Source organism: Salvelinus fontinalis, chromosome 29 (genome assembly GCF_029448725.1).
Source record: "Salvelinus fontinalis isolate EN_2023a chromosome 29, ASM2944872v1, whole genome shotgun sequence".
Lineage (NCBI taxonomy): Eukaryota > Metazoa > Chordata > Actinopteri > Salmoniformes > Salmonidae > Salvelinus > Salvelinus fontinalis.
In genome coordinates this window covers 39,591,779-39,663,867 of record NC_074693.1, presented here as the reverse complement: position 1 = coordinate 39,663,867, position 72,089 = coordinate 39,591,779, and the positions used below count along the sequence as shown (strand labels likewise).

The 72,089-nt window shown below is 42.7% G+C and overlaps 1 pseudogene; it reads right to left on the bottom strand.

The window, feature by feature from the left end:
• Positions 1–22,866: 22,866 nt before the first annotated feature.
• On the bottom strand, positions 22,867–64,523 carry LOC129827970 (glycine receptor subunit beta-like; annotated as a pseudogene).
• Between the last annotated feature and the right edge of the window lie 7,566 nt (positions 64,524–72,089).

Sequence of the window (72,089 nt, the reverse complement as noted above, 5' to 3'; positions counted from 1 at the left end):
ATGCATACTAATTGGAGCCGAATCTGTGTGGCGCTTGTTATTGCCATTTCACACAGGGTAAAATGGAACAGGAGCTCCCCTCCAGTCAATAAAAAGAAATGTCATCCCTGTTCCCCAGTTTATGATATACAGGCTATAGCTGCAACTAGCTCTCACAGTCTCACATCAGAATTAAACGTTCATCCACATTTCTCAAACTTCAAATATCGAAGTTGCAAACGTCAAATTTCCAAGTGTTTAAGGTTACGTTTAGGCATTAACTCAAAAAATGTAAGGTTAGGCATTGACTCTGAATGGTTAAGGTAAGGGTTAAGGTTTGGGATGGGTTTAAAAGAAAAATCACAAAACCAACTTTCTATCACTGGACTTACACTTGCAACATTTGTAATCAGAGGCAGATGCTTACACCCATCCACCATCCCTGTCCACAATGCCCCCCCATCAAAACTGAAACCTACTTGAAGATAACAGCACTCACTGTTGCCCCTAGTGGCCAGATTCCATGCCATCTCCTGACGTCCTCAGACATGGATGGACGTCGAATCAAATCAAATGTATTTATATAGCCCTTTGTACATCAGCTAATATCTCGAAGTGCTGTACAGAAATCCAGTCTAAAACCCCAAACAGCAAGCAATGCAGGTGTAGAAGCACAGTGGCTAGGAAAAACTCCCTAGAAAGGCCCAAACCTAAGAAGAAACCTAGAGAGGAACCAGGCTATGAGGGGTGGCCAGTCCTCTTCTGGCTGTGCCGGGTGGAGATTATAACAGAACATGGCCAAGATGTTCAAATGTTCATAAATGATCAGCATGGTCAAATAATAATAAAGTAGTTGTCGAGGGTGCAACAAGTCAGCACCTCAGGAGTAAATGTCAGTTGGCTTTTCATAGCCGATCATTAAGAGGATCTCTACCGCTCCTGCTGTCTCTAGAGAGTTGAAAACAGCAGGTCTGGGACAGGTAGCACGTCCGGTGAACAGGTCAGGGTTCCATAGCCGCAGGCAGAACAGTTGAAAATGGAGCAGCAGCACAGCCAGGACACAGGACTGGGGACAGCAAGGATGCTAAAATGCTTTGTTTATTTTTATGTTTGTTTTGAACTGCCAACATGGGTCTACATTAGATGTACAGGTAACTGAAAAAATAACGGAAACACTTGAGTAAATGAGGGATACGAAGAATATTGAAAGCAGGTGCTTCCACATAGGAGGGGTTCCGGAGTTAATTAAGAAAATAATATCCCATCATGCTTGGGGTCATGTATATAAATGGCCAGTTACCCATTATTTTGGCTTCCATTGCTAGAAGAAAAGATCTCAGTGACTTTGAAAGAGGTATTTCAAAGGAGCATAGGGGGTTTAACGTGTGTGTGTTTGTGTGTGTCACCAGATCTCAACCCAATTGAACACTTATGGGAGATTCTGGAGCGGACCCTGATACAACGTTTTTCACCACCATCAAATAATGGAATTTCTCATGGAAGAAAGGTGTCGCATCCCTACAAGGTTCCAGACACTTGTTGAATCTATGCCAAGGTGCATTGAAGCTGTTCTGGCAGCCCAAGCCCTATTACGACACTTTATGTTGGTGTATCCTTTAGCAATTACCTGTAAATAATTAGTGTAGCCCAGGTGATATGCCCACACCGATGCTGACCTGAGGGAGGCACCAGAAAATGTAGACAAACTTCAATGAGACTTTTAATTACATAAGTATCGGACAAATGCCAGTTATGTTTGACACATATACTGAGTGTACAAAACATTAAGAACTCCTTCATAATACTGAGTTGCACCCTCTTTTGTCGTCAAAAACGCCTCAATTCGTCGGGGCATGGATTCTACAAGGTGACGAAAGTGTTCCACTGGGATGCTGGCCCATGTTCTTTGGTTGGTGGACCATTCTTGATACACACGTGAAACTGTTGAGCATGACAAACCCAGCAGCATTGCAGTTCTTGACACAAACCAGTACGCCTGGCTCCTACTACCCTACCCGGTTCAAAGGCACTTAAATATTTTGTCTTGCCCATTCACCCTCTGAATGGCACACATACACAATCTGTGCCTTAAAAAACAATTATGGTGTAAAAATCCTTCTTTAACCTGTCTCCTCCCCTTCATCTACACTTATTGAAGTGGGTTCAACAAGTGATATCGATAAGGGATCATAGCTTTCACCTGGATTCACCCGGTCAGTCTTTGCCATGGAAAGAGCAGGTGTCCTTAATGTTTTGTACACACAGTGTATAATGTAAGATAATTAACATTAATGTCTATAGGAGAGAAGGGCCAGTGCCCTGTTGTGCACCGCGCATCACTCACCTTGCAATCTGAGCGGAGGCAGTCAGGCATTTTGAAACTGCTTGACCATAAACGTTTCAAACCTGGAGGCATGTCTTATCTCGTTTCAAAGTAGCCTCGCCAAAAACAGACCATAGAAGTGTTAAGGGAGTTCTTTTATAAACACTTCCTTATGCCATTGAAACCAGCATTTCTCTCATGTTCTATTGGTTTTCAAATCAACTTGCTTTCATTGTCCAACAGCCAAAGACACAATCCTAGTCATATAAGCAACCCATGCTAGTTGTTGCATCTTTAGATCTCCCCTCTTTTTACATTTTGAACAGATGATTTCATCTCTCTCACAATACACTGCTTGCATGTGTGGTGCGCTGTTTATTAGGAAGGTGTGTTTCTGCTAATGGAATTTTGGAACATTTGCGCGTATCCTACTGTCATGTGCGCATTGCTGCACTTATGTTAAGAACTAATAGTTTGTCAACATTTAAGCTAAACATTCTCATTTGTTACATCAGCCTCATTGCTTTTTAACATTGTTTGATGTACAGTGGTTGTATGAATTGTGGCTCTATCATCCCAGAACTGTCCCTGAGTCGGTTTTGAACTGTCCCAGAAAATGCTGCTGAACCGTTACTGCAGACTAAAGCAATACATCACAGACTGCTGAAAAGGGAAAGAGGAGAAATTGTGCGTTTTGGGCAGACGGCCTCTGGGGATCAAAAGCGTATTTGGCGGCGGGGGGATGCAATCATAAAATGAGGAAATGAGTCACTGTGGTGCAAAGCAACATAAACCCAGTAGCTGCCTGGCGCTTAACAGTGGGGATTTTCCCCCCAATCAAACTCATCATGGTATATTATTGGAGAAAGAGGGGGTCAAATTGGCCTGTTACTAATATTGGTCAAGTTACCCGCCTGGTGGAATATACCGTACAGTATCCTGGGTAGTTTAACAGGGTTACACTATGTTAAAAAGTGAGAGGGAATAGCTTTAAAAATCAACTGACATAAGGTTCAGTAGGCTTACACATGCAACTTTGGCTGATAATTCCTAAAACAAGAGGCGGCTAGAGCGATCGCTGACTGACAGTTCATGCAACTTGTGTTGAGAGGGGGACTAGATACAAGAGGCGTCTAACCATCCTTGCATATTAGTTATAGAGAGACAATTGTGATGTGGGGGGGGGGGGTGGGGGGGGGGTTGTGCAATAAAAACATCTGTTGCACTGTTACACAGTGGCAGTACAGTAGCTGGGGTGAATTGAGCTTCTGTAGCAGTTCTTTTCATGATGTGTTCCTACTCCCTCAGGCTCATGGCTGCATGATGATATTACATGGACACACACACAATAACTTGCACAAGAGCATAAACTGTGTGATTTCTGCTTAGGCAGAAACTGCAAGAAGCAGAAAACAAGATAAGCCCTTATTGACTGAGAAAGGAATAGGCCAAATCAATCTGAGAAGAATTGGGTTACACTGCCAACCTAAGACTGACCATGTTAGTGAAATCATACCCTCTTGTGAGGTACTGGATTGTTAGATTCTGGGTTAAACTTGGAACCTTGTTATACTAGAGACATGATACATCAGGAGTAATACTATAGTATAGGAGTGATAGACTGGTTTTCACATCAGAAGTTAATGGTTATCTGTAGGAGCCAGATGGCTTTGGAATGTACTGAGTAAAAGGGAGGCAGTCACATGATTGCTATAGGTGATACAGGTGGAGAGCTTTGGATTTGGCATCAAGGAGGTTTAGGTCAGGTCACCTTAAGGGAGAAGGAACAGATATTACCCCCATCACTTTATCTTCCCGTCGAACCCTAAAATATGTAAGGGTTGGAGAGAAGGAGGAGTGCATCTAAATTGGAGTATATATACTTGTGTTGGTGGAAACATGTTTTGTCTGATGCAGCTGTATTGACCATCTGGGAGAATAAACTTGGTTAACCTTTCATAGTGTCCGTTGAGTTTTTTTACTCTGAGAATTAGAACTTAACAGGATGGAGCATCAAACATTCCCCAGCAAGAAACTAAAAATAATGGCTCAAACAGAAGGGGGGAACTAACAGTCACTAACAACAACCAAACAGGTTGGGTTCTAGGAGGGGTTCAGAGACACTCATGGGGGTGTTCACTGAAAGTTGACAAGCAACAACTGGGACCTAAAAGACACCCACCATGAGTGCCCCCAAAATTAGTCCCAAGAAGAGGCAAACACAATTAAAACACACACCAAGCTTAAAGACAGGAAGCAGACCAAAAAGGTGGAGAAAAACAAAAACAGGGAAGATCAGATAAAAATATTTGTTTATTTAGAAATCAAATAGAGAGAGCCAAATAAAGGTGTTAACCCTCCACATCTCGAGGCAACTGGAGCACTGGACCAGCCACAGGTGAAACACTTTCTGTCTAATGAGATGAAAAACCAGCACAGGTGTAACACACACTGACCAACGAGGTGATACCAATTGGTGCACCCAACGTGCAAAAGTCCAACCTCTAAATGTAAATGAAAAAACAAGGCCTGTAACACCTTCCCCTTAACACAACAAATACAATAACAGACAAAAGTTTGGACACAACTTCTCATTCAAGTTTTCTTTACTATTTTCTACATTGTAAAATAATAGTGAAGACATCAAAACTATAAAATAACACATATGGAATCATGTAGTAAGCAAAAAGGTGTTAAACAAATCAATCTATATTTTATATTTGGGATTCTTCAAAGTAGCCACCCTTTGCCTTGATGACAGCTTTGCACACTCTTGGCATTCTCTCAACCAGCTTCATGAGGAATGCTTTTCCAACAGTCTTGAAGGAGACCCCACATATGCTGAGCACTTGTTGGCTGCTTCTCCTTCACTATTTGGTCCAACTCATCCCAAATCATCTCAATTGGGTTGAGGGAGGGGGATTGTGGAGGCCAGGTCATCTGATGCAGCGCCATCACTCTCCTTCTTGGTCAAATAGCCCTTACACAGCCTGGAGGTGTAATGGGTCATTGTCCTGTTGAAAAACAAATGATAGTCCCACTAAGCGCAAACCAGATAGGATGGTGTTTCCCTGCAGAATGATGTGGTAGTCATGCTGGTTAAGTGTGCCTTGAATTCTAAATAAATCACTGACAGTGTCACCAGTGTCACTACTCACACACCATCACACCTCCTCCATGCTTCACGGTGGGTACGACACATGCGGAAATCATTCGTTCACCTACTCTGCATCTCCCGGGTGGGGCAGTGGGCTAGGCAGTCTCTGGGTTCGCGCCCAGGCTGGGCTGGGTTCGCGCCCAGGCTCTGTCGCAACCGGGAGGTCCGTGGAGCGATGCACAATTGGCATAGCGTCGTCCGGGTTAGGGAGGGTTTGGCCGGTAGGGATATCCTTGTCTCAGTATGTAAAATGTAATAAAAATGTATGCACTCTACTGTAAGTCGCTCTGGATAAGAGCGTCTGCTAAATGACTAAAATGTAAAAATCTCACAAAGACACAGCGGTTGGAAACAAAAATCTCATCAGACCAAAAGGACAGACTTCCACCGGTCATGTTTCTTTGCCCAAGCAAGTCTCTTCTTATTATTGGTGTCTTTTAGTAGTGGCTACTTTGCAGCAAATCGACCATGAAGGCCTGATTCACACAGTCTCCTCTGAACAGTTGATGTTGAGATGTGTCTGTTACTTGAACTCTGTGAAGCATTTATTTGGGCTCCTATCTGAGGTGCAGTTAACTCTAATGAACTTATCCACTGCATAGGTAACTCTGGGTGTTCCTTTCATGTGGTGGTCCTCATGAGAGCCAGTTTCATCATAGCGCTTGAGGGTTTTTGTGACTGCACTTAAAAAAAGTTCTTGACATTTTCCAAATTGACTGACCTTCATGTCGGACTGTCCTTTGTCTTTGCTTATCTGAGCTGTTCTTGGCATAATATGGACTTGGTATTTTACCATATAGGGCTATGTTCTGTATACCACCCCTACCTTGTCACATGACAACCGATTGGCTCAAACACACGAAGGAAAGAATTTACACAAATTATCTTTTAATAAGGTACACCTGTTATTTGAAATGCATCCCAGGTGACTACCTCATGAAGCTGGTTGAGAGAATGCCAAGACTGTACATAGCTGTCATCAAGGCAAAGGTTGGCTATTTGAAGAATCTCAAATATAAAATATATTTGGATTTCTTTAACACTTTTTTGGTTATTACATCATTCCATGTTTTATTTCATAGTTTCGATGTCTTCACTCTTATTCTACAATAATAATACCAAAGCGACCGTCTCCTTCTCGATAGTTGAGTAGTGTTTTTGATATGAGGCCAATTTCTTTGAAAAGTACCCCACAGGGTGCTCAACATTGTTATCGTCGATCTGTAGGAACACAGCCCCTGCTCCTACATCGCTGGCATTGGTGTACAAAGCAAATGGACAATGGAAATCCGGAGCAGCTAGCACCGGTGGAGAGACCAAAAGGGTCCCAGCATTTTGAAACCTGAACGGGAGAGACGAAGGTAGGAAAACAAACCATCAGGAGAAACAAAAGCAAACAACTCTTTGGCGCTCTCAGTTAAATGGACCTGCCAATATCCCTTCAGCAGTTCGAACTTGCTAATGTACTTAGCAGGGCCATACAGTCCACGCAATCGTCAATCCTGGGCAAAAGAGTCTGACTTAGTAACGGTATTGAGTTAGCAAAAATCGGGAACAAAACCGCAGAGACCCATCCACCTTAGGTATTAACGTACAGGGCAAACGCCACAGACTATTACCACAATGTGCAATGCCGTGCTCAAGCATGAACTCCACCTCACTGTGGAGTTCTCGCTTTTCAGGATTCACTTGATAGGCAAGTTGGTTGATTGGGCCAGTGTCCCGAACATCAATGTCATGCTCTAGTACATTTGTCTGAGTTGGCACATCCGAGAACAAACCCCGACATTCCAAAATAAGTGCAAAAATGTCGCCTTTTTCCTCCGGAGACAAGTGTGACAAAAAGACATCAAGGGTTTCAAGAATCTCTGAGTTACTTACCCGGCACAAAGGCATAGGATATATTGGCATTCCTTCGTGCTCTTGAGGAAGACTATAGTCAACGGTGACAGCAGTGGCCACAGGCAGAAGACTACTACCGGTTTCTGCCCGATCGTAGTGGGAGAAGTATGGTTTCAACATGTTGACATGACACAGCCAGGGTTTTTTCCCCTGCGCTATGGAGTGGCGATGATGTAATCCAGATTACAGATTCTTTTCACTATGGTGTAAGGGTTTGGAAAGCCATCTTGCAACAGTGACCACAGAACAGGCAACAAAACCAGGACTTGGTCAGCCACATCAAATGTGCAGCTTGGGCCTTTCAATCGTACCAAATTTTAATTTCTGTTTGTGCCTTCTCCAGATTCCCACTATCAAACTCACAGGCACGATGCGATTTATATTTTTATTTTATTTATTTTATTTTACCGTTATTTTACCAGGTAAGTTGACTGAGAACACGTTCTCATTTGCAGCAACGACCTGGGGAATAGTTACAGGGATGGGGGGGGGGGATGAATGAGCCAATTGTAAACTGGGGTTTATTAGGTGACCATGATGGTTTGAGGGCCAGATTGGGAATTTAGCCAGGACACCGGGGTTAACACCCCTACTCTTACGATAAGTGCCATGGGATCTTTAATGACCTCAGAGAGTCAGGACTCCCGTTTAACGTCCCATCCGAAAGACGGCACCCTACACAATCACTGCCCTGGGGCATTGGGATATTTTTTTTTAGACCAGAGGAAAGAGTGCCTCCTACTGGCCCTCCAACACCACTTCCAGCAGCATCTGGTCTCCCATCCAGGGACTGACCAGGACCAACCCTGCTTAGCTTCAGAAGCAAGCCAGCAGTGGTATGCAGGGTGGTATGCTGCTATTGAAAAGAGCTAACACGCGCCAACAAATTTGTTTTTTGGGCCTTTGTCCTGAAACAACCCCTCTCTCAGCAAGCTCAATGGGTCTCTGACATGATGTACAAACACAAGCTAATTCGGACTGACTGAAACCAAGAGATTCCTGAACAACCTCCGCATTGCAAAATGCACAAGAGGGTCCCCTTCATCCTAGTCTTTCTCTAACTCAAAGCGGTAAGCTCTCAACAGACTTCAGAACAACTTGAGACTGTGTGGTAGGCACTAGAGAAGCAACAGGTAACACCCAACTGCTGTAACACTTGCTGGAAGACCTTTGAGATGATATTCAAACCTTGGTCCGATTGCACTACCTGCGGATGTACAAACATTGAAAAGAATGTCACCTAGGCCTTAAGAATACTGGGAGCCGTGATTTTCCTCAGTGGAATGGCCTCAGGGAAATAAGTGGCAGTGCACATGATGGTTAAGAGAAACTAGTTAGCAGTATTTGCTTTGGGCAAAGGACCAACACAGTCCACCAGAACCCTGCTGAAAGGTTAATCAAAAGCAGGACGAGGCTGCAGATAAGTGCAACCGGTGCAGCTTGACTCGGTTTACCCGTCCTCTGGCAAACGAGACAGGATTTACTATATGTCACAATATCCTGTTTCAGACCAGGCTGGAAGCAGTTATGCAAGATACCGTCATTTGTCTTGTTGACCCCAAGATGGCCGGCCATCCTACCATTGTGAGCCAACCTCAGTATCTCTTGTAGAAGGGTAACTGGAACAACAATTTGAGATACAGTAGGACAATTGTCTTGCCAGAAGTGGCGCAAGAATGTAATTTCCTATTTACAAAGTAACCCACATAAATTTTTATCAAACTCCTCCTCTGGACGGATCTCAGCAAAAAGAGGAGAAAGGGAAGCCTCTTTACTCTTTTCAGCAATCAGCTGCTTCATAGACATTGAAGTGTCAACTGTAGGGACCCGCTCTTCCTTCAGTGGTTCTATAAACTTGCTCGCATTTGGGGTTTTCAAAGGAGAGGTCAACTCAGGAGGTTTTACCGAAATCAGGATCACACATAAACGTCTCGGACAGATTGAACATGGTGGGACCGCTGACATCCTCCTCAACACTGGACTTGCCCCAACAACTTTTTTAGACATAGCATGTGTAATGGCACATGCTGAGAACACTCTAGGGTACGTTTCTGATAACCCATCAGGTTACTCCACTCTGGGTTGCTTACAAACAACAGGATATGGCACTACCTTCCCTCCAGCCAAATCGTTTCCCAAAATGAATGAGACCCCTTCCACTGGTAGGCTAGGCCTCACCCCAATGACAATGGAACCAGAAACAAGATCAATCTTTAGTTCCACATTATACATGCAACTCATCTCCAAACCTTGTACTAACACACTGTAACCAGTTGCTGAAGTGTCAGAAAAAAGCTAAACACCCTCCAAAATGAAGGATTGGGCTGCCCCAGTGTCTCAGTGTCTTCACTGGCATCGCCACTCTTCAGACACAAACCCGTCTGAAACAAAGGATCTGATCCAACGTTGTAACGTTCCTGACCTGTTTTATGTTGTTTTTGTATGTGTTTATGGTCAGGGCGTGTGTTTTGGGTGGGCAGTCTATGTTTTCTGTTTCTATGTTGGTTTTGGGTTGCCTGGTATGGCTCTTAATTAGAGGCAGGTGGTTTGCGTTTTCCTCTAATTAAGAGTCATATTTAGGTAGGGTGTTCTCACTGTTTGTTTGTGGGTGATTGTCTTCCGTATCTGTGTTATGTCTTGCACCATACGGGACTGTTCGGTGTTTCGTTTCGATGTAGTCTGTTTCCTGTCCGTAAGTGTTACGTTTAGTTATGTAAGTTTATGTTCAGGTTTCGTCTACGTCATTTTCTTGTTTTGTATTTTTGAAAGTGTTTTGTTTTTTCGTGTTGCCATCGTCGTGTTAAATAAAAGATGGCTTATTTCCCTAATGCTGCATTTTGGTCTGATGATCCTTCTCTCCTCTCCTCGTCCGAGGATGAGGAGAGCGACAGCCCTTACAAACGTCTTGTTTAGGAAATAAACCAGTCCTATCCACACACTTGATGGGCTGGAGGGCTCCCACAAGAATACATTTATTTTTCTGTTTCAACTTAGGACACAGAGACGATGTGCGTCATTACTGCCGTGAGAAAAGATACTTGGGGGATACAAAAAAAAAACGTTTTCTGACAATCCTTGTCTTTGGTCACGGGGGAAAAGACTCAAACTTCGCAGTAGGAAGAGACATCTCTGGACTGCTTTTTGTTTATGGTTAACTGCTGAGTGCTTTGTTTGTGAAGGTAGTTCTATGTGTCAACGCAACCTCATCTGCAAGGACTGCAGCTTTCTCAAGAGTAAGATCCTTGTGCTCATAAAATGTAGGTAGCAACCCTTTTGTGAAGGCAATTCTGCTCGAGAAGTATGAGTGTCTTTAAATCCTCAAAGTCCTTGACCTCTTGAGATCCACACCACAATGCTTGTTCCCTTGCGAATTCAACATGGCTTTGTGATTTGGTCTTTCATAATTTACGGGACTGTTTGTATTCCTTTGGGACCAACTCGTAAGCTGAACAATAGCAGTTAACAGTGTCAATCTGAGCTCTGGTCAAGAGATAAAGCGGCATAGCTTCTCCCACAAGAACTTGAGGAGCCATTTTATGGATGTGGCAATCCGTTTAAACAGAGTAAAATATACATCCACCTCCTTTTCGTTGAAAGGTGATATAAGCTGGCAGTTCCGACCAAGATCAAACTTTGCTGAGGTAACAGAATGGCCTGCCTTGATTTGGAGTACTTCTAGATCTCTCTCTTTGTCATGCTACCAGCACCATCTCTTTTAATCGAATGGTACGCTCACATTCCTGTTTTTGTCTGGCTACTCATTCTCTTTCCCTTTCCTTGTGCACAAGCTCTAATTTATGATGCTCCAATCTCTCCTCATGATCCCTTTCCTTGTGCACAAGCTCTAATTTCTACTGTTCCCATTTTGCTTTTCGTTCTACGTCTCGCAATTGCATGTCTACGGGGTGTACTCTACCACCCGTAGGATCTTTTCCATCATCCTCCCTCTCCGAAAGGATTTCCTCCTCCACTAACTCTTTGACTACTGCTTTTGAATTGGCATGTGTAACTTTGATGTCATAATACTTTGCAATGATGAGCAACATTTAACTAGCATCTCCCATGTAGGGGTTTCCAAAAATACTTCCAACTTAAAGTCCACAGCTTTTTTGTTTATGAACTTTCAAAATAATTCCACCAATCATATAACCACTCTGGTTGGATGTCTGTGAGAAACTACCACAAGTGTCTCTAGAACACTCATATCTGATTAGAGCAACTACCATATTCCAGGGAAACAAAATCCTGGACGAGCCCCCATTTTGTTAGGTTCCCTAGCAAGAAACCATAAATTGTTGCTAAAACAGTAGGGGGAACCAACAAAGAGTCATTAACAACCGAAACAAAACAGGTGGGGGTCTAGGAGAGGTCCTCAAAGACATTCATGGGGGTGTCCACTGAAAGTTGACAAGCAACAACAACTGGGACCTAAAAGACACCCACCATGAGCACCCACTAAATTTGCCCAAGAAGATGCAAACAAAATGAAAACCCATACCATTCTTAAAGACAGGAAGCAAACCAAAAGGTGGAACAAAAGCAGGGAAGAAGGATTTTTTTTTTACCAAATAGGGAGAGCCAACTAAAGGTGTTAACCCTCCCCATCTCTCAAGCCAACTGGAGCACTGGGCCAGCCGCTCTTAAATATCACCTGTGCCAGCGAGATGACAAGTCACCACAGCTGTAACACATACTGACAATGAAGTGACAGCAATTAGTGTGCCCAACACGCTAACGTCAATCTCTAAATATAAACGGAAAAACCAAGGCCTATAACAACCCCCAAACAGTCAACCTGAAATCCAGTGAGAACATCTGTAACCCTGAGTAATAATTTCATAGAAGAATAAACAGAAATATTTGCATATTAAAGGCTGTCCCTGACAACCATGGATGACGAAAAGATAATGATTCCTGGCCCACTTTTGAGGAAATTTCCTTTCAAATTGAGCTTCTTGGGCAATTTAGTTTACAGCAACCTTGTCAATTGATGAGGGACCTGAGGACACTGCATCTGCCACTGTCTTCTAATGGCAGTCGCTGATGCCTCACTAACCGAAATGCTCCTCGAGCATATACTGTATACAACAAGGTGGCGGCATGAATGCATAAAAAGTCATGAGGCGAAAAACGTGTTAGACCAAGCATAGACCAAGCAAACAGCGACAATTCCCACGAGCCAACCTATCATGGATATCATGTGGTACCGATATGAGTCCAACATTTATTCTACTGTCAAAATTGACTAGAAAGTGTAAATAGAATACATTTTGGTCATAAAGTCTGTCTCATCCAAAACAGAATTTTGTGTGGTCATGACTGCATCACAACGTAAATGTAGGTTGGGTTAGTTTCAATCCTGCCCACAGCTGGCAGTAAACAAGTAATCATCAATTCGGAGTAGAGCTGCATGCGACCCAATCGTAATGTCTGTGGTAAGTTTAGGTTGGCTTTGGATATTCCTATGGGGCTAGTTAGGGACTGTCGGTAAATTACACAATGTACATGGGACAATATGTTACAATTCCAATAGCTCCAAATTTCAATGACTTAAACTCAAACCAATTACAAATTGTAGAAATTCATATACAAATATTGAAAGCATTTCATGAGAACTGAAAGGTGTGCAACATAAAAACTGTCTTGTTTACATTGTGTAATTTATTAACTAGCCCCGGAGAAACCAACTTTGCCATGATCGCACACCAACCGGCTGCAGCTAATGGGCTAAATAGTTTTTCGAACTCTTCCCACCTGCGAACACACACGACTCACATTTTAATTCGGTCGTGGCTGCTAGCATTTCTTATTAATGAACCAAATCTAAAATGAGGCCAAATTAGGAAGTTTAGCCCCCCTATAACACCCATGGTCTCTGGGCTGTGGATCAAAAGCATCACGCATTAGAGATCGTGTAATAGTGTACGCTTTATAATGTAAGTTCCCTGTGCTTGGAATTGTAATGGTACTCAAGTGTGTACATTAGAGATAGCTGAACTATAACACACTCAGAATATCTACACTGATCTCTTATTGATGTCACTTAAATACACTTCATCTATACGGAAAGGGAGGAGACCGGTTACAGAAGGATTGTTAAGCCTTGAGACATGGATTGTGTATGTGTGCCTTTGAACGGCGTATGGTAGTAAGTGCCAGGCGCACGGGGTTGTGTCACTAAATGCAACGCTGCTGGGTTTCTCACGCTCAACATTTTCCCGTGTATATGAAGAATGGCCCATGGCCCCGATTGAGGCTGGTCCGAGGCCAAACAGGGGGGTGCAACTCAACATTAGGAAGGTGTTCTTAATGTTTTGTACACTCAGTGTACATATGCCTAAGACATTATAATTATCCTATCATTGTTCACAGTAAAATAGTGTTTGAGATGATTGTAATGGCCTTATCTAGAAGAAGAGCCCTGAGACTATTTCAGGGAGTTGAGGGGGCGTAAATGGCTGAGGTTGGAGATGGTTAACACGGTATATTAATTACATGTTTAACAACCCTTCCAGATTTCTAGATGCTTCTTCTCTTCAATTTTTCTTCTCAATCTCTCTTTCTGTGTGACTCCAGTAATATTCCATGATGACTTGTGTTCTCTTTCCTTCTTGCATGCTGTCACATTTCCTCTCTAAATTGCTCTCTCACAGACACCCACACACTCCATTCATCCTTCCCTTTCTTCACTCTCAGGTCTGAGCAGAACTAACTTGTTCACTCTTGGCAACCGAGCCAGGAGTCATGGACAGCTTGGCAATTGCTTCAGTCAGCTCAGCCCAAGCCCGGTGTTGAGACGCCCACGACCCCATTCTGTTACAGGAAGTCATAGTGACCACAGTTCCTTGAGTCTTGCAATGAACATAATCTCGACACCTTAATTTGATCTTCATCTCATTAACAAGTAATCCTTTCACAAATTCAGACTACGGTACAGTAATTGGTGAGTTAACCTTTTTGAATACAGCAATTGAGGTTGTTAAATCCAAAGAGAGAGTGCATTCTGAAAGTACTGAGACCCCTTGACTTTTTCCACATTGTTACATTACAGCCTTATTCGTAAATGGATTAAATATGAACAAATCCTCAATCTACACCCAATACCTGTAACGATCGTCATGGGCTGAAGGAAGAGTGGACCAAGGTGCAGCGTTTAAAGTGTTCATGATTTAATCCAAAAAACCGAATCGAACAAAAACAACCAACAGGAGAACGAAAGCGAAACAGTTCTGTCTTGTGCAGACACAAAAACAGAAAAAACAACTACCCACAAAACACAGGTGGGAAAAGGCTACCTAAGTATGGTTCTCAGAGACAACGATAGACAGCTGCCCCTGATTGAGAACCACACCCGGCCAAACACACAGAAATAGATAACATAGAACAAAAACATAGAATGCCCTGACCAAACCAAAATAGAGACATAAAAAAGGAACTAAGGTCAGGGCGTGACAATACCCCATAATGACAAAGCAAAAACAGGTTTAGACATTTTTGCAAATCTATTAAAAATATAAACAAAAATACCTTAATTACATAAACTACCATTCAAAAGTTTGGGGTCATTTCGAAATGTCCTTGTTTCTGAAAGAAAAGACAATTTTTTGTCCATTAAAATAACATCAAATTGATCAGAAATACAGTGTAGACATTTATAATGTTGTAAATAACAATTGTAGCTGGAAACTGCAGATTTTTTATAAAATATCTACATAGGCGTACAGAGGCCCATTATCAGCAACCATCACTCCTGTGCTCCTATTGGCACATTTTTATTTTTATTTTACCGTTATTTTACCAGGTAAGTTGACTGAGAACACGTTCTCATTTGCAGCAACGACCTGGGGAGTAGTTACAGGGGAGAGGAGGGGGATGAATGAGCCAATTGTAAACTGGGGATTATTAGGTGACCATGATGGTTTGAGGGCCAGATTGGGAATTTAGCCAGGACACCGGGGTTAACACCCCTACTCTTACGATAAGTGCCATGGGATCTTTAATGACCTCAGAGAGTCAGGACACCCGTTTAACGTCCCATCCAAAAGACGGCACCCTACACAGGGCAGTGTCCCCAATCACTGCCCTGGGGCATTGGGATATTTTTTTTTTAGACCAGAGGAAAGAGTGCCTCCTACTGGCCCTCCAACACCACTTCCAGCAGCATCTGGTCTCCCATCCAGGGACCGACCAGGACCAACCCTGCTTAGCTTCAGAAGCAAGCCAGCACTGGTATGCAGGGTGGTATGCTGCTGGCATGTGTTAGCTAATCTAAGTTTATAATTTTAAAAGGCTAATTGATCATTATAAAACCCTTTTGCAATTATGTTAGCACAGCTGAAAACTGTTGTTCTGATTAAAGAAGCAATAAAATTGGCCTTATTTACACTAGTTGAGTATCTGGAACATCAGCATTTGTGGGTTCGATTACAGGCTCAAAATGGCGAGAAACAAAGACCTTTCTTCTGAAACTCGTCAGTCTATTCTTGTTATGAGAAATGAAGGCTATTCCATGCAAGAAATTGCCAAGAAACTGAAGATCTGGTACAACGCTGTGTACTACTCCCTTCACAGAACAGTGCAAACTGGCTCTAACCAGAATAGAAAGAGGAGTGGGAGGCCCCGGTGCCCAACTGAGCAAGAGGACAAGTACATTAGAGTGTCTAGTTTGAGAAACAGAAGCTTAACAAGTCCTCAACTGGCAGATTCATTAAATAGTACCCGCAAAACACCAGTCTCAAAATCAACAGTAAATCAATCAAGTTTATTTTATATAGCCCTTCGTACATCAGCTAATATCTCGAAGTGCTGTACAGAAACCCAGCCTAAAACCCCAAACAGCAAGCAATGCAGGTGTAGAAGCACGGTGGCTAGGAAAAACTCCCTAGAAAGGCCAAAACCTAGGAAGAAACCTAGAGAGGAACCAGGCTATGAGGGGTGGCCAGTCCTCTTCTGGCTGTGCCGGGTGGAGATTATAACAGAACTATGCCAAGATGTTCAAAATGTAAAGAGGAGACTCTGGGATGCTGAAACCAAGATTGAATTATTTTGCCTGAATGCCAAGCGTAATGTCTGAAGGAAACCTGGCACTATCCCTACGGTGAAGCATGGTGGTGGCAGAATCATGCTGTGGGGATGTTTTTCAGCAGCAGGGACTGGGGGACTAGTCAGGATCGAGGGAAAGATGAACGGCGCAAAGTAAAATCAAATCAAAATGTATTTGCCACATGCGCCGAATACAACAAGTCTAGACTTTACCGTGAAATGCTTAATTACAAGCCCTTAACCAACAGTGCAGGTCAAGAAGAAAATATTTACCAAGTAGGCTAAAATAAAAAGTAATAATACAAAGTAACACAATAAGAATAACGAGGCTATATACAGGGTGCACCGGTACTGAGTTAGTGTGCAGGGGTACGTGCTAGTTGAGGTAATCTGTACATGTAGGTGGGGGCAAAGTGACTAGCATAGGTAACAAACAAACAGTGAGTAGCAGCAGTGGAAGCTGTTGAAGAGCCTCTTGGTCCTAGACTTGGTGCTCTGGTACCGCTTGAGTGCGGTAGCAGAGAAAACAGTCTATAACTTGGATGACTGGAGCCTCTGACAATTTTGTGGTCTTTCCTCTGACACCGCATATTATATAGTTCCTGGATGGTAGGAAGCTTGGCCCTAGTAATGTACTGGGCCATTCGCACTACCCTCTGTAGCTCCTTACTGTCAGATGCCGAGCAGTTACCATGCCAGGCGGTGATGCACACGGTCAGGATGCTCTTGATGGTGGAGCTGTAGAACCTTTTGAGGATCTGGGGACCCATGCCAAATCTTCTCAGTCTCCTGAGGGGGAAAAGGTTTTGTCATGCTCTCTTCATGACTGTCTTGGTATGTTTGGACCATGATAGTTCGTTGGTGATGTGGACACCAAGGAACTTGAAACTCTCGACGCGCACGACTACAGCCTCGTCAATGTTAATGGGAGCCTGTTTGGCCGACCTTTTCCTGTAGTCCACGATCAGCTCCTTTGTCTTGTTCACATTGAGGGAGAGGTTGTTGTCCTGGCACCACACTGCCAGTTCTCTGACATCCTCCCTATAGGCCGTCTCATCGTTGTCGATGATCAGGCCTACCACTGTTGTGTCGTCAGCAAACTTAACGATGATGTTGGAGTCGTGCTTGGCCACGCAGTTGTGGGTGACAAGGGGATACAGGAGGGGACTAAGTACACACCCTTGAGGGGCCCCAGTGTTAAGGATCAGCGTGGCAGACGTGTTGTTGCCTACCCTTACCACCTGGGGGTGGCCCGTCAGGAAGTCCTGAGAGGCGTTTAGTCCCAGAGTCCTTAGCTTAGTGCTGAGCTTCGTGGACACTATGGTGTTGAATGCTAAGCTGTAGTCAATGAACAGCATTCTCACATAGCTGTTCCTTTTGTCCAGGGGAGAAAGGGCAGTGTGGCGTGCAATTGAGTGCGTCATCTGTGGATCTGTTGCGGCGATATGCAAATTGGAGTGGGTCTAGGGTGTCCGGGAGGATGCTGTTGTGAGCCATGACCAGCCTTTCAAAGCACTTTATGGCTACCGACGTGAGGGCCACAGGGCGGTAATAATTTAGGCAGGTTACCTTCGCTTCCTTGGGCACAGGGACTATGGTGGTCTGCTTGAAAAATGTAGTTATTACAGATTCGGTCAGGGAGAGTTCAAAAATATCTAAACTGACACTTGACACGCATGCTTTGAGTAGACGTCCTGGTAATCTGTCTGGCCCAGCGGCTTTGTGAATGTTGACCTGTTTAAAGGTTTTGTTCACACCGGCTACCGAGAGCGTTATCACACAGTCATCCAGAACAGCTGGTGCACACGTGCATGCTTCAGTGTTGCTTGCCTTGAAGCCAGCATTAAAGGCATTTAGCTTGTCTGATAGGCTCGTGTCACTGGGCAGCTTACATCTGGGTTTACCTTTGTATTTCGTAATTGATTTCAAGCCCTGCCACATCCGACGAGCGTCAAAGCTGGTGTAGTAGAATTCAATCTTAATCCTGTATTGACACTTTGCTTGTTCGATGGTTCATCTGAGGGCATAGCGGGATTTCTTATAAGCATACGGATTAGTCTCCTGGTCCTTGAAAGCGGCAGCTCTAGCCTTTAGCTCGTCATCGAGGCACTTATTGATGAAGCCGATGACTGAGGTGGTGTATTCCTCAGTTCCATTGGATGAATCCCGGAACACATTCCAGTCTGTGTCAGGAAAACAGTCCTGTAATGTAGCATTCACGTCATCTGACCACTTCCGTATTGAGTGAGTCACTGGCACTTCCTGCTTTAGCTTTTGCTTGTAAGCAGGAATCAGGAGGATAGAATTATGGTCAGATTTGCAAATGGAGGGCGGGAGAGAGCTTTGTATGCATCTCTGTGTGTGGAGTAAAGGTGGTCCAGGATTTTTCCCCCTGGTTTCACATGTGACATGCTGGTAAAAATTTGGTAAAACTGATATAAGTTTGTCTGCATTAAAGTCCCCGGCCACTAGGAGCACCGCTTCTGGGTGAGCATTTTCTTCTTTGCTTATGGCCTTATACAGTTGGTTGAGAGCGGTCTTAGTGCTGGCTTTGCTTTGTGGTGGTAAATAGACGGCTACGAATAATACAGATGAGAACTCTTGATAGAGTATCTTATGAATCTTATGATCTACCTCAGGAGAGCAATACCTCAAAACTTCTTTAATATTAGACATCGCGCACCAGCTGTTATTGACAAAAAGACACACACCCCCACACCTCGTCTTACCAGAGGTAAGCCGGTGCATGGTAAATCCCGCCAGCTCTATATTGTTCGTTTCTTCGTTCAGCCACGTCTCGGTGAAACATGGGATGTTGCAGTTTTTAATGTCCTGTTGGTAGGATAATTTTAATATTAGGTCATCAATTTAATTTTATCACGATTGCACTTTAGCAAGAAGAATGGAAGGCATTGGGAGTTCACTTGCTCGCCTCCGGATTATCAGAAGGCTCCCCGATCTGCATCCCCTTTTCCGGCATCTTTTCTTCAAGAAAAAGGTGTGGATCTGGGCCTGTTCCAGTGAAAGCAGGCTATCTTTCTCGTTGGACTCGTTAAAGGAAAAAGTTTCTTCCAGTCCGCGGTGAGTAATCGCTTTTCTGATGTCCAGAAGTTATTTTCGGTCATAAGAGACGGTAGCAGCAACATTATGTACACAATAAGTTAAAAAATAAGTTAGAGAGAGATCCTTGATGAAAACCTACTCCAGAGCACTCAGGAACTCAGACTGGGGTGAAGGACAACCGGACAACGACCCTAAGCACATAGCCAAGACAATGCAGGAGTGGCTTCAGCACAAGTTTCTGAATGTCCTTGAGTGGCCCAGCCAGAGCCCAGGCATGAACCCGATCGAACATCTTTGGAGAGACCTGAAAATAGCTGTGCAGCAACGCTCCCCATCCAACCTGATGGCGCTTAAGAGGATCTGCAGAGAAGAATGGGAGCAACTCCCCAAATACAGGTGTGCCAAGGTTGTAGCTTCTTACCCAAGAACAATTGAGGCTGTAATCGCCGCCAAAGGTGCTTAAAGAAAGTACTGAGTAAAGGGTCTGAATACTTACGTAAATGTGATATTTCAGTTTGTTTTTTATTTTTCAAAAATGTAAAAAATAAAATAAAAATGACTTTGTAAATATGGGGTATTGTGTGTAGATTATTGAGAAGAAAAAATGTTTAATCCATTATAGATTAAGGCTATAATGTAACCATATGTTGAAAAAAAGTCTAGGGGTCTGAATACTTTCCAAATGCACTGTGCATCAATCATTAGAATTATCTGTGGTTAAATCTCTCTATCATTTCAGAGGATGAGCTACAGAAAAAATGTCATAATAATTTCAGAGTTGAAGATGATCGAATGCCCCAAAATTACCACATCATCTCTTTTTATTATTTTTTACTTATTTAACCTTTATTTAACTACGCAAGTCAGTTAAGAACAAATCCTTATTTAGAATGACGTCCTACCCCAGCCAAACCCTCCCTTAACCCGGATGAGATGCAGTGCCTTAGACCGCTGCGCCTCTTGGGAGCTCCAGGAAAGCTTAAGCACAATTAACCCTACGTTCCATGACCTGGAATCTATAGAGTGAAGTGGAAGGAATAATTGAACATACTGTACAGTACATTTAAGAGACAACTCAAAAATCACTCCTATTTGAGCTAATCAGCTATAACTATCATCCTGGTTCCTCACAATGAACTTTGTGCCATCTTGTGAACCTGTGGGGGTGATAATTGACCACATGTAAATTCTAAGATGAGAGCCAGTGTGGGAATAGCTCCTATTTTAGCTCATCAGCTCCAACTGTCACTCAAGTCTGTTGGTTACCTGTGTGTCCCATGTGGGGGGGTTGTCCCTCTGTGAAAGGTCAGGTTGGATTAGAAGACAGTCTGTGATTTATAGGATACCAAGCTGTGTTAGCGGCATGGAAGCTGAAGGTGGGTGGGGGTGGTGCAGATACAGAGATGTGTTAGCAGCAGGGGGGTGGAGGAAGGTAGGGGTGGTGGAGACTCAGAGTTATCACGGTTACGACAGTGATGAAAGAGGATGTGAAACGGAGACGAGCCATGAGTCCTGTGGCATAAATACTTTCCTTCATCTCAAACGCCATTGACTATAATAACATTGTTTTTAAGAATAGTAATAAACAAGACAAGTTCTTGTCTCATAATGCTGTTTCTATGGGAACAAGGCATCTGACTGACCCAAAAATAACCTAGATTGCGTGTTGATTTGTAGTGAAGGAATAAGACAAAAAGATCATACACAAAATGTGATCAAAATTGCTATTTAATCAACTGGCTTCTGGTTTATTTGTTGGTGTGGTATTTGACTACATATCCCCCCAGCATCACTTGTTCATTTTCTGTTCCAAGGGAACCTTAAGATGGTAGATCCATGTGAGTGAATGAATCTCCTCCAACCATTTGAATTAAAGGCAGCAATAGAAACATCCTCTAGTGGGCACTGCAGAGGTCATTCTTATTCTCTGAGACTTTCGAAATAAGGTTCAAATCCTTGGGAGGATATTCCATGGGAACCAGTCGATTTTAACGACAAAACCGATAGATTTTTGGCAAAATCAATATAACCAACACATTTTGGTCCTAAAAAACGTGCATTTCCAGACTAATATAAGTCTACCTTTTAACGAGGAGATTATTTTAACTCATTTGTCATTCTTGTTTAACTCACCCGTTGTTATTGTTTTGTCTAGACTTTATCGTCTGGCAAGTGTCCTCATTCCAGAAACATCCGTAGGCGAGATTGGTTCCCTCCATTATGTCTGTTACCATGACAGCAACAGGAAAGTCGTCATGAGGGTACTTATTTGCTTGGTAAATAAGCATATAATCAAAATGTGTTATTAATGAATCTATGGACCAACCCCAAGTAATATAACGACTGAAATGACTCTCATTCTCTTCTATTCTCAACAAACCAGATCTCCTTCTGCTTCATTTATAATGGGCCATTTGTCATGACATGAGGTCGGTATTTATCTTGGTTCGTTAAGTCGGAGACAGATTTCATATTGAGGAGTCTCGCAATGATACTTTGAGGTCAATATCCAAACACATTTCCAATGCATAATTGATGGCCAGTTGGTAGATTAGGAGAGGCGCAAGACTGTCACGGGGAGAAACAGCTGTGTGGCGTGCTTAATGTGCAGTTTGCATGTTGGGAAAATATGGGTCGGCTCATGGAGGGAGAAAGACAGATAGATGTTCCCCAATTATCAATCTTACTGGGAATGATCTTTCACAAATGTGACTGTTTTTATGAGTAGAAGTTAATCTTTTGATACCATGTGAATACTTTAGTGGGATGGGGGTTATGTTTCAGATATTAAAATAAACTCAAGGATTTTGTCAGATGAACAATGGGTATACTGTCTTCCAAAATGAGATCAATCTTACTTTCTTTAGTTATTGTAGTAAATCTGTGATAAATGTGTGTAGGGACAGACAGATTTAGACTACTACAAATATCACAAATTCATAATTGTGTGATTCACATAAACATTTGTTGGTTAGTTTGTAAATTGCACATTTGCAAATAATATATATATATGGTCAGTTTGTTAAGCCATTTACACATGATGTGTAGTCATGTGAGATGGTCAAAAGTTACAATTCTCGTTGTGGCAATGTCATATAACCATCTGAACAAGGATAAGGTGTTTCACATATCAACAGGAGTACTGGAGAATTTCTTTTTATATTAATAAACTTTGATAGATCTAATATACTGTATTTATATTCATATATTTTTTTTGACATGCAATTGTAAACGTTGTGCCAATGCCATCTTATCAAAGTTGCAAGCAAGTTCCGGAAAATAGCACCAAAAAGCAGAGGACCTGGCAATTTCACTAATATTTTCAATAAATAATAATTGAATCTATTTTTTATTTATATTTTTGATAAATTCTTAATTCTTGATTAATTCTTGATTAAACAACTTGAATTAAGGGAGAAGGGATCAAAATACGAGATCACAGGGCAAAGATGGAAATTAGTAGAAAATGTGGTCAAAATCCTTAAATTCCTTCCATGATCACAAGTACACGGACCAATAGATGACGTTGAAAAAGAGGAAGGAGAAAGGGAAGAGGGCTCGGGCGTAGAGTTCGACCCGCTTGGCGGCTGAGGGGATGACGGGTTTGGGCGGTGGTGGTTTCTTGGCCTTGGCCTGGCTTTTGCTAAGGCCGTGAGGCAAGGTGATGGGCTTCCCGTAGCAGTCAAAGTTGCAGAGCTGTCCCGCGGCAGTGAGCCAACAATGCTGAAGTCATTGGTGCGCAGGTCCGACTTGGAGGTGCACAGCTTTTTGCACCGGGTCTCTCCCACCTGGAAAAGGGAAAAGTGGATAGAGTAACAACTGCACAATCATTGGAGGAGCAGAGGGTCAGCCAAAGAGCAGTGCCCCTTAACACCTTACCTGCTTAAGTGCTGTGCTCAAGTGCACAATGCCAGTGGGTGGTGATGGGAACAATTGAAAACATTGCATTACTCCCACTACTCCAAACATTCCTGTCCAGTCACTCTCCAGCTCTCTGACTTTCTCTCAGTTAACGGCAACATACATCTCGGCAGGCAATGTAACAGCTAGAGGTCCAATCACATCCCATTTTCTCCTCCCTTGCCACAGATGGCAGCTACCGCCAACGCTGAGCCATTGCGGCCAGAGCCAGAGACACGTCGATAGTAGTGTTAAGCCAACCTGAGAGGAGCCTGACTAAACGTGGGAAAAAACTCAACAAATGCCCTGTTCTGTTTCTGTCATACCCAGCGACTCACAGTCTCACATTTAAGGAGCCCGGGAAGCGCGGGAGGAACGCAAATGGGTGCCAGAGATCACCTGGTCCTTATTACCAGGGGAAATGAGAGACAATGGAAGAATTGAGGACTTGCCTGACTCGACTTTGGAAAGAAATGGTGATGATGCTTGCCATACCCTTTGTACATCTCAAAGCCTGTCCTCCGACCACCTCCAATTTAATAAGGCCTTCATTCGTGTGACATTCTGACATGAGCTGATTTATGACTGTGGTGCTTTGCCAACCCCGTCAAAACTCTTTGGTGTGGTTTCGGTCAGATCTGTTCTGTTTTTTTCCTATGGTTCTAGGGTGGTTGTAGGGTAGGATGGAGACATACGGAGATGATCACTCTTGCACGTCCATTTATATATGTGTATAATAGAAGTCGACCGATTAAATCGGCATGGCCGATTAATTAGGGCAGATTTCAAGTTTTCATAACAATCGTAATCGGCATTTTTGGACGGCGAGTATGGCCGATTACATTGCACTCCAGGAGGAGACTGCGTGGCAGGCTGACCACCTGTTACGCGAGTGCAGCAAGGAGCCAATGTAAGTTGCTAGCTAGCATTAAACTTATCTTATAAAAAACAATCAATCTTAACATAATCACTAGTTAACTACACATGGTTGGTGATATTACTAGTTTAACTAGCTTGTCTTACATTGCAAATAATCAATGCGGTGCTTGTTAATTTATAATCGAATCACAGCCTACTTCGCCAAACAGGTGATGATTTAACAAGCGCATTCGCGAAAAACGCACTGTTGTTGCACCAATGTACCTAACCATAAACATCAATGCCTTTCTTAAAATCAATACGCAAGTATATATTTTTAAACCTGCATATTTAGTTAAAAGAAATCCATGTTAGCAGGCAATATTAACTGGGGAAATTGTGTCACTTCTCTTGCGTTCTGTGCAACAGAGTCAGGGTATATGCAGCAGTTTGGGCCACCTGGCTCGTTGCGAACTGTGTGAAGACCATTTCTTCCTAACAAAGACCGTAATTGATTTGCCAGAATTTTACATAATTATGACAGAACATTGAAGGTTATGTAATGTAACAGCACAATTTAGACTTATGGATGCCACCCGCTCAAAATACAGAATGGTTCCGTATTTCACTGATAGAATAAACGTTTCGTTTTCGAAATGATAGGTCATTAATATTGTCAAATCTGGAAACTAAGGCTTTTATTTCTGTGTGTTTGTTATATTATAATTAAGTCTATGATTTGATATTTGATAGAGCAGTCTGATTGAGCGGGGCTAGGCAGCAGCAGGCTCGTAAGCATTCATTCAAACAGCACTTTCCTGCGTTTGCCAGCAGCTCTTTTATGACTTCAAGCCTATCAACTCCCGAGATTAGGCAGGCAATACTATAGTGCCTATATGAACATCCAATAGTCAAAGGTATATGAAATACAAACGATACAGAGAGAAATAGTTCTATAACGCCTACAATAACTACAACCTAAAACTTCTAACTGGGAATATTGAAGACTCATGTTAAAAGGCACCACCAGCTTTCATATGTTCTCATGTTCTGAGCAAGGAACTTAAACGTTATCTTTCTTACATGGCACATATTGCACTTTTACTTTCTTCTCCAACACGGTGTTTTTGCATTATTAAAACCAAATTAAACATGTTTCATTATTTATTTCAGACTAAATTGATTTAAATTAAGTTAAAATAAAAGTGTTCATTCAGTGTTGTTGTAATTGTCATTATTACAAATATATATTTAAAATATACAAATCGGCCGATTAATCGGTATCGGCATTCTTTGGTCCTCCAACAGTCGATATCGGCGTTGAAAAATCATAATCGGTCGACCTCTAATGTATAAATCTCGACACATTCAAAGGGTGCAATTTTGGGTTGTTGTCAAACCACCATATTCCTTCAATGCTAACTTGCAGTTTCTTTCGGGAAGAGATGAGAATGCAACAGATACACAATTGTCTCATGCATGGCAGAATGTCCCTAATGTTGATGTTTTGGAGCTGTAATTTGGATTTTCTATTTTTTTATTTGATGAATTGACATGCTGTCACAACAGAATCAGTGGGAAGTAACTTCTGAAAACACACATTTCAATCTTTCTCATTGGCTACAGGGAAAATTAGATACTAATCATACAGTTGCTACTTTTTCACTCAATCATTAAGCTCATATTGGCGTTAATTTGATTTACGTTTGATTTCCACTTGAGTCCTCTTCTTGCAAATCGCACAGCACAATACTCTGCACAAGTCTTGACTAACATACATTACGATGTAAATTCATTTCTGTACCTGTGTCAATCTTTATCCATGCAAGGCCAGAGTGCAGGGGATGTTAGGACAATTCAATCACTCATAAATGCTATCTATTTATCTATTGGTCTAACTTCCCTCTCATCATGCCTGAGGACATATGCAAGGTTAACCATTCCTCATTCAACTGTGAGGGAAGTGGTTAGGGACAACTTCATCTTGACCTTAGAGCAGTGTCTGGGGGCAACTTATTTCTAAATCACACAAACCTCCCCCCACTCACCAGAAACAAGCCCATCCCCTTCCCCACCTTTCCCTCACCCACCACACACAACCACCCCTCACCCACCTGCAGTGTGCTGACACGACAGGGCGTCCCGCTGGTGCCGTTGAACGTGTTGTTCTTGCCCGCCGCCTTCTCCTTCCCCTTTGCCTTGGACGCCATCTTGGCCTTCTCTGTCTCAATGTGCTTGGGGCTGTTGAGCATCACCTGCACCACGGCATACTCCACTAGCGAGGCGAAGCCAAACAGTAGGCAGGTGATCAGCCAGATGTCGATGGCCTTCACATAGGACACCTTGGGCAGCTCTGAGGCCAGGGACGTGCACTCAGAAGACAGGGAGAGCACTGAGAGGATGGGAGTGAAGATGTGGCCTTGTCAATTAAACATGCAAGGAAGGAGAGCATAGCTTAGCGTTGGGGATACTTCTACGGGTGTCTTGGGATCTCAAATTAGCATTTGACCCCTGGACTCTCTAATGCGCGACATAAAATGCACAGCAGACAAGGAGATTCAACTTCAGACCATGAGGACTGCAGTATTTTATTAGTTTTCATCCTTGCCTTTAAATCAGAGGTCTAGACTTTGATCTAAACCAGGTGAGTGGTAAATAGCAGGGAGAAGACACAGCAGCCCTTGAGAGTTGGAATTGAATACCCCTGGTGTACAGTACATAATAATGGATATATGAATCACCTAAACTAGGCAGTGGTAATGAAACACTCACAAGCCCATATCCCAGGATTTACAGTACAAAGAGCCCAATTATTAACCTTTTTTTTTACCTTTCTATCTTTCTCATTCTGGTTCAAATAGCCACTGATAACGGAGGGCTATTTTTTATTTATTTTTCTCCAATTGGACAATTAATCTAGGTGGTTGTATGCGTAAAAATATTTATATAGATCCTTATTTCGGATGATTATCTAACCCCATTCGAGTTCGCCGAGCTCCGAAATCCTTTTCATCACAGCATGTAAGATGGCCTATTTTACAAAACACAAGGAAGATGTTGGCTCTGTTGAAACAGCATAATGCTTTGTTTGCTGATGCTTGGCCCCCGATGGGCCGCTTTATTGTGGGAACAAAATGAGTCTGAAACCGACACACATAGTAGGAAGCATGTATGGAAGTATTCCACACATTTAATAACATGCACGGTAACATAAACACACACACTCACAGAGATGAAGGAATGACATATGTCAAACGGTCACACGCGGGAGATGACTGACCTTTGCTGATCCCATTTACTGAGGTGTCATGAGGTGGCCCTCCAGAGGAAATGGAAGGATGGGATGAAAGTGACAAACAGCTGGAGGTGGATGGTCCTCTTATCCACACACCTCTTTCCAGACCCATCGGACTGTGTGAAGTGACGTCAAGTGGGTGAGAAGTTGACATTTCCGACTGTGCAGGCTTGTTTACAATGGACCAGGCGAGTTACCCGTACAAAATAAAAAGGTATCATTATCTATTATGTATCATGTAGGGGCGACAGTGGAATGACAATGGGTGGTCCCAGATTATATGAAAAAATGGAAAGCACTCAGTGATGGCTAATATTAGGCTGCATTTGATGCCTCGGTATGTCAAGATTAGCCTCGAAATCCAAACTGAATCACACTACGTTTCACTATTGCTTCAATTAGTGAAGCGAAACCATCGTGAAACTTGGCGTGATTCGAACACCACAGACAACACCACAGTGACATGGGAGACTAAAGCAGGCTTGTCTGTTACCCAAAGGGACCAAGGAATCACTGCTTTCAGGGTAAGACTAGGATAGGGGTTTACGGTCAGTGGTTACGATTGGGTAAGACCTCTAATCCCTGAGGGACCCTGGCAGCGCTGGCATCAGGGTTGATCCAGAATGAGAGCCAAGTGAGGACCACGATGAGGAGTGTGGGGCATAGACACCCATCATGTAGAAGCCCACCTGCCTCCTCAGGGTGAAAATCACCTCCACACACGTGTAGTAGCCTAGAGAAGTAAAGATGGGGGGGGGGGCAGAGGAGTGTGAAAAGCCTGCACAAACAGATTAATGTTGGCCATCCCTTGTATAAGTGTACCAAGTTTTTCAAGCTACTGGTAGGGTAACACACATTCATAACAAAGTAATCTAAAATGTATTTGGGTATACAATAATATGACTACTAAATTACTGTTGTGATAACTAACTATAATTGCTAAATACCATTGCATTACATTGGTCTGTGAATGAAATCATAATAATGAACTACACATCTTTTCCAAGAGTTTGACGAAGGACAAGCAGAGAGAGAGAACGCTTCATCAAGATACCCTATATACCAGGCTAAATGTGTATGTTCTCACACTCGTCTAATACCGGAGGCTATTTCCTCTTGTGTCTTTTTTCAGAAGCAGAACATAAGGGGCAGCCCCTGGCGTGTTCCATTTTGTCAGATTCCGCTCTTTCACCCTATCTGCTAATGCTCTGCTGTTTAATTGCATTTATGAATAACCATGGTATCTCACTTCCTAGACAGACTGCTGTTTCACAAATTCTTTCCCTTCTTATCTGCTTTGGAGTAAAGTCATTAAAACACATCTCTCTCGTGTTCCCTTTCAGTCGGTCACTCGGTATAACACACAATGGGGAGTCAACGACCAATCCTATTCACCTTAAGAAAATCATGCCCAATGGATGCCGTGCCCGCCCCCTTCATGGCTATAATAATCAGGGCTCGCATTCATTTTCTAATTTCTTCGCTCTTCAGCTCCTGTCACGCAATTTCCAAACTTTTCAAACACACGAAGACCACGAGATTCGGTTCCGACTTAGGTGTCTGTTAGTGGGAACAGTGCGTACTCCTCCCCCTAGATCAGGGGTCTCCAACATGTCGAGTGTGAGCTACCAGTAGCTTGCAGCCCACCTATGAGTAGCTCGCCAAACAATTCTGAAAGTACATCCAATGTTCACGTTGTCCCACCGCAAACTTTTGTTAACAAATCTCACAAGTATCAGACACCGCAATCTCCCAGCTAGTATCTAAACAATGCAACATTGATATTATCCCAGCCCTGGTTAGCCACTATTGGATTAAAAAGTCAAATTTAACACAATATCTGCAAATACATTTCCAGCAATATTGCCCGTCGGTCTGTGTGGTGCGCGCGTTTGTCTTTCACTCCATGTGTTGATGTGATAAGGGTCTTGTGGATTGACAGAAATACTTTCCCCCCAAGCAGTAGTAGTAGCAGTTCAGACTCATCATTAGACCCATTAGATGGCACCTTACTCACTTGCTAGATGTGCAATTAAAAGGGAAATTACACTCAAAAATACATTTTTGTTTTCTTCCAGACCTAAAAAAAATACTTGTCTTCTGATGTGATTTCAGCATCGACATGGACTCAGTATATCCAATTGTGTTGTCTCTCTATGAACAATTGTAATTTTGAGAGTGAAAAACAATCTAAAACCAGGAAAAATAAAACTGAGAAAACAATTTAGGAAAATAAAACAATTAGGGAGAAGAAAACCCACAGATTTTATAGGGCACCCCTTAGAGTTGTTTATTAACCATTATTTTACCAGATATATTGGCAGAAAACAGTGGACTACTTTCTCTTGTACACTAAGAACCTGGGGAAAAGTTGCGGGGAAGAGTTGCAGGGGAGAATAGAAGAGAAGAATGTGCCAATTTAAATGGCTAGAAAAAAATTGTGGCTTGCAACATGTTACATTTTTTAAAGTAGCTCTCATGCTAGAAAAGGTTGAAGACCCCTGCCCTAGATGTTGTGAGTGTTATATATGGGGTTTTGCTAAAAAGTAACAACTTTCTGCTCTGCTTGTGTAGCTAGTGCTTCCTTACTTTAGTAAGATGGCCAGCGTAAGACTAAGTTCAAAAATGCTGACCTTTGACCGTGCCCTAGGGCATGTGGTTTCAGAATGACAATTTAAGATACTCGCGAGTGCGGTCCTGTTTGCCCGGGGTGAAAACACACTCAGGAGTGAGGCCAGGAGGGATCAGCAGTGGTTGTCGGAGTTGATAGGGGTGTCATCCCAGCCGAGTGAGGCTCATTCCAGTTTCTCTGGCACTATTCGGAGTCTGGATTCTGGTGATGATATACTATCCCTGGTTGGCTCTAGAGTTTTCAGGGTCTGAATTGGATGACATCAGTCCGGGGCAGCCTAAAGCCCTGGCTTTGAATTCGGCGGGGGAGAGTGAACCATTGGTGGTTAATGCGCCTTTGATGGAGCTGTGTCATAGGGCAGCAGATCACCTGGGGGCGGATTGGCCATCTTCTCCCCCACAGTGAAGTTCCTCCAGGTTTGGGGCAAGGTATTTACCTCGTGACCTGCAGTGGTGAAGCGTAACTTGCCGCTGTTTAAAGATTTAGCCGATGAGCTAAAGTCAACCTGGGATTCCCTTCATTCAGCCATGTTGGTTCTACCAGGTTATGGAGACTTCATGAATGTAGAGGGTATGGAGGTGGCGGGACTGGTTTGCACACAGCCGATGGATTGAAAGCAATTTACTTAACTCCAGAGGTTAAGAAGGGGGCTAATCCTAGCATGGTGCTTCCAAATAAACAGTGCCGGTTCTCGGCAGATCAGCTGGACAAAGTGTATCAGGCTGAGCACTAGCGGCCAGGTTGTTCAATGTGGTCACAACGCTGCAGATTTATCATATTAGTTTGCTGCAGGAGCTGAATAGGACCGTGGAGGTGGAGAAGCCAGTTTCAGAGCTTCCCGACGCAATCCGTGCTATGGCTGATTTAGTGCTGCATCTCTCTCGCTGTATTATCCTGGCTGTGGAAAAGTATGGGGGCGACGGTAGTGGCTCAGTGCCACCCCTGATTGACGTTGTCCCAGATTCCAGAGGAGGGACAGGCGGATGTATTTAGATGAGCCAGTTACACCAATAAGCTTGTTTGACTCGGCTATGGAGTCCTTATAGGCCCGTTTCAAGGAGAAACAAAATTATGGGTGATGGGGGGGCTTCAAGATCAGTTTTTGACTGTTTTGGTGCTTCTGGGCAGCGGTGGACATCTTGGCACAGATGCCGTGCTGGGTCAAAGGAGAGCAGGGTGAAAGTAGACTCTTCAATGGCGCAGGGGCAGACCTTGTGACCCTAGCTGGAGGCCAAGGTAGGGGGCATGTTCTCGGTGCACTCGTCCCCAAGCATTTACTGTGGCAAAAGTGCTCCCAAGTGGCTCAGTCAATGGGGGCAAGTTACTGGTTGCCGAAGTCCCCGAACCCTGTGTGAGCCGGATATTAGAACGGAGGGTCCGTTAAGAGGGGCTGTTGTTGATTCTGGTGACTCCCTTTTGGCCCAGACAACCCTGGTTCCCGGAGATCATCCGCCTGATGGGCGGGAACCTGTGGAGGGTTATGTCGGGATCTAGTGTGTCGGGGGCATGGGAGAGTTTGGCACCCACCATTGCAGATATGGATCTGTGGGTTTTGGCCCCTGAAAGGTTGAATTTGACGGCTAGGGGTTTAACTTTGAACATGATTACGACGGTACAGTCAGTGTATAGGGTGTTGTATACATATAAGTGGCACGTTTGAGGGTTGGTGTCAGGGAAAAGATATTTCTCCTTTGGTGAACATTTTGATGTTCTTGCAAGAGCTTTTTGAACAGGGCCTTTCTTTTTCCACATTTAAGGTATATTTGGCAGCCATCTCAGCTTATCATGTATGGATTGAGGGCTCTACCCCGGATTGAGGGCTCTACCCCATACACTGGTGGTGTGGTTCCTGAAAGGCGTGCGTCGGCCCAGACCAGTGTCTAAGCCTATGGCGCTGATCTGGAACCTGGCTTTGGTCCTGGACGCATTGTGTGAGCCTTTATTTGAACCATTGGAGTCTGTGGACCTGAAAGTCCTTTCTCATGGCCTTGGTGTCGGCCAAGCATGTTGGTGTTCTCTACGCGGACACCTTTCCTGTTTGGAGTTCGCACCTGGTTACTCCAAAGGGATGTTACGGCATAATGCAGCTTTTGTTCCCAAGGTAATGCTTATGTCTTACAGGTCCCTTGCTTTTGAGCTGTTCCCATTCTCACCTCCTCCGTTTACTTCTAGTGAACAACGAAGGTTGCATGTAAAACATCCATATGTACGTGTGTGTACAGTGCGTGTCTTATGTGAATGTGTGTCTGTGCGTGTGTGTATGTCTCTTCACAGTTCCCGCTTTTCCATAAGGCGTATTTTTATCTGTTTTTAAATCTGATTCTGCTGCTTGCATCAGTTACCTGATGTGGAATAGAGTTCCACATAGGTATGCTGGCTGTATGTGGTACTGTGCGCCTCCCATAGTATGTTCTTGACTTGGAGATTGTGAAGAGACCTTTGGTGGCATGTCTTGTGGAGTATGCATGGGTGTCCGAGCTATGTGCCAGTAGTTTAAAACAGACACCTCGGTGCATTCAGTATGTCAACATTTCTTACAAAAACGAGTAGTGATGAAGTCAATCTCTCCTCCACCTTGACATGCGTGTTCATTTAAGGGCCAGCTATGCTGCCTTGTGTTGAGCCAATTGTAATTTTCGGAGGTTTCTCTTTGTGGTACCGGACCACACGACTGAACAGTAGTCCAGGTGCAACAAAACTAGAGCCTGTAGGACCTGCCTTATTGACAGCGTTGTTAAAAAGGCAAAACAACGCTTTATTATGAACAGACTTATCCCTATCTTAGCTACTTTTGTATTAACATGTTTTTGACCATGACAGTTTACAATCCAGGGTTACTCCAAGAAATTTTGTCACCTCAACTTGCTCAATTTCCTAATTATTTTTTACAAGATTTAGTTGAGGTTTACGGTTTAGTGAATGATTTGTCTCAAATACAATGATTTTAGTTTCTGAAGTATTTAGGGCTAATTTATTCCTTTCCACCCATTCAGAAACTAACTTCAGCTCTTTGTTAAGCATTACAGTCATTTCAGTCACTGTAATAGCTGAAGTGTATAGTGTTGAGTCATACACATACATAGAGACACTGGCATGTCATTAGTAAAGATTGAAAAAAGTAATGGGCCTAGACAGCTGCCCTGGGGAATTCCTGATTCTACCTGAATTATGTTGGAGAGGCTTCAATTAACGAGCACCCTCTGTGTTTTGTTAGACAGGTAACTCTTTAACCACAATATAGCAGGGGGTGTAAAGCCATAACACAAGTTTTCCATCAACAGACTATGATCGATAATGTCAAAAGCCGTACTTAAGTCTAACAAAAGACCTCCCACAATATGTATCATAGGTTTCTCTCAGACAATCAGTTATTTGTGTAAGTGCTTTGCTTGTTTAATGTCCTTCCCTACAAGCATGCTGAAAGTATATTGTCAATTTGTTTACAGTATAATAGCATTGTATCTGGTCAAAAAAACATTTTTTCCAGAAGTTTACTAAACTTTGGTAACAGGCTGATTGGTCGGCTATTTGAGCCAGTAAAAGGGGCTTTAATATTCTTGGCTAGCAGAATCACTTTCGCTTCCCTCCAGGTCTGAGGGCACACACTTTCTAGTAGGCTTAGATTGAAGCTATTGCAAATAGGAGTGGCAATATCGTCGCTAATATCCTCAGTAACTTTCCATCCAAGTTGTCATACCCAGATGGCTTGTCATTGTTGATAGTTTTTTCACTTCTACCACACTCACTTTACGCAATTAAAAATTACAATGTATGGGTTTCATAATTTGATCACTTACAGTGCATTCGGAAATTATTCAGATTTTTTCCCTTTTTCCACACTTTGTTACATTACAGCCTTATTCTAAAATGGATTAAATACATGTTTTTCCTTATCAATCCACATAATACCCCATAATAACAAAGCAAAAACAGGTTTTTAAACATTTTAGCAAATGTATTACAAATAAAAACAGCAATACCTTATTTACATAAGTATTCAGACTCTTTGCTATGAGACTCGAAATTGAGCTCAGGTAAATCCTGTGATCGTTGCATTGATCATCCTTGAGATGTTTCTACAACTTGATGGGATTCCACCTGTGGTAAATTAAATTGATTGGACATGATTTGGAAAGGCACACACCTGTCTATAAGGCCCCACAGTTGATATATATCTACCTGGTCTCAAGGCATTAAGTATTATTCTGTACGTAAATCGAAGACTTAATTTAGTATGATATGTTAGGTTTGTATGTCATGCATTAATTTGTGGATGTCCAACACCCATTTTGTATGATATGTTGTGAATTAGAAAAACGTACAATATGTTACCAAATTTGCTAAACGTATGAGTGTGTTACGAATTCTAGCTAGGTCAGCTAGGTCGCTAGCATTAGCTAGCTGGCTAACGCTAGCTGGGTTAGGGGTTAATGTTGGGGTTAAGTTTAGGAGTGAGGTTTAAGGGTTATGGTTAGGGGAAGGGTTAGCTAACATGCTAACTAGTTGCTTAGTAACTAACAAGTATTAAATAGCTGAAAAGTTGGTGATTAGCTAAAGTGCTAAAGTTATCCATGATGAGATTTGAACTCGCAACTTTGTGTTCCTTGACGTTTGCGTTATGCGCCCACCCATCCACACTTTGCTTAAGTAACCATTTTTCTTATGTAACCATACCAAATGTAACACATCATACTAATTTAAGTGACGCATACAGTATTTGATACACTGCCGATTTTGCAGGTTTTCCAACTTACAAAGCATGTAGAGGTCAGTAATTTATCATAGGTACACTTCAACTGTGAGAAACAGAATCTAAAACACAAATCCAGAAAATCACATTGTATGATTTTTAAGTAATTAATTTGCATTTTATTGCATGACATAAGTATTTGATCACCTAACAACCAGTAAGAATTCCGTCTCTCACAGACCTGTTAGTTTTTCTTTAAGAAGCCCTCCTGTTCTCCACTCATTACCTGTATTAACTGCACCTGTTTGAACTCATTACCTGTATCAAGACACCTGTCCACAGACTCAATCAAACAGACTCCAACCTCTCCACAATGGCCAAGACCAGAGAGCTGTGTCAGGACATCAGGGATAAAATTGTAGACCTGCACAAGGCTGGGATGGGCTACAGGACAATAGGCAAACAGCTTGGTGATTAGGCAACAACTGTTGCCGCAATTATTCGAAAATGGAAGAAGTTCAAGATGACGGTCAAACACCCTCGGTCTGGGGCTCCATTCAAGATCTCACCTCGTGGGGCATCAATGATCATGAGGAAGGTGAGAGATCAGCCCAGCACTACACGGCAGGACCTGGTCAATGACCTGAAGAGAGCTGGGACCACAGTCTCAAAGAAAACCATTAGTAACACACTACGCCGTCATGGATTAAAATCCTGCAGCGCACACAAGGTCCCCCTGCTCAAGCCAGCGCATGTCCAGGCCCATCTGAAGTTTGCCAATGACCATCTGGATGATGGTCATGTGGTCTGATGAGACAAAAATAGAGCTTTTTGGTCTAAACTCCACTCGCCGTGTTTGGAGGAAGAAGAAGGATGAGTACAACCCCAAGAACACCATCCCAACCGTGAAGCATGGAGGTGGAAACATCATTCTTTGGGGATGCTTTTCTGCAAAGGGGACAGGACGACTGCACCGTATTGAGGGGAGGATGGATGGGGCCATGTATTGCGAGATCTTGGCCAACAACTTCCTTCCCTCAGTAAGAGCATTGAAGAAGGGTCGTGGCTGGGTCTTCCAGTATGACAACAACCCAAAACACACAGCCAGGGCAACTAAGGAGTGGCTCCATAAGAAGCATCTCAAGGTCCTGGAGTGGCCTAGCCAGTCTCCAGACCTGAACCCAATAGAAAATCTTTGGAAGGAGCTGAAAGTCCGTATTGCCCAGCGACAGCCCCGAAACCTGAAGGATCTGGAGAAGGTCTGTATGGAGGAGTGGGCCAAAATCCCTGCTGCAGTGTGTGCAAACCTGGTCAAGAACTACAGGAAACGTATGATCTCTGTAATTGCAAACAAAGGTTTCTGTACCAAATATTAAGTTCTGCTTTTCTGATGTATCAAATACTTATTTCATGCAATAAAATGCAAATTAATTACTTAAAAATCATACAATGTGATTTTCTGGATTTTTGTTTTAGATTCCGTCTCTCACAGTTGAAGTGTACCTATGATAAAAATTACAGACCTCTACATGCTTTGTAAGTAGAAAAACCTGCAAAATCAGCAGTGTTTCAAATACTTGTTCTCCCCACTGTATGTACATTTACTACAATATATCTAGTCTATGAGACTAGGCTGGCTATATTCATAACTTTTTGTTTTCACACCCTGTTTCCTGGCTACTTGCTCTACCTTTCCCTTCAATAGAGCTTGTATTTAGTATTTTATTAGGATCTCCATTAGCTTTTTTCCAAGGCAGATGCTATTCTTCCTGGGGTCCAAACAGATGTAGCTTGCCTGGGGAAATGGAACCAATGGAATAGTCACAGAAGTGCAAACTCCTGCCCTTCTGGCACTCAAACAGGCTCAATCAAACAAAGTATTTGAAAGAGAAGGAATCATACTTGAACCAGGCATTGAGGCCTGTAGGGGTTTCGGGAGGACAGACTGAGGTTGTTCACCCACCTCCAGTCTCACTGTGTGATCTTCATGCCATGTTAAGGGGGGGCTACCATAGAACAGGCTCCCACCGGTCACAGACAACGGTGATCTTTGTGTCTCACTGGTTCGTCACAACAATCCCATTAAAAAGGTCAGCCTCACTGCCAGCTGCGTTGCTCCCCTGTGTGAGTGTGCTGGGGTTGTGTTCAAACTGAGTGCTAACTGTATAGGCCTTTCGCTATTGGCGCTATGCTAGTCTCCAGTGACAATCGCTGCTTTGTTTTTAGTGTTAGCATTTTGGTACTCACACTGACAAGTGAGAAAAAGGCCTGGGTTTTAGTGCTTTAGCGAAGTGTGACCTGTCAGAATTTTAATACCTCCAGGCATTGAGCATGAGAGCAACTATATATTTCTTCCATGTGCAAGTGCAGGACAAGTGTAAAAAAACACCAATAAAGCTTTGGCCAAAGCTCGTTAGCTACATACAGTGATGCAGTGATGAGGATCGTATGGAATACTACGTTACGAGGCTACTCTTGAATTACTATTAAAATGTGGTTTGCTTTTTGGCGCCACGTGACTGCCGTAGCTTCAACTAAGTGGGTGCTTTAATTTGGTAAAAGTGAAGGAGTAAATCAAATCAAATTTTAGTCACATGCACCGAATATAACAGGTGTAGGTAGACCTTACAGTGAAATGCTTACTTACAAGCCCTTAACCAACAATGCAGTTTAAAAAGAAATACGGATAAGAATAAGAAATAATAACAAGTAATTAAAGAGCAGCAGTAAAATAACAATAACGAGACAATATACAGGGGGGTACAGGTACAGAGTCAGTGTGCGGGGGCACCGGTTAGTTGAGGTAATATGTACATGTAGGTAGAGTTATTAAAGTGACTATGCATAGATGATAACAACAGAGAGTAGCAGTGGTGTAAAAGAGGGGGAGAGGGGGGGGGGGGGGGCAATGCAAATAGTCTGGGTAGCCATTTGATTAGATGTTCAGCAGTCTTATGGCTTGGGGGTAGAAGCTGTTTAGCAGCCTCTTGGATCTAGACTTGGCGTTCTGGAACCGCTTGCCGTGTGGTGGCAGAGAGAACAGTCTATGACTAGGGTGTCTGGAGTCTTTGACAATTTTTAGGGCCTTCCTCTGACACCTCCTGGTATAGAGGTCCTGGATGGCAGGAAGCTTGGCCCCGTGATGTACTGGGCTGTTCGCACTACCCTCTGTAGTGCCTTGCGGTCGGAGGCCGAACAGTTGCCACACCAGGCAGTGATGCAACCTTCTGAGGATCTGAGGACCTATGCCAAGTCTTTTCAGTCTCCTGAGGGGAAATAGGTTTTTCGTGCTCTCTTCACAAGCTACGGATTCCATGAATTGCAGTTGCTGAGCTCAAACTTCATCTGAGTCCTACTATGGAGAAGCCACACAGGGTGGCAAGACACCTTGATGACACCGTGCTGCCTGCCCGCCCCTTGCTACAGAGACCATCTTTGGTTGCTCTCCCCCTTTGAACACCTCCCGCCGTTGACCACTCAAGCATGCACTTGCCTGACCCTCAACATTACCTTCTATCTCATGAGTGATATCGTTGTTTTTCTATATTGCTTGTCTTTTGTGTTCCTTTAAAGCAGTTTGAGATTTATTTAATGAATAGCGCTATAAAAGTTGAATAAATTATTATTATTAGCATTAGTATTGAGCCACGTAAATCATTTGAACTTACATTGAATAATTAATGAATAGATGAAAATGGAAAATCCAGAGCCTTACATTCTTAAGCCAAGCACATGTAGGTCTCTGACACTCCAATTTATGGCAAAGCTTAATCAGGAGACTGGAAGTTAATTGGTTCAAAGGATTTCTCACTGTGCAACCAAATGCAAGGGAGAGTCTGGCATAAGTACAATAAATTAGACCAATATGGTTTAATTCACATATTCCTTAAAAATAAAGGCAAATAGAGTAGGTAGTGTTATGTATAGGCATATAGGCCTAGAGTGAAATAGAGCCTGCATAGCAGTGTTTTATGGGCATTATTGGCTTGAAAGCTACATACAGTTCATATGAAAACCCATTTATACATATATGCATATTACAAGCAATCATGACTTATACCTGTAGTTAGCACAGTTTTCACAGATGCATGCATATGAGGAGCATACCTGTCCCTGCGTAGAATTTGGTGCAGTTGCCATACTCTATATCCTCCTGTTTGATATCAAACTGTGGCAGGGCGATCTCCTCCACCTGGACAGGGTCCCATGACCGCCACATAAACTGCAGGTCATCTGTTGTATAGCCAACTGTAGACACAGACAGACAAATGCACAGACACAGAAGCATCCACAGGCACGCGTACACAGGCAAACGCACGCACGTGCAAACACACCCACACACATCGTCGTCATCAACAACAGTTAATACTGTATATAAAACTCCATCCAGGCATGATTACACTATATCTCAAAGTTGTTTGAAGTACATTTTTCAATGAATAGTAATCACACTCTGCTAAGAAGATGCTTTTTCCAGTAGTCATTTTCAATTACTTACAAACATGAAATATAGGCAGATTTACATATCCTACAGATTTTACTAGTGTTTTTTTTAAAACCAGGCTAGTCATTTAAGAAAAAAATTCTTATTTACGATTACAGCCTGAGAAGTGGTGAAGGGCAAGTGCAGCTCTAAATAAATAAAACAGGACAGGGAAGAGACAACAGGAAAGACATCACAAGACATAAAACAGTACAGACAGTAACAACAATGCATACTAAAACAGTGACAAACTGGCTATAGATTAAACCAATTGGTCTCTAAATCGGGTTGAATGGCGGGAACCTGGTTACGGAGACTTACCACCGAAAACCACTCCCTTTCCCTGGGATAAATAACAGCGAGATAACTGGGCATTATAATCAATTATAGAAATGAAGAGCATGGGCGTGAAATGGAACTGTTAAATTATATGCAATGTCTAAATCTGGCTTATCTACAGCATCTGCATGATGAATCATCAGGGGGGGACAGACAGCACATCTCAGATTGGAGCGCAGTTCACAATGCATGTAGATCTATCACCATGGTAACTTTTTTCTTGTGACAGGTAAGCCTACATTTGCTGCAGCACAGTCTATAACAGGGTTATCCAACTGGTGGCCCGCGGGCTGAGTTTGGCCCGCGTGTGGTTTTATTTGGCCATTTTCATTGTTGTACATAAATTACTATAAAAACACCAGGATATTAGCTCCAAGTGATTTTAATTTAGGAAACTGTGTTCCCAAGTATTCCCACGCATAATACAGAAATATGTGACCGTATAGAAATAATAATAATTAATTATTTGATTTAGATAGAGCTTTAGAGCTATCAACTGATGTACTCAAAGCGCTTTACATAGGTGAGGAAAACTCACCTCATCCACCACCAATTTTGTGCCACACATCAGCCATCAGGTGGAGAGGTGAGGAGTAAAATACACTACCAGTCAAAAGTTTAAGAACAGCTACTCATTCAACGGTTTTTCATTATTTTTACTATTTTCTACATTGTAGAATAATAGTGAAGACATCAAAACTATGACACATATGGAATCATGTAGTAACCAAAAAAGTGTAAAACAAATCAAAATATATTTTATAATTGAAATTCTTCAAATAGCAACCCTTTGCCTTGATGACAGCTATGCACACTCTTGGCATTCTCTCAACCAGCTTTATGGAGGTACAGTGGTTGCACCACTAAAAGTTTTGCGATTATGCTGCGGGACTGAGAGGTCATTTGTGGTTTAGTACGGTACCCTGCGTCATTACTTCCTTGCTCCAGACCAGCCCAAGGGGGAGTTCGAGGACTGATTATGCTTTTGGGTCCCAAGGCCCTACTGTGTCTCTGTAGTACTGTAGCCTACTCCCGGCCAGTCACGTTGTACAGCGCCTTAGTGGCGCAGCAGTCTAAGTCACTGCATCACAGAGCACGCAATGTTGCTACAGATGCTGGTTCAATACCTGTGCCGGCCTAGACTGGGAGATCCATGAGATGACTGTAGGTTTATGGTTTCTCTCCCTCTAAAAACAAAAAAAAATTATTGAAAATAACAAACTGGCTTTATTCACAAATTGGTAACCATGTCTCACCCCATGTTCAAGAATGGCCTTTTTACTCGCTCATTTTACGTTATTTGAAAACAAACTCTCCAAAATATTGTTATTTTTAAAACAAATCGATTATTATTATAATTTGTATTATTATTATTATTATTAATTTAGAATTATATAAAAGCCCCTTGGATATTCTCACATATATATATTATTAACCCTGTTATTAGCAGGACAATATAAACTCATCAAAAAAAGAAATGTCCCTTTTTCAGGACCCTGTCTTTCAAAGATAATTTGTAAAAATCCAAATAACTTCACAGATCTTCATTGTAAAGGGTTTAAACACTGTTTCCCATGCTAGTTCAATGAACCATAAACAATTAATGAACATGCACATGTGGAACGGTCGTTAAGACACTAACAGCTTACAGACGGTAGGCAATTAAGGTCACAGTTATGAAAACGTAGGACACTAAAGAGGCCCAGGGTCCCTGCTCATCTGCGTGAACGTGCCTTAGGCATGCTGCAAGGAGGCATCAGGACTGCAGATCTGGCCAGGGCAGTAAATTGCAATGTCCATACTGTGAGACGCCTAAGATAGCACTACAGGGAGACAGGACAGACAGCTGATCGTCCTCGCAGTGGCAGACCACGTGTAACAAGGATCGGTACATTCTTACATCACACCTGCAGGTCAGGTACAGGATGGCAACAACTGCCTGAGTTACACCAGGAATGCACAATCCCTCCATCAGTGCTCAGACTGTCCGCAATAGGCTGAGAGAGGCTGGACTGAGGGCTTGTAGGCCTGTTGTAAGGCAGGTCCTCACCAGACATCACCGGGCAACAATGTCGCCTATGGGCACAAACCCACCGTCGCTGGATCAGACAAGACTGGCAAAAAGTGCTCTTCACTGACGAGTCAGGGTTTTGTCTCACCAGGGGTGATGGTCGGATTCGCATTTATTGTTGAAGAAATGAAAGTTACACTGAGGCCTGTACTCTGGAGCGGGATTCGATTTGGAGGTGGAGGGTCCGTCATGGTCTGGGGCAGTGTGTCACAGCATCATCGGACTGAGCTTGTTGTCATTACAGGCAATGTCAATGCTGTGGGTTACAGGGAAGACATCCTCCTCCCTCATGTGGTACCCTTCCTACAAGCTCATCCTGACATATCCCTCCAGCATGACAATGCCACCAGCCATACTGTTCGTTCTGTGTGTGATTTCCTGCAAGACAGGAATGTCAGTGTTCTGCCAAGACCAGCGAAGAGCCCGGATCTCAATCCCATTGAGCACATCTGGGACCTGTTGGATCGGACGGTGAGGGCTAGGGCCATTTCCCCCAGAAATGTAGATGTAATAATAATAATATGCATATTGTACGAGCAAGAATTGAGTACGAGGCCGTTTGAAATTGACACATTTTATCTGGCTACTCAATGCTGCCCCTTGCAGCCCAAACAGGTTAAACTTGCAGATGCCTTAGTTTAACCTGTTTGGGCTGCAAGGGGCAGGGGCATATTATTATTACTATTGGATAGAAAACACTCTCTAGTTTCTAAAACCATTTGAATTATTTCTCTGAGTGAAACAGAACTCATTGTGCAGCACATTTCCTGACCAGGAAGTGGAATGTCTGAAATCGATGCTCTGTTCTTCTTCCTGCCTATAAATGGGCACAAGACCTATTAGTATACATGCACGTCATACACCTTCCTCTGGGTGTCAAGAGGCTGTGAGAGAAGAAATGAGGTGATTATCTTGGTCTGAGATGGAACACATCATCTTGGAATGACGTGTCCACCATTTTCGGTACTCTGAAGAGCGCGAGCTGGACAGTGGGGTTGCCTTTTGTTTAGCTGCCGTAATAGGTGACTACAATCTCCGGCTTTGATTTTATTTGATACATGTCACCATATCATCGTAAAGTATGTTTTTTCAATATAGTTTCATCAGATTATTGAATTTTTTTCGGGAGTTTTGCCGTGTTCCGTTCTCTTCCGTTTGTTGACATGGAGAGTGTCGTGCCACCCGGCTAGCGCGCTTGCTAAATGAAGAGGGAAAGTTGCCGTTCTGAATCCAAACAACGACTGTTCTGGACATTCTGATGAAAGATCAGCAAAAGTAAGACCCATTTTATGATGTTATTTCATATATCTGTCGTAGTCGCCAGCGCCCAAGTGTTTCTGGCTATTGTGCTAAGCTAATATAACGCTAAAAAAAAATTCCACTGTAAAACACTTAATATATCGGAAATATTGGCTGGAATCACAAGATGCCTGTCTTTCAATTGCTGTACACTATGTATTTTTCAGAAATGTTTTATGATGAGTATTTAGTTATTTGGCGTTGGTGTCTGTAATTTTTCTGTCTGCTTTCGGTGCAATTTCTGACTGTAGCTGCAATGTAAACTATGATTTATACCTGAAATATGCACATTTTTCTAACAAAACATATGCTATACAATAAATATGTTATCAGACTGTCATCTGATGAAGTTGTTTCTTGGTTAGTGGCTATTTATATCTTTATTTGGTCGAATGTGATAGCTACTGATGGAGTAAAAAACTGATGGAGTAAAAAAAAGTGGTGTCTTTTGCTAACGTGGCTAGCTAATAGATTTACATATTGTGTCTTCCCTGTAAAACATTTTAAAAATCGGACATGTTGGCTTGATTCACAAGATGTGTACCTTTCATATGCTGTATTGGACTTGTTAATGTGTGAAAGTTAAATATTTAAAAAATATATATTTTGAATTTCGCGCCCTGCACTTTGAGCTGGCTGTTGTCATAAGTCTACCGACGTCGAGCTGCAGCCAAGTTAAGAGTGGGGTAACATCTCACAGCAAGAACTGGCAAATCTGGTGTACTTTATGCAGCTGGTGGCCACACCAGATACTGACTGTTACTTTTGATTTAAACCCCCCCCTTTGTTCAGGGACACATTATTCAATTTCTGTTTGTCACATGTCTGTGGAACTTGTTCAGTTTATGTCTCAGTTGTTGAATCTCGTTATGTTCATACAAATATTTCTACATGTTAAGTTTGCTGAAATTAAACGCAGTTGACAGTGAGAGGACATATCTTTTTTTGCTGAGTTTATATTGGTCATGGCTCATGAGTGGCACACAATGGGATTGCCTTGCAGTTCTCCAGCTGTATCCACTGAAATAGCGGTGGCCGCACGAGGTTCAAGGCACGAGGGTAGGGGGCACGGGATGGGCCGCAGAGCCGCAGCAGAAGACGGACCTAGCTCATGGGGAGGGAAGGAGGAAGAAGGGGGAGGGGGTAGACCCCCACCCCGCCCCACTGGGTAGCACAGAGCAACACTTTAAGGGCCATTGCACTAATAATGGCGCTGACTAGGGAAACGTTCCCGCTGTTCTTAGTGCCAGTCTTCATTTTCAAACTAAAACAAAACTAATAACTAATAATGGTGTGAAAAATGCCCCTTAGATATGAATTCGGAGGAAAAACAGGGCCCCGTGTGGCTCAGTTGGTAGAGCATGGCGCTTGCAACGCCAGGTTTGTGGGTTCGATTCCCACGGGGGGCCAGTATGAAGTATGAATGTATGTACTTGTAAGTCGCTCTGGATAAGAGCGTCTGCTAAATGACTTAAATGTAAATGTAAAAAATATTATTAAATATTAAAATCATTAGACCTCTCACTAAACGCGTCACTCACAAGTTGTACTTAAATCCGAATAGGATTTAATGAAAAATGACATGAAAAGCACACATTTGTAAATCCCAAACTCTAAAAGTAATTGGAAAGGTAGATATAAATTATTTGTGACCTTGTGGTCACAAAGAAAGTAAACAAGATGCTGTGTTTTTATTTACAGTAGTGATGGACAGCTGGTGCCATTTTGAAAACAGGTTTTCAAACACTTGTAGTCAGATTAGCAGGACAATAGACTCTTTATAGTCCGGCTACTGTAGGTGTGAAAGTCACACCTTTCCAGTACTTCTCACCCCGCCCCAAACTTCACCCTAACACACTTGCCATTCAAAAATGAGCTGTTTATCAAAAAAAATATGACATTGCGACCAAAGAGAACAGACGAAATGGACATCGTTTTCATCAAAAAAAATGTATATAGCCTATCAATGTGTAAGCAGACTGTGTAATAAAATGGAGAATTATATAAAGGTTAAATCAAAAAATAAAAATGATTGTGTACTAAAAATGTGAATGTATTTTTGCAGAGAATACAACCATGCCGACAACCATACGTGGAGACCAGTGGACAAAGGGCTGGACAACAAGCAACACCGAAAAAACCCCGCATGATTGCCAAGAAAGAGGTTCGTTACATTAGATTCTTAAAATGTGTATGCAGCATTTGTGTAGTCACATTTAATTCTTAACTTCTCTGGGATATGTGGGACGCTAGCGTTATATTATAATATAATTATTATTATATTAAGTTATATTACAGTTCGTAGAAACATGTCAAACGATGTATAGAATCAATCTTTAGGATGTTTTTATCATAAATCTTCAATAATGTTTCAACGGACAATTCCTTTGTCTTCAGAAATGAAAAGGAATGCAGTTATCTCACGTGCGCGAGCCTGACTGAGCTCATGGCATTCTGCCAGACCTCTGACTCAAACAGCTCTTATTCTCTCCCCTTTCACAGTAGAAGCCTGAAACAAGGTTCTAAAGACTGTTGACATCTAGTAGAAGCCGTAGGAAGTGCAATATGACCCCATAGACACTGTATATTGGATAGGCAATGACTTGAAAAACTACAAACCTCAGATTTCCCACTTCCTGGTTGGATTTTTCTCAGGTTTTTGCCTGCCATATCTGAGTTCTGTTATACTCACAGACATCATTCAAACAGTTTTAGAAACTTCAGAGTGTTTTCTATCCAAATCTATTATTTATATGCATATTCTAGCTTTTGTGCCTGAGTAGCAGGCAGTTTACTCTGGGCACCTTATTCATCCAAGCTACTCAATACTGCCCCCCAGTCCCAAATAAGTTTAATTGATCTACTGTTTCTATCATAGGTCACTGTAATAGATGGGGGCTCAGGGCGGTACCATTCTGCTCATCTGATGAAGCTGCAAATGGATCAGATTAAAACTTTGAAGACCGAGATCGAGTCATTGAAGGCTGACCAGCAGAAAGAGAAACATTATCTGAGGGCAGAGATACGGGCGACAGCTGATTCATTGGTCCAGAGCCAGGCGGAGAATGACGCGTTGAAGATGGCGAGGAACAAGATGGAGTCACAATCCATGCCAGGCACACCTGTGAGCTCTGGAACTCCACCTCCGACAGGCAGAGTCAACATACCTGGCGGGTTCATCAGGTCGTCGGTTCACCCTGAAATTTCCAGTCCTCTTCTGACAACAGAACTAGACCAACTGCTCACCAGGTACAGCAAGAGCCATCCGGACCGTTACGCTGTTCTGCTATAGCCTAATAAACAAATGCAGGTGGCTTATATCTTAAAAATGCTTTAAATGCTTTATTATCCAAATGTAAAAGCATACACTGTACATTACTGTATTTCTTCATCAGCATCTTTATGCTTTCGTTAATAAAATACTGAAAAAAATACTCTTTCAAAATGCCAATGTTTATTCAGTTATGGATCCATAGCGAATTAATAAGGGAATAAAGACCAATGAATTACAGAAATATTGGAACAAAGTTGTCTAATGAAGGTAAACAAATGGTTGCTTACTGGAAAATACTCTTTCAAAACCCACACGGTCACGTTGTACAGCGCCATTATGGCTATTAGCAGGTAGCTGGACAATAGACTTGCTTAGAAGAAAGTTAGGGGGAGAATTCTATCATCAAATGTATTTCTTAGTTAGGTTGGCTGTATCACAACAGGCCATGATTGGTTGAAATTTCAGTTTAATCCAACAGAAAAGACAAAACAAATAAAACCAAAACATAAAAAAATATTATTATTATTATTATGTACCGCATCCGACCTTGATTGGGAGTCCCAATGGGCGGCGCACAATTGGCCCAGCGTTTCTCTCCCTCTAAAAACAGAAATACATGTTTTGGCCCTTACAAATATTATTTTACTCTTTATTCAGATTACAATCGCTCACTTCCATAAAAGAAAAGAAAAAAAACAAAATAACCTCCAAAATATTGTTATATATTATCTTATATTAAAAGTTGTGTAGGTCTTATTTATTTAAAGAGCATGTTGAAATTAGAAGCAATAGGATTTAAAGCAATAGCCTACAACTATTTCAGCACCGTTTCGCGCAACTCTGAGACAAGCATGGGGACTGATTTTGATAAATCAATTCGATTTTTATTTTTACTGAATCTCCATTTGGGTATTGGTTAGACTACAATTATAGTGTAGACATGTTATGCTCTTAGTGTAACCTTTATTTAACTAGGCAAGTCAGTGAAGAAAAAAATCTTATTTACAAGGACAGCCTACTCCTTCCTCCCCATCGGGGAATTGAACCCCGGTCTCCTGCGTGCCCACACGACACAGGGATTCTTTAGCTGAATAGCCCAGGACTGTAGCCTACTCCCGACCGTCACATTGTACAGTGCCATATTTTTAATTCCAACCTTATTTATTTAAAAAGCATATTGAAGTTAGAAGCAATAGGATTTGAAGCAATAACTATTTCAGCATTGTTACACACTGCTATGAAACAAGCATGAGGACTGGTCTTGATAAATCAATTAGATTTTTATTTTCACTGAATCTCCATTTGGGTATTGGTTACACTACAATTAGGGCGTGGACATTTTATGCCCCTTAGATATTAAGGGGTTTTGTGTTTATTAGGGTTTTGTTTTTCTTGGAATAGAAACACCATAATATTAATCAAATGAATTAAGCTAAATTTCTTAAAATAAATGCCATACAAAAAAAAAATATATATTTAAAATTCTCTAGTAATGCCATTATTGAAGACTATCAAATGCTTCTCAAAGATGCCCTCTGGTGGTCAAACTAGCACGAACTTGCATTAATGGTAAAAATGGCTGACAATTAAATAACGTGCCATAGAAATCTGCAGCAGCCCGCAAGGTGTGCTGCAGTATGACAAAACTTTTAAAGGAGGAACCACTGTAGTCACCTGGAACACATTTCAATTAACAGGTGTGCCTTCTTAAATGAGTTTGAGCCAATCAGTTTGAGCCAAGGTGTTGTGACAAGCTGTGTGTGTGTGTGGAGGGGGGGATAGATAGCCCTATTAAGTAAAATACCAAATCCATATTATGGCAAAAACAGCTCAAATAAGCAAAGACAAACGACAGTCCATTATTACTTTAAGACATGATCAGTCAATACGTACAATTTCAAGAACTTTGAACGTTTCTTCAAGTGCAGTCGCAAAACCTTCAAGCGCTATGATGAAACTGGCTCTCATGAGGACCGCCACAGGAATGGAAGACCCAGAGTTACCTCTGCTGCAGAGAATACGTTCATTAGAGTTACTAGCCTCATAAATTGCAGCCCAAATAAATGCTTCGAAGATTTCAAGTAAGAGACACATCTCAACATCAACTGTTTAGAGGAGACCGTGTGAATCAGGCCTTCATGGTCAAATTGCTGCAAAGAAACCAGTACTAAAGAACACAAATAAGAAAAAGTAACTTGCTGGGGCCAAGATACATGCGCAATGGACATTAGACCGGTTGAAATTTGTCCTTTGGTCTGGAGTACAAATTTGACATTTTTGGTTCCAACCGCCGTGTCTTTGTGAGACGTGGTTTGGGTGAACGGATGATCTCTGCATGTGGATTTCCCACCGTAAAGCATGGAAGAGACGGTGTTATGGTGACGGGGTGCTTTGCTGGGGACACTGTCTGATTTATTTAGAATTCAAGGCACACTTAACCAGCATGGCTATACACAGCATTCTGCAGCGATACGCCATCCCATCTGGTTTGGGCTTAGTAGGACTATCATTTGTTTTTCAAAAGGACAATAACCCAACACACATCCACTGCATAAGAGCTATTTGACCATGAAGGAGAGTGATGGAGTGCTGCATCAGATGACCTGGCCTCCACAATCCCCCTACATCAACCAAATTGAGATGTTTGGGATGAGTCGGACTGCATAGTGAAAGAAAAGAAAATCTTGCTTGTTTGTAGGTGACCAAATACTTATTTTCCACCATAATTTGCAAATAAATTCATTAAAAATCCTACAATGTGATTTTCTGGATTTTTTTTTCTCATTTTGTCTGTCATAGTTGAAGTGTACCTATGATGACAATTACAGGCCTCTCTCATCTTTTTAAGTGGGAGAACTTGCACAATTGGTGGTTGACTAAATACTTTTTTTGCCCCACTGTATAGCCCTATATATCGATGTCCTAGCCTACCTCTTTCAGGTAATACATTCAATTCAGTATTAGCCTTATATTTATCTAATTAATGATGGGTTATGCATAATAAGCTTAACTGATAGCCTCTGTCTCTTGAGCAATATGCATGCACCTGTGCTCCGCTGGCCTCTCTCCTTAAAAAACGCTCCTTAGCTCTTGGAGTCCCATGCAGGAAAAGCTAGACTAGAGTAGCGTGCTGGACATTTTTAGCATTTCTTATACCAAAAGACTATTCAAAGAGATGCGCAAGCTCTTGTTTGCTGAATGTTAAAAACAGCAGCCAATAGAAATCACAGGTGCTTTGAGAGAAGAGCGAACATGCGATGGCTTTAGGCTATAGCGTTTTTTTTATTCAGACCCATAACTATTGAACCTTCGTGAAGAGAAGTTAAAGCCTTCTCCATCTAATTCTAGTCCTATAATATTCACGGATGTTGTTGGAATGATGAAGATAAGAACAACGGACCTTATTTCATTTAACTGTTGAAAGCAAGGAAGGAATGAAGCAATAATTTAAAAAAGAGCCTACTAGGCTAATAACATTAAGGGAAATATTATGAAAGGTATATATGTCAGCCTACTAATTATACAAATAGGCCCTATTATATTTCAAAATTAAAATAAAATTTGCTAACCTATACTTGTAACTATGTAGGCTGCATGTGCTGTACCAGAATCCCATGTTCTTTCTCTCCATGCTTTGTCATGGTTTGAACAATGTGCATAATTCCAGTCCATATAATACAATATAGTACAGTAATACAGTTCACACTGAAAAAGATTAGCCTACTGGAGCTACAGTAGTTTCATTTATTTACACAAGAGAGCATATAGCCAGCTACATCTATGGGCTTTTATGTTTTTCTGTTGTGCGTAATTTGCAGTAGCCTACAACATATACGGTATTTAATGGATAACGGCACAATCATTTGGGCTTTTTTGGGCTTGGGCTCATTAAATATATTTATTGTATGGCTCATCAGACTCCGGTAGCATCAGGCTTGAATTTTTGATCACAGCTCTAATCAAATCCAGACATAGGCTTATTTATATGCTTTATAATGCTTTATAATGCTTTCTAATGACACTTACGATTTTGGCGGAACGTACAGGGTTAACCGGGGGAAAAGTGATTTATTCTCAGGATGGAACATTTGTAAAATACCCTTGTCTCTAACTGAAAAATTCCTTTTACATGAATTCAGGAATAACTATCTCTAGCTCCTTCTCTAACGGATACCATATATGGTAATGTAAAACTGAGTCATTATCAGTTACTCACAGCTCTCCAGCTGCATCTTACAGCGCTGCGTAACCATGGGAAACAGGGTCGGGTCCAGGGGACAGGATAGAGTGACAGACAACCTGGGAACAGAACATGCAGAACCACAATTATGCAAATAAATGTAATTATTGTCTGTTAGTTGCAATTGTTTCTTAAATGGTATTGACTGGTTAAACTGACTTGAAAAATGTATTTAAAAATGTCAGTGTCCTTGAATTTAAGTATGAGCTAGATGGAGTTAGAGCTGATGGGGATTCAGACTTCTAAAACTCTTTCCCCCCAAAATCTGTTCATGAATACCGCAAAGCTACATTATTCAGCAGAATTAGGGCCTCTATTTCATCATTTCAGAGACAATGGAGAGTGCTGAATGATTGAAAAAGACTGTTCCTCCCGCTCTTAAAAGCTTTTTTGTCGGCTCCGGAAATAAATTCTTAATGCAAGCGACGCCTTTATTGTGCATGAGCAGAGACGGAGTTGCATATTTATTTCCCAGCCTTCCATTTGCACATGAAAGCTTTGTTTTTGGGCGCTCCAGACTCTAGAGGAGTGCAACAACACTGAAAAGGGTGGTGCTACTTTAGTATTTTTTTTTTTACAGATTTCCCCATCCAATCCTTTGTATACACAGTACACACATTAATGTAGATCATCACAAACACAGTAAGCTTAGGGAGTGACTCCGAGCTTTTAGCCCTGAGTGACATGAAAATACATGTGTGGGGCATCCGATGTGGGATCGGAAATAAGCAGTCAAGCTTCAGTACATGAGAGTGTGAGAGGTTCAAAACTAAACATCATCCTATCCAGACACTGTCGTTCTTACAACAGCTAGTGCCACCTTGTCAGGTGACTTATAAGGAAAATACTAATGTCAAGTCTAGACTAACCGAACATAGCAGGCGTAAAAGAAGCGCCTGAAACTAGATCCCATACATACTGGTCTTGACAAGAAGACAAATGTTGGAGGAGGTTCTCTTCTGCACGGTTCAACCAATCTAGTAAATGTGGAGGAGTGGTTAAGATGGAGTGTCGCCTTGTTAACGTCCAAAAGTGGAAGTCGTGTCACAGGCTCTCATTACATTTCCTCCCAAAAGCGGAACATCCGGTTGTTGGGAGACTCAGCAGAGGCTAAGTCTTGACAGATGGGGAGCAAGTAGAGGGAGAACTGACCGGGGAGATGAACATTGGACTGTATTAGTGGGGGAAAGCATTTTTAATGTGCTAATCTTTTGGGCTGGGTGAAGCGGAGTGGAGTGGGGCACTGTGGGAAAATACAAACTAGCAGTGAGAGAAGAAAAAGAGAGTGGGTGAGGGAAGACCACCCAGCTAGTAGAGTAGATGTAACCAGCTGGTAGAGTGGAAATGGTGGGGATGTGAGGAGGGGGCATGCATGCTTGCAATAATGTGTGTGTGTGTGTGTGTGTGTGTGTGTGTGTGTATGTGTGTGTGTGTGTTAGTGGTGCGCGGGTCAGCCGTTTGCTCATCCACACCTGCCCGCAATTGCTAATAACCCATCCACAACCAGCCGACTATGTACTATGTGATGAAGTGAGAATGAGGCCCGTACCCAACCTTGTCCCGCTAAAACAACTGACGAGATATCCCCCTTTCCCTTCACTTAACAGAGAAAATGTGCTGTAGGTTACAGTCAGAGACAGCAGAACGATTTGACAGATGAAGAGGTTTCTGATTGTACTTTCCAACATTTTGGTTGGCGTTGTGTTTAGTCAACTCGTCTATAACAAGATACATACAGCTTCTCTTCTGCCAATATACAGTATGTTGCCGTAGAAAACGAAATAAACCCTTGCTCACCAGAATAATGTAATAAATGATAGAATGAATGCTTCCATCTAGTTGACGTTGGTTCTGTCATCTCTGCTTCTTTCGCGGAGCAAAAACACTTACAGACCAGGGTCAAAATGCAATTGCATAAAAAAATTATTAAAAACTGAAAATTCTAATTTGTAAAAAAAAATAAACTGGAAAGAATTGTCAAAATGTCTATATATCATCAGTTTGACTGGTTTTAAGGAAAATAGAAAGCTGTGAAAACATCCCAACACGTTTCTGATAAGATTGTCAGTTCATCTTTGATTCATAGGCCTATTTATGTGGTTGAAATACTATCAGCTTTTATACTGAACAAAAATAAACACAACAATTTCAAAGATTTTACTGAGTTACAGTTCCTATAAGGAAAATCAGAAATGCACCCTCCCGTTGTGTTCATGAGAGACGCAAGCTTCATAAGACTCGTCTGAATGTCCCCGGTACCAGTTTAAAAAATGAATGGAAGTATTTATGGAGAAAGTTTAGTGCCTAAAATAAAGGGGATAAATACATGTAAATAAAATTAAAAAAAGTTTCCTGATCTTTCTTATATCTCTCAGATATAGGAGAGACACTTCAGAAACACACTTCCTTCAGATTGTTTTGACTATCTGTTGTTCCATGTAGTGAATCTGTTATTCAATGCGTTTATTGACTAATAGCAGTAATGCACAATTAAATGTTTCATCCCCCTCTCCCCCATAGGATGATTAGCAATGCACATGTATGCTTCTGAACAAGTTTCTCTTCTAAAATACATAAATGTAACACTCACCTCATACTGATGAGTACGTCACCATTGCGGAAGAGGAGAATGTTCTCCTGGGTGACGTCGTGGAAGTTGGCACTCTTCTCGTTAGCGAAGAACAGATCAGGTTTCCACAGGCATTTGAACATCTTTGTATCCACGGTGAGCGAGTCGGACTTAAAGTCCTGAGGTAGCTTGAGTCTGGGATCGTTCCATCGCTGCCTCAGGAAGATGTTCACTCTGTAATCCTGTTATGTTCACAGTTGGGAATTCAAAAACATGACAAAACCTTAATCTTGTGGTTATTGTCAGTAATGGAGAGATTTGTCCTTGTGTGTAGGCAAGTTTCACAAAATGTAAGCTAAATCCAGGCAAAAAGACAACAGAGAAATCCAGGACACAAAACACCTGGCCCACAGCTATGCTAACCAATAGCTGAGCTAATGCTATGGTTCAATGTAAAGTTCATATATAACCCAAAATAAACTCAGCAAAAAAAGAAACGTCCTCTCACTGTCACACACCGCCCCAGACCATGACGGACCCTCCACCTCCAAAACGATCCCGCTCCAGAGTACAGGCCTCGGTATAATGCTCATTCCTTCGACGATAAACGAGAATCCGACCATTTTATTTTATTTATTTTTTTTTTTTTTTTTTTTTTTACCTTTATTTAACTAGGCAAGTCAGTTAAGAACAAATTCTTATTTTCAATGACGGCCTAGGAACAGTGGGTTAACTGCCTGTTCAGGGGCAGAACGACAGATTTGTATCTTGTCAGCTCGGGGATTTGAACTTGCAACCTTCCGGTTACTAGTCCAACGCTCTAACCACTAGGCTACCCTGCCGACCATCACCCCTGGTGAGACAAAACCGCGACTTGTCAGTGAAGAGCACTTTTTGCCAGTCTTGTCCGGTCCAGCGACGGTGGGTTTGTGCCCATAGGCGACATTGTTGCCGGTGATGTCTGGTGAGGACCCGCCTTACAACAGGCCTACAAGCCCTCAGTCCAGCAACTCTCAGCCTAGTGCGGACAGTTTGAGCACTGATGGGGGGATTGTGCGTTCCTGGTGTAACTCGGGGAGTTGTTGTTGCCATCCTGTACTTGTCCCGCAGATGTGATTTTCAGATGTACCGATCCTGTGCAGGTGTTGTTACATGTGCCACTGCGAGGACGATCAGCTGTCCATCCTGTCTCCCTGTAGTGCTGTCTTAGGCGTCTCATAGTACGGACATTGCAATTTATTGCCCTGGCCACATCTGCAGTCCTCATGCCTCCTTGAATCATGCCTAAGGCACATTCACGCAGATGAGTAGGGACCCTGGAAATCTTTCTTTTGGTGTTTTTCAGAGTCAGCAGCAAGGCCTCTTTAGTGTCCTAAGTTTTCATAACTGTGACCTTAATTGCCTACCGTCTATAAGCTGTTAGTGGCTTATCGACCGTTCCACAGGTGCGTGTTCATTAACTGTTTATGGTTCATTGAACAAGCATGGGCAACAGTGTTTAAACCCTTTACAATGAAGATCTGTGAAGTTATTTGGATTTTTACTAATTATCTTTGAAAGACAGGGTCCTGAAAAGGGACGTTTCTTTTGTCCTGTTTATATTTTCCTGCTAATAGCAGAGTTAATAATATATATGTGAGAATATCCAAGGGGCTTTTATATAATTCTAAATTAATAATAGTCGCATAGTTAAAAAATAACAATATTTTGGAGATTTCGTTTTCAAATAACGTATAAGGAGCGAGGAAAAAGGCCATTCTTGAACATGGGGTGAGACGTTACCAATTTGTAAATAAAGCCAGTTTGTTATTTTTAATTATTTCTGTTTTTAAAGGGAGAGAAACCAAAAACCTACAGTCATCTCATGAATCTCCCAGTCGAGGCCGGCACGGATTGTTGAACCAGCATCTGTAGCAACAAGTAGTCAGACTTCCTCTGATGAATATTTGACAAGCAAACCTGACTTTCTGGAGTTACATGTCAGAAAAGTGTGATTACTATCCATCATCAGTCAATTGGAAGTGTCCACAGGTAGTTCAGACTGCTAACAAAATGGCTGACTTCTTCCCACGAACTCTACCAACTGATTACAAACAAACCATTTAGATCAAAAGTTTCTAAGTCTGCCTTTACACAGGCAGCCCAATTATGATATTTTATTTACTAACTGGTCTTCTGAAAAATATCTGATGTGATTGGTCAAAAGACCAATTAGTGGGAGAAAAAAAAAATCGGAATTTATTTGTATTTATTTTATTTCACCTTTATTTAACCAGGTAGGCAAGTTGAGAATAAGTTCTCATTTACAACTGCGACCTGGCCAAGATAAAGCAAAGCAGTTCGACACATACAACAACACAGAGTTACACATGGAGTAAAACAAACATATAGTCAATAATACAGTAGAAAAATAAGTCTATATACAATGTGAGCAAATGAGGTGAGATAAAGGAGGTAAAGGCAAAAAAAAGGCCATGGTGGCGGAGTAAATACAATATAGCAAGTAAAACACTGATTTGCAGTGGATTTGCAGTGGAAGAATGTGCAAAGTAGAGATAGAAATAATGGGCTCAGACCATAATTGTTAACGAGAACATTTCACTCAGTGACGTTTTATGTAACATTCTGTTGTGGTGTATGCTGTTGAAGAGCAGGTGTAGGGAGGGGCTATTAGTGCAATACGTGGAGACGGATGATCTGTCACATAATCCTCAAACACACCAGCTGTGTCTGTGTGTGTGTGCCTTGTTCATTTTTTTTATCAGTTTAATTAACAGACATTATCAGTTTTATTTTAACCATCTTCATTAACATTATAAATTCAGAAACAAAATGTCCAATAGTTCTTCAGCTGTACGGTATTCAATGTGGCAAGTGGGTGGTTTGATTTATGATTTTTTATTTTGAGGGGGAACCAACTCAATATACTTTAAAATGACTAAAACCAATTTGAAACTGTGTAGAAATGGAATGAACCTACATTTATACTGTTTGACTGTGTCCAGCTCACTAATAATCACCTAAATTAGAGCTAGACAGTCAGGGAGTATCGAAAACTGACAGAGAGGAAATACACATGACCAAAAGTATGTGAACACCTGCTCGTCGAACGTCACATTCCAAAATCATGGCCATTAATATGGAGTTGGTCCCTCCTTTGTTGCTATAACAGACTCCACTCATCTGGGATAGCTTTTACACTAGATGTTGGAACATTGCTGTGGGGACTTACTTCCATTCAGCCACAAGAGCATTAGTGAGGTCGGGCCCTGATGTTGGGCGATTAGGTCTAGATCGCAATCAGCGTTCCAATTCATCCCAAAGGTGTTTGATGGGGTTGAGGTCAGGGCTCTGTGCAGGCCAGTCAAGTTCTTCCACACCGTATGGACCTCGCTTTCTGAATGGAAGCATTGTCATGCTGAAACAGGAAAGGACCTTCCCCAAACTGTTGCCACAAAGTTGGAAGCACAGAATCATCTAGAATGTCATTGTATGATGTAGCATTAAGATTTACCTTCACTGGAACTAAGGGGCCTAGCCCAAACCTTGAAAACTCCTCCAAACTTTAGAGTTGGCACTATGCATTGGGGGCAGGTAGCGTTCTACTGGCATCCACCAAACCCAGATTAGTCTGTCGGACTGCCAGATGGTGAAGCGTGATTTATCACTCTAGATAACGCGTTTCCACTGCGCCAAAGTCCGATGGCAGCGAGCTTTACACCCCTCCAGCCAACGCTTGGCAAAGCATATTTGTGATCTTAGGCTTGTGTGCGGCTGGAAACAAATTTCCTGAAGCTCCCGACAAACACACTACACTACCGGGTGTCCACATACACTATATATACAAAAGTAGAACCAATTTTCAGTGTGGCCCTCGTTGAAGGCCGAATGCGGCCCCTAGGGCAAAGTTTGTTTGTCACCCCTGCGATACATTATGGCCTTAAAGGTCCAATGCAGCCATTTTTATCTCAATATCATATGTGAGCCATTCGAACATAAAGCATATTTTAATTAAAAAATAAACACATTTGGTCAGAAATGCCTCCTGGAACATGTGAACTTTCAAGTGCCTTAATAACAACCTTGTATGCCATCTGTAAATACTAATACAATTGTTAAATCACGAGCCTAGTAAGTTTATACACGGAAAAAGTCAAGAACCTTCCCGCTAGCCATGATTAGCTGAGATAATGGATGGGCTGGACATGCCGAGAGATGAGTTCAGATTGGTCTGCCATGTAGCATTCTGTCATCTATAACATGAGCTGGTCAGTATGTGTAGGTAATCCTTTCGAACGAGGCTTTTTAGAAAGATATCACATAGTAGAACTGCAAAAGTGTTATCAACTTTCAAAGCGGAATTACTTTCCCATTGTTCCTCAACTTTAGTGTATGATATACCATTTTCTAGCTCTGAGTCTCTACTTTTATCCATTGTAAAAAACACCATTTCAAAATGGTGAATCGAGCCGGTCAGTCACTTACTGTGATTGTTTTCAATTAAAATGTTCAAAAAGAAACAAAAAATACTGTGACTTCAAAGCAATTTTCTAAAGCAAGAATTTTGCTAGGCCTGTCTGGGAGTGGTCTGAATGGGGAGGGGAAAACTGAAAACTAGCTGTCATTGGCAGAGCCTGCCTGGTGAAGTAAAGGCAGGCTAAAACTCCATCCCACCGAAACAGGCTGAACTTTCAGGTGTTTTTTTCAAAAAGCTCTTACAATAAATGGGCATTATCCGCATTTAACAGTATTAACCTGATAGTGTGGAAATATATATAAAATAAAGGAAAATACAAATTTTGACTGCACTGGGCCTTTAACAACTTCCCATAATAGTATGTTTAACAGGCCTATCTTTAACTATACCCTGACATTAACTCAACCAACCTCTGTTGCATTCCAAATTTCACACCTGATTTTTGTATATCTCTAAAGATGCAATGTATTCTCCGCGGCTGGGTATCAACCACGCGTCTGCCGCTATGAATTTGGCAAAGATTTAACACATCCACCAAGTGTAATCAAAGAGGACAACTAGAGTCGGAGATGCCTTATAAAACATTGTGGGGATTTAGTGTCCACTGCAACATCAAATTAGTCATCCTCTCCAGGCAACTGTGCCTCAAAGTGAAAATGGATTTATTAACTATGGTGGGCGTGCAGCAGAGAGGAGCATTCAGCCGAGGTGTAAATGGCCGACGAGTATTTCAAAAGATCAGAGGCACCGTTGAGTGATAAATGGAGAACCAGCTGTCTCTCTTCACCCCGCTCTCTTTCTGTCCTCTCTTTTTCCATGCTAGGATATAGCTAAGTGGAAATATGAAAGAAAAGAAAAAGATGAGCACCTGTCTGTGTCATCTTTCTTTACGACTTTGTCTCTGTCTGTCTTTCTCACTCTTTTCCCTCTCAAAAAGCCATCCGCTAACTCTTGTTCGGTAAAGTTCATATTTATATCCAAAAATCGGAGTTTACATTGGTGCGTTATGTTCAGTAGTTTCAAAACATCCGGTGATTTTGCAGAGAGCCACATCAATTTACATCAATAGTCATCATAAATGTTGATGAAAATACAAGTGTTATACATGGAATTTTAGATACACTTCTCCTTTATGCAACCGCTGTGTCAGATTTAAAAAAAACTTTACGGAAAAAGCAAACCATACAATAATCTGAGTACAGCGCTCAGACGACAAATCAACCCAAAGAGATATCCGCCATGTTGGAGTCAACAGAAGTCAGAAATAGCATTATAAATATTCACTTACCTTTGATGATCTTCATCAGAATGCACTCTCAGGAATCCCAGTTCCACAATAAATGTTTGTTTTGTTCGATAATGTCCATCATTTATGTCCAAATTCCTCCTTGTTGTTCGCGCGTTCAGTACACAATCTAAACTCACGACGACCGTGCAAGTCCAGAGGAAAGTACGGCCGAAAAGTCTAAAAAGTTATATTACAGTCCGTAGAAACATGTCAAACGAAGTATAGAATCAATCTTTAGGATGTTTCTAACATAAATCTTCAATAATGTTCCAACCGGAGAATTCCTTTGTCTTCAGAAATGCAATGGAACTCAAGCTAACTCTCACATGAACGCGCATGGTCAGCTCGTGGCACTCTGGGAGACACCTTACTCAATCCCCTCTCATTCGCCCCCACTTCACAGTAGAAGCATCAAACAAGGTTCTAAAGACTGTTGACATCTAGTGGAAGCTTTAGGAAGTGCAACATGACCCCATTCCCACTGTATCTTGGATAAGCAAAGAGTTGAAAACCTACAAACCTCAGATTTCCCACCATTTCCTGCCATATAAGTTCTGTTATACTCACAGACATCATTCAAAAAGTTTTAGAAACTTCCGAGTGTTTTCTATCCAAATCTACTAATAATATGCATATCCTAGGATCTGGGCCTGAGTAGCAGGCAGTTTACTCTGGGCACGCTTTCATCCGGACGTAGAAATACTGCCCCCTACCCAAGAGAGGTTAAAGAAAAAGTATTTGTCCAATTCGAGATGATTAATCGCTGTTCTGATGTCCAGAAGCTCTTTCAGGTCATAAGAGATGTTAGCAGCAACATTATGTACAAAATACGTTACAAACAATGCGAAAAAACAAACAAAAAAATAGCACGGTTGGTTAAGAGCCAATAAAACGGCAGCCATCCTCTCCGGCGCCATCACAAAATAATCAATTCAAACATTAAGTATTGCCGGTTCACTATATTTCTTTCGCTCCAATTGTTACCCATTTCAGGAAACTAGGCGTATGTCGCAGTTCACTGCTTCACAGGAGAGCCGTTTGAAAGTAAACAAAGTTTTTGCTAAATGCATTTTTGGCAGAAATGCCTTCTCGAACATGTGAACTTTCATGTGCCTTCATAACAAACGTGTATGCCATCTGTAAATATGAATAAAATTGTTAAATTATGAACCCAGTTGGTTAAGACAAAGAAAAAGTCAGCAGCCTTCCCGCTAGCCATGATTGGCTGAGATAATGAGTGGGCTGGACATGCAGAGAGATGAGTTTGGATTGTTCTGCCATATAGCACGCTTCTGTCTATTTGAGCTGGTCAGTATGTCTAGGTAATCTTGTCTAACGCTGCTTTTTTTGTACCGTGTAAGTAAAACTGCATAAGTGTTGCTCTCCACTTTCTGGAGGACCAGGTTTTGAAATCAGTGGAATTTGAGTACGATAGCTAAGGAGATGGGCAACCATGGCATTCCAACTAAGGGCAACCATGGCATTCGACAGGAGACGTATCCATCCATGAATTATGTATACTGTTCGGGCGGTGCTCGGCGGTCGTCGTCACCGGCCTACTAGCCGCCACCGATCCCTTTTTCCTTTTCTGTTAGTTTAGTCTTATTAGTTGCACCTGTTTCTATTTGTGTTTTATTGATTTGCTCGCCTATTTAAGCTTGTGAAGCCCACTCTTGTTTGTGCGGGATTATTTTGTGTTCACGTTTTGAGTTGGAGGTGTTGTTGTGCTCCAGACCGTGTTACTCTGTGTTTTGGGTTGGTCAGTGTTTTCCGCCCTGTGTTTGGGCAGGACCATTTTGTGCCGGATTAAATTGCCATGTTTCCTTGAACCCTCTGCTCTCTGCGCCTGATTCCTACCTTCCACTCCTAGTCATCCGTGACATATACAGAGATTTCAGAATTTCAGCCTACAGCTGTGACTGTAGCCAACTAAGTTGATATTCAGAAAACCCTAACGTGTCACGATAAAATATAATATAAAACTGGTCGAGATTTCATGGACCTGGGCGAAGGGTGCCAAAGAAACAGCTTCAAAACAAATTTCTAAGATTAAAACGCTGACTTTAATGTAAGATCTAGCTTTCATCTCACCTTGATATGAAATCCAGATATAGGATAAGTGGGAGGAATAAGCAAGCAGTCATAGAGAGAGTTCACATGGCACGAACCACATCAAACTAGAGAACGATATTGGCCTTTGAGTCTATCGGCTCTTCTCCATCGGCTTTGCCAATAGTCCCTCTACATAGCCAAACTGCTGCTAAGCCAGCCGCTAGTCACCACCTGAGCCACGAGCATCGTACAATGCCGAGGAATGTCTAGCTGGCAAAATCATCATCAGCAGCAAGCTAGCTCATTCTGCAACAGAAAGGTGCAGTATTAAGAAATGGATGAATTGACACAGTGACCCAAATCGAACTCTGTGGTGTTAGCTAGCTAGCTATATTAGCTACTATGCTAGCTAGCTGGCTAGATAAACGTGCTAAGATATCAGATAGCTAGCTACATTGGCTATTCGCTTCTAACGTTTGCTGTTTATCATCTTGAACATGCACCAACTTATGTTGTAACGTTATCAATTTACTGGTGTGCTGACCTGACCAGCCGCAATCGTATCAGTAAATTGACAGTTGATTGTCGGATTAGATGATTGTCGTAATAGGGAAAGGAGGAGGAAGTGTTTTAAAATTCCTACATAAAAGTTTGGCAATAGGTTTAGCTACTTAAGAATCTTCCTGCATGTTTACAGACCAAGAAAGCTGTAGATCAGCGTGCATATGTGTGCACCCTCACTTCTCAAACAATGGGCATATGTGAGATATTGAGACAGAAAAAAAGATGAAACGACAATGCAGGTTCTACACTCACACTCCTTGTTAGATATCATGCACATTTATGACTTGGCATCAAATAGCATCGCCAATGAGCTAGTTCTCATCGTAGCAGTAAACAGAAGCAAGTGATTTGAATGATGAAGAGAGATGTGAGGAGATGTGAAAGGGAGCTCATTTAAAGCTTTGCTCTATCCAACCGTAGCAGTAGGATCAAGTTACAATCCGCCCATTTTGTGACAGATTGTTGAACTAGCCAATTTAGATGTTTAGAATTTCGTCCTGGCAGCTGAGTTGTGTAGAGATGCATCCTGACTGAAAATGAAAAAGTTTCCCGGGGCCCTCCCGAGTGGCGCAGCAATCTAAGGCACTGCATCACAGTGCTAGAGGTGTCACTACAGACCCAGGTTCGATCCCGGGCTGTGTCATAACCGGCCGTGAACGGGAGTCCCATAGGCTGGCGCACAATTGGCCCAGTGTCGTCAAGGGTTAGGGCAGGGTTTGGAATGGGGGGGATATTTAAGTGGCTCATCGCGCTCTAGCCACTCCCTGTGCCGGGCTGGGCGCCTGCAGGCGGACCTTGTCGTCAGTTGAACGGTTTTTCCTCCGACATATTGGTGCGGCTGGCTTCCGGGTTAAGCGGGCGGATGTTAAGAAACGCGGTTTGGCGGGTCATGTTTCGGAGACCGCATGACTTGACCTTTGCCTCCCGAGCCCGTTGGGGAGTTGCAGCGATAAGACAAGTTCGAAATTGGGGAGAAAAAGGGGGTACAAGAAAATTGAAAGAAATAAATCCCCTATCACGAAAAATTGCTCAAAATACTAGTTTCATAAACATCAGTGATCACAAATCATGACATTACGTTGGGTCCATTTGCATTAAATAATGTTATTTTATATTCTCAAACAAACAACAGTTCTGATATGATGTCCTTCCATACAGGCGTGACATGCTGGAGTGATTCTTCTATGCAAAGGTTGTTGATCAGTAGGATAAAATAATTCCCAAATGGAAGGCAAACAGACTGTTTGCCATCTGTAGCACCATGACTCCACTGATCAGCCAAAACAAGCTCAATAACTCAATGCATGCACACACTCCTATTGATTATGCATTCACCTATAATGTGAGAAGGCCATCTTAATTTACCCGGTTTATCAAGAGATTTACCATTCATATAAAAGTATTACCATTATGTTATGTAGTTAGATTGGTCAAAACAAAGTCAAATTCATTGTTTGGCTGTTGTCAGTAACAAATGTAATGATAAAATATCGTCCATCGGCCTTCTTGACCCGCAGAAATCTGTATCAGCCTGGACCCATAACATTATAAGGTGGGTTTTCTATTGGGGCACAAAACATCTTAAAAGCCTGGGGGTGATGTGATTCAAAACGTGAATTACTGTAAAGGTCTAATCCAATAACTGCCTTTAAAGTAGCTTCCTCAACATGGAGTGGAGACCAAGAGGGCTAACCTTTGAAGTTGGGCCTGATTCCAGGATCATAGGGGATCTGTAATCTGTTCAAGATGTTACTGGTTGAATTCTCAGGGACTCGTGCAAGATCCTCAGGTGTCAGCTGTCTGCAAAGAAGAAAAAAGGAAACTCTAAACCGCATTACGTAGCACATCAGATTCCCCTGGATAAACTGCAGATGGAAGTATGTGTTCCCATTAAACAGTACCTTTTGATTGAACCATAACCTGAGAACTACCTATTGTCGATTTAATTAGCTTTGGTAATAGGACCCCTCCAGCAGACAATGCTTGGGTGCTCTAATGTCAGCAACTAAATGGCAACATCCCCAATGTTGCTGAATATTACATTTGCATAACATTCCTTGCAACCATTGCATGACATTATTGGAACAGTGTGAGAAGCATTTGCATTTCTGTCAAATCGCAAAGGTTCTTAGTGTATTTGTGGAAGGTCCACATCAGTTGTGACCTTTCAAGCATTTTCTAGGGAACACCTACAATGTTCAAGGAATGTCTTCTGCTTTCTGAGACTGCTTTGCTGAAAGAACAATGACCCGAGGAGAGATGGATGGAGCGAGCAGAACTTGGCAGAAAAGAGGGATAATCTGCTCCACGTGGGTGGCAACTGAACTCTGCCAAGGAATTCGACTCGAAAAGCACTTTACATACAATTCTGTAAACCTTATCAGGCACTAAGGATGAGTAAAAGTGCTCAGCAGGAATTTGCGTGCGTGTGTTTGCAGTTCCCTTGATCAAAATGTATCCTCTCTGCTCCACCATTGTGCTGAAGTACACTGACAACCTAGAGGGCCAAAGCTAAACTGGAACCAACTGGATCTCTGGGTCCACAAAAGCACACTGGGGCCTATTCTAAGGACATCATATATAATGTACAGAATGTAGTGAATACTGTAATGAAATTAAACGTTTCCCTTCAAATTCAATCATCTTTGTATGTTTGATCCCTTTTAGGAATTAATAGAGTAATACATCAAACATTGCATGACAAATTAGGCTTTGAAGCTAAAGCAGGGGTATGGATGACAAATCTCACTTTCTTAATTTTTTTAGGCCAGCTGTCCACTCCCTGATTTCTAATGCACCATACTTGTCTCTACTTGGACTACATTCTCAAAGACTAAGCATTTGCAAATGATCCGAGTAACTCGTATATTTGAGTTTGGGCAATATAGGCAATGTTGCCGGGAATCTCATGAGGTGGGGTGAAATTCTGCACTTACGAAGGACAGTAGACTTGCTTCCCCTTCTTTCCCTTCTTTGTCCCTTTTTCTTTGGCGGATCCTCCATCTATCCAAACAAAGAGGACAAGGAGAAAGATGGCCAGCTTCTTGACACGCATCTTGGTCAACCCCTGAGCCTGAAAAGAGTCGAGAGAAAAGAAAAATGACATCTCTTCAACTGACTCATGCTTCACGCATTGACATCCGTGATCTCTCTCTCCAAATGTTGTCTTTTCCCCATCCAATGAACCTTGAAGATGATTTGCGCATATGGAGCGAGGCTACCACATTGGTTAGTTATATAAGACGAAAACCCATTCTCCTAACCCATTGCAATCACAGTAGGCACATATTTGCATGCTCTGGTTTAAATCACTTTCCTGTAGAAAATTTATGTTTCTGTCAGCAGACTGGTCCTCCATAGATATGACAGATTCTGTAACCAATATATTCTGATTTGATTCATACATTTGAGTGTATTCTTTACTTATGGCTCAGTTGGTTGGAGAAGAGTTGCGTGTTTGATTCCGACATAGGCCACCTACTGCATCTTGAATATGTATTCACATTTGTTATACTGTCATTTCATATACGAGTTTCTTCTTAATACCCATATCACAGCATTCTTAAAGTATAATATCAATGTCTTACTCTTGCTGAAATTGTTGGTTTGAAAGTACTTTTACTATATTTAAATCACTAGTCAAAAGAAAATCCACAATTGTATTTATTGATGCCACCAACACAATTTAGACCCTTTATGACATTAAGATTTTGCAACCCAATCTTCAGACAGTTCCTCTGCCAGAATGAAGTTATTCCAGTTCATTGTCTAGTCTAGACACTGCTCCCTGCTGCTGCACAAGGAAATCCCTGTCGGCTCTTTGCCTCAACATTGATCATCATCAGTTCCAGGAGAACTGTGCCTGACTTCAGATCACTCTGTACTTCAGAACTAAAAAACTCTGCTAGCTTATCTCACACATGATCATTGATTCCACACACACATGCATATTTACACCTACACACACCATGCATGCATGCACGCACACATATTACACGCACACACACACACACACACACACCAGAGGGATCACTGCAAACCCAAGGTGACGTTTGTGCATGTCCCCGGGACGTTGGGAGACGCTGTCAAAACCGGCCAATAGGGGCAAATCCACCCCCCCCCCCAATCCCGTACCTTAACCTAACCCAGTCGGAATTACGCCTAAACTTAACCGTAGACTTCTTTCTGCTGTGCCTAAATTTAACACATGTCGTTAGAGCGTCAGTTTACCTGTAAAAAATAGTTTGTCTAAGGACGTCAGTACCTATCCCCTCATGTACTTCTTTGTGTCTGATCCAGAATTCCCCCTAATCATTATCTTCAAGTGACATATAACCTTGATTCTCTCTCTCTATCGCTCTCAAAGTTGTGCCATGACCAAATTGTGCTTTAGCTGGTATGCCCTGCATATTTCCTGAGCTTTTAGTCACTTTGCTTTGGCATCGTCTCTCCTGCCTTCGGAAAGTATTCAGACCCCTTGACTTTTTCCACTTTGTTACATTACAGCTTTGTTCTAAAATGTATGTTTTTTTCCCGTTTTTTTTCTCATCAATCTACACACAATAACCCATAATGACAAAGCAAAAACATGTTTGCAGAAATACCTTATTCACATAAGTATTCAGACTCGAAATTGTGCTCAGGTGCATCCGGTTTTCATTGATCATACTTGAGATGTTTCTAGTACTTGATTGGAGTCCACCTGTGCTAAATTCAATTGATTGGACATGATTTGGAAAGGCAAAAATCTCTATATAAAGGTCCCACAGTTGACAGTGCATGTCAGAGCAAAAACATATGCCCTCCCAGGCTTGTGTAATTTCCCTTATCACTGAGAGAGGACTGAGGAGACGATCATTGCTGCTCTCCTAATATACTGTAACTAATATAAATTGAATGTTTGGGAAAACATTGCAAGTGACCTCATAAAGCCCTGTTGTAAGAGTTCACCACTGTCACTCCATTCTTACTGATCCATTCATTCTTTCTGATCCATCCATTCTCCATTCTTTCTTTTCATAAAGAGTTAAATTCAAGTGTAAAGGCAGTGGCACAAGCACCCACATAGAATGCTTATAAGGTGTGTATAAGGTCAATAGGAATTCTGTTCAACCAGCAGAATCTCCTCCAATAGTCCTTTAATTGCACTATTGGATTTCTGAACTTGGAGGCATATTAATTGGATTTGCTTGTTACATACGTTGAGGATAGAAAAACATTAAGAACACCTGCTCTTTCCATGACATAGACTGACCAGGTGAGAGCTATGATACCTTATTGATGTCACTTGTTAAATCCACTTCAAATCAGTGTAGATGAAGGAGAGGAGACAGGTTAAAGACAGATTTCTAAGCCTTGAGACATGGATTGTGTATGTGTGTCATTCAGAGGGTGAATGGGCAAGACAGAATATTTCGCTGCCTTTAAATGGGGTATGGTAGTAGGTGCCAGGCGCACTGGTTTGTGTCAAGAACTGCAACACTGCTGGGCTTTTCACGCTCAACAGTTTCCCATGTGTGTCAAGAATGGTCCACAACCCAAAGGACATCCAGCCAACTTGACACAACTGTGTGAAGCATTGGAGTCAACATGGGCCAGCATCCCTGTGGAAGGCTTTCGTTGTGGAGTCAACCCATGCATCACTATTGTCTGCCAACAACACAGTGTCAGTGTTTCAAATCAAATCAAATTTTATTTGTCACATACACATGGTTAGCAGATGTTAATGCGAGTGTAGCGAAATGCTTGTGCTTCTAGTTCCAACAATGCAGTAATAACCAACAAGTAATCTAACCTAACAATTCCACAACTACTACCTAATACACATAATTTCCATCAATTCCCATTATTAAAGTGGCTGGAGTTGAGTCAGTATGTTGGCAGCGGCCACTAAATGTTAGTGGTGGCTGTTTAACAGTCGGATGGCCTTGAGATAGAAGCTGTTTTTCAGTCTCTCGGTCCCTGCTTTGATGCACCTGTACTGACCTCACCTTCTGGATGATAGCGGGGAGAACAGGCAGTGGCTCGGGTGGTTGTTGTCCTTGATGATCTTTATGGCCTTCCTGTGACATCGGGTGGTGTAGGTGTCCTGGGGGGCAGGTAGTTTTCCCCCGGTGATGCGTTGTGCAGACCTCACTACCCTCTGGAGAGCCTTACGGTTGTGGGCGGAGCAGTTGCCGTACCAGGCGGTGATACAGCCCGACAGGATGCTCTCGATTGTGCATCTGTAGAAGTTTGTGAGTGCTTTTGGTGACAAGCCGAATTTCTTCAGCCTCCTGAGGTTGAAGAGGCGCTGCTGCGCCTTCTTCACAACGCTGTCTTTGTGGGTGGACCATTTCAGTTTGTCCGTGATGTGTACACCGACGAACTTAAAACTTTCCACCTTCTCCACTACTGTCCCGTCGATGTGGATAGGGGGGTGCTCCCTCTGCTGTTTCCTGAAGTCCACAATCATCTCCTTTGTTTTGTTGACGTTGAGTGTGAGGTTATTTTCCTGACACCACACTCCGAGGGCCCTCACCTCCTCCCTGTAGGCCGTCTCGTCGATGTTGGTAATCAAGCCTACCACTGTAGTGTCGTCCGCAAACTTGATGATTGAGTTGGAGGCGTGCATGGCCACGCAGTCGTGGGTGAACAGGGAGTACAGGAGAGGGCTCAGAACGCACCCTTGTGGGGCCCCAGTGTTGAGGATCAGCGGGGTGGAGATGTTGTTACCTACCCTCACCACCTGGGGGCGGCCCGTCAGGAAGTCCAGGACCCAGTTGCACAGGGCGGGGTCGAGACCCAGGGTCTCGAGCTTGATGATGAGTTGAGGGTACTATGGTGTTAAATGCTGAGCTGTAGTCGATGAACAGCATTCTCACATAGGTATTCCTCTTGTCCAGATGGGTTAGGGCAGTGTGCAGTGTGGTTGCGATTGCGTCGTCTGTGGACCTATTGGGTCGGTAAGCAAATTGGAGTGGGTCTAGGGTGTCAGGTAGGGTGGAGGTGATATGGTCCTTGACTAGTCTCTCAAAGCACTTCATGATGACGGAAGTGAGGGCAGGTAGTCGTTTAGCTCAGTTACCTTAGCTTTCTTGGGAACAGGAACAATGGTGGCCCTCTTGAAGCATGTGGGAACAGCAGACTGGGATAAGGATTGATTGAATATGTCCTTAAACACACCAGCCAGCTGGTATGCGCATGCTCTGAGGACGCGGCTGGGAATGCCGTCTGGGCCTGCAGCATTCCGAGGGTTAACACGTTTAAACGTTTTACTCACCTCGGCTGCAGTGAAGGAGAGCCCGCAGGTTTTGGTAGCGGGCCGTATCAGTGGCACTGTATTGTCCTCAAAACGAGCAAAACATTTATTTAGTCTGTCTGGGAGCAAGACATCCTGGTCCGCGACGGGGCTGGTTTTCTTTTTGTAATCCGTGATTGACTGTAGACCCTGCCACATACCTCTTGTGTCTGAGCTGTTGAATTACGACTCTACTTTGTCTCTATACTGGCACTTAGCTTGTTTGATTGCCTTGCGGAGGGAATAGCTACACTGTTGGTATTCGGTCATGTTTCCGGTCACCTTGCCCTGGTTAAAAGCAGTGGTTCGCGCTTTCAGTTTCACGCGAATGCTGCCATCAATCCACGGTTTCTGGTTTGGGAATGTTTTAATCGTTGCTCTGGGTATGACATCGTCAATGAACTTTCTAATGAACTCGCTCACCGAATCAGCGTATTCGTCAATGTTGTTGTTGGACGCAATGCGGAACATATCCCAATCCACGTGATCGAAGCAGTCTTGAAGCGTGGAGTCAGATTGGTCGGACCAGCGTTGAACAGACCTGAGCGAGGGAGCTTGCTATTTTAGTTTCTGTTTGTAGGCTGGAAGCAACAAAATGGAGTCATGGTCAGCTTCTCCGAAAGGAGGGCGGGGGAGGGCCTTATATGCGTCGCGGAAGTTAGTATAACAATGATCCAAGGTTTACCAGCCCTGGTAGCACAATCGATATGCTGATAGAATTTAGGGAGTTTTGTTTTCAGATTAGCCTTGTTAAAATCCCCAGCTACGATGAATGCAGCCTCAGGGTGTGTGGTTTCCAGTTTACAAAGAGTCAGATAAAGTTTGTTCAGGGCCATCGATGTGTTTGCTTAGGGGGCAATATATACGGCTGTGATTATAATCGAAGAGAATTCCCTCGGTAGATAATGCGGTCGACATTTGATTGTGAGGAATTCTAAATCAGGTGAAAGAAAGATGTTTGTTTCTGTCGGCGCGATGCGTGAAGAAACCAGCTGGCTGCACCGACTCCGTTAGCGTCTCTCGAGTGAGCCATGTTTCCGTGAAGCAAAGAACGTTACAGTCTCTGATGTCTCTCTGGAATGTTCCCCTTGCTCGGATTTCATCAACCTTGTTGTCAAGAGACTGGACATTGGCGAGAAGTATGCTAGGGAGAGGAGCGCGATGTGCCCGTCTCCGAAGCCTGACCAGAAGACCGCTTCGTTTGCCCCTTTTACGGCGTCGTTGTTTAGGGTTGCCGGCTGGGATCAGATCCATTGTACTGGGTGGAAGGCAAAACACAGGATCCGCTTCGGGAGAGTCATATTCCTGGTTGTAATGATGGTGAGTTGACGTTGCTCTTATATTCAGTAGTTCCTCCCGACTGTATGTAATGAAACCTAAGATTACCTGGGGTACCAATGTAAGAAATAACACATAAAAAAACAAAATACTGCATAGCTTCCTAGGAACGCGAAGCGAGGAGGCCATCTCTGTCGGCGCCTGAAGTACTATATTTCATATTTTTATGTTTGTGTTTTTGTGTGTGCAGGACTGCATTCTAGCCTCTTAAGCCCATCAGGAAATTGGGAGTGGAGGTTCTCTACCATCTTTGGTGTGTGTGTATACTGTACTTCCCCATTATTATAGCCACGCCAACAGAGATTCAAAGCTGACCTTTGAGGTGGAGCCACTCCTTTCTTTCACACACGGTCTGATATCAAAGAAAAGCAAACTACAGTATGTGGTTTATGATCCGTGCCTTTGTATGTGTAGCCAATAGGTATTACTGGTATTACGTTTTAAGGTAAGACCCAAATGCAGACTGTGTCGAAGTAACAAAGTTTATTACAACAGGGGCAGGCAAACGACAGGTCAAGGCAGGCAGGGGTCAGCAATCCAGAGAGGGTAAAGGTACAGGACAGCAGGCAGGCTCAGGCTCAGGGTCAGGTCAGGCATAGTTTGGTGATCCGGGGGAGAGGGGTGGGCCAGGAAACAGGAGACAAAGCGCTGTGAGACATGGGTTTAACTCTGGACACATGAAAGGTAGGATGTATACGAAGGGTACGGGTCAACAGAGGACGAACAGCAAAGGGACTAATGATCTTGGAGTGTGGGAGAAAGGTCTCGGCTTCTGGGGGTGTAGCCGCGGGGCTATAGCGGCGTGCCAGCGCATCTGCCTTGACCTTCTTGGATACCGGTCGGTGCTGCGGAAGTGAAGTGCCACGGGCCTTGCTGAACCCCTCCCGGCGGTCCTGGTACTCCGCGGGGCAGGTGGAGAGGTCCGGGGCAATTTCCAAGTCCCCAGGAAGATGTCCCAGGGCAGGCAGAGCTGACTTCAGGCCATGAGTGTGGCAGGACAGGCTCCAGTCCACGATGGCACCAGTAGCCCAGTCAATAGAGAGATTGTGTCGCTGGAGCGAAGAGAATCCCAATACCACGGGAACTTGCGGAGACTCAACTAGCAGGAATTGGATTGTCTTGCTGTGGTTCCCTAACACTCGTAGGTTGATGGGGGTGGTATGGTGGTTGACCCGGCCTATAGAGCACCCGTCCATCGCTCTAACATCCATGGGAATGGAGAGGGGTTGAGTGGGGATGCCCAGCTCGGACGCCAGGGTAATGTCTATAAGACTCACATAGGCCCCCGAGTCGATGAGTACCTCTGGAGAGACTTGGACTGGTCGCCCCACAGCAGGATGGCATGGAAAGGGGGGCGAGTAAGGAGACAAGAAAAATAATATTTTTTGACCCACCAGAGTACTCACTCCAACGAATGAGCTAGGTCTCTTGAAGGGACAGGTAGACACATAATGACCGGCAGTACCTCCAATACAGACAACTCTGGGTGTCAAGTCTGCGTACGTGTTCGGCTGGAGACAGCCCAGCCATGCCGAGCTGCATCGGCTCGAGAAGAGGTGAATTGGCAGTCTTTGGAGGCTCTTGAACTTGGGTAATCTTGGATCCTCTCGGCGACGTAGACGCCGGGGACTTCCCGATTTCATCAGATGCAAGGTGGGATACTTGAGTGAGCGATTAGGACCGCAATCAGACCTCTTCTCCCTCCTACATTCCCGTAGCCGACCATCGATCCAGATGGTTAAATTGCAAGCTGCAAGCTCGTCCTTTACTTCCTCCGATAATCCGTGCAGAAACGTGTCGAACAGCGCTTCTGGGTACCAGGCACCCTCGCTGCTACCGTGCGGAAGTCCACCGCATAGTCTGCCACACTGAGTGTGTCCTGCCGAAGCTGGAGTAACTTCCGGGCAGCCTCTCTCCTGGACAACGTAGCCTTGAAAACCTTTTTCACTTCTGCCACGAATCCCTCCAGACTGAA